Genomic DNA, 72,089 nt, shown 5'->3' with positions numbered 1-72,089 from the left:
TACCCATGGGTTTCCAATTAAAAGTTTGAAATTCTTTCAAAAGGTATTTCATAAACGGGTGAGAAGATTTCCTTTTGGTATTTACAGAGTATAATAATCACGCGTGTACATGGGTATTTAAACAGTAAGCTAGATTATCAGGAGTTTTTTCACGGCATATACAAAAACAAAAGAATGATATAAATCGAAATAAAATATAACGTCGCAAGTAGCAAGAGCAGCAGCAGCAGCAGCAGTTGCAACGGCAGAAAATGCTTTACACTGACCCTGAAGGTTCAAGAACACGTGCGGGTGAACGGCCCCGTGCATTGCGCCGGGTAAGTATAAAGTCTTCCCAGAGTCACCGCATATACTTGCACATTTATATATAATGCTCTATTTTGTTCACGGGGATTTCCATCTACGTATGTGTGTGTGCGGGTGGGTACACATACACGATCAAAGTAATGGGAAAATTTCTTAATACGCGACCAAAAAACTGCTTAAGGTTATATACACACACGTACGTATACGCGTCTTTATAGCGATCGAAGGGTAGGAAATTTCCGAGCTGGGAGAACATTCGGGCAGATTTTGTGCTTTATGCGCGGCCACGTGTTTTTCCCGAAAGATAATACGTATAATAATAAATATGTATGTGCGCTGCGCGAGGGGGGCCGCGCTATCCACTCCATACTTCATGTTTGCATTGACTCGTGCCGCTTGTTTTCATATAATTTCATTCAATGACGCGTTGACGACTCCGACCGGAGGGTATGTACAGCGCGTGAAATTTACGATTTGTTATTGAGAGTTCGGCCACGCGATCTGAATAAAACGCAAAGTGTCAATGAGGCAAATTATTAGATCGCGATAAATAATAAGGCTGATAACGACGAGCGATTCGAAAAATTAAAAAGAATCTAGGCGCTCGCGAAAACACGTGTATACATAAATTCATCAAAACAGAGCTATTTCAATTTTCAACACATGACATATTGCGAGTCACATAAGTCACAAATACACAAAATATATAGCTCCAGATCACGGCCATGAAATTATATGAAGCGATCAAAAAAATCGTTTTACATGATTTCAAAAAAAGGTATACAATTCATACGTATAAAGTACAGCGATGGAGGAACAATACATGTAGCGCGTTTAGGGCACACAGCTCGAAGTAGCAGCAACAGCACGAGTGAGAATAACATCGATTCTTATGTTATATATACACACATGCAGCAGGATCAACGTACTCGGCTATCCGGAGAGTGCAGCAGCCTCTGCATATATCGCGGTTGAGCTTTGCGTTCGCGCGCAAGGCTAAACGCGACGACGACGACGACTACGACGAGCCGGTATATATATATAGTTGCTAGAGAGGGCAAAAACCTTTACGTGCACAAGACCTCGAACGAGTCGCAACGCGCGCATATTATACGTGTGTGTGTGTGAGCATACATGAGCCTCCAGTGCTGAGGAGAAAGAAAGAAAAAAGCAGCAAGAGGGTTTTTCGTTGTATTCGTGCGAGTGTGCAGAAAAAAAGGGGCGCGCGTGGATGCGAGAATTTTATATGAACTTAATATAGCACGTGTGCGCTTAGTGTGACTCACTGACGCAAAACGCCCTGCGAAGATCGCGGCGTCGTCGAATGTTGTAGAAGCCGGTGCGGTGTTGTAATATTTTTCGAAGGGAAAAAAGGTTCTTTTCGATTTCGATGAAGTGGCAAGTTAGCCTACAGTGAAAACATAACGGCAGCTGTTTAATTTTTACTTAACATTTCGGTTACAGCATGGAACGCGTTTCCGTCTCTTTTGTATCGCGTATATTACTTGATTGTAGCTCTGTCACAGCAGTCATGCGGTACATCATTCGTTGCGCTGCGCGAACTTTAATTCACGTACATACGTTGTCCTCTCTGCTATTTACCGATCGGTATTTTTATGAAAAATCGTACGATACGCGCAATGGTTTCAATGAAAAGAAAAGCGGAATCTTTGCCTCTCCCTACCTCTGTCTCAGCTCGCGTATAATACGTCGTCGACAGGTCACCGCGACTATAACGAAGAGACACGCGCGCGCCCGCGCCCGAGTATTAAGCGATAAAGCGCGCAAGGACAGTATAACGTGTGCAAATATTGAGTGTCATGTATAATTAAAAAAAAATGTTATTCATCGCTGAATTTGATTGATGTTTTTGAAATTTTTACATCTTTTTGGGAGAATCCGCGATGATGCTCGTGACGGAAGTGGGGAAGGAAATTTCGGGTCTATTGCCCTAGAAAAAAAAGAAGAATTCAAATTAGGTCGTGGCAAAGATCTAAATACTATACTCTGAAATATGTATATTTATGTGAGCAAACAGAGCGCGCGCGCGTACGCACACTGTTATCAATTAATCTAGCAATATCACAGCGCCTAATTCCATAATACTGAATTACGAATTGACGATAATGACGGCGGCGATGATAATCATGATGAAATCAATGTTGTTTGGGTGTAGTGCACATGGCATTGTTTTCAGTTATTTTCAAAGAAGTAATTGTCACGTGTGGAGACCATAGACTATAGGTAGTGCGTACACGACGATTAAAAATACACAGAAAAATACAAGCCATAGTTGCGATGTCATAACTCGGTCAAATAAATTGGGTCAGACCATGGTCTAGTGCATAGAGTCACAACAGTTTCATAATAAAACATCATTAGGTATACTTTCACTTTCTCGGCATGCTGGTTTAACTGAATTTCCCACTTGACTAATACACACATACTTATCATGAATAATATCAATCGAATCATCGATGCATATTACGATTATACGGCCAAGAGAGAAGCATGAGAATTTGCCGTGTGAGTCGAGATTCGGAGCAGTGTATAGGTATTATCAAGGAAACACACGTATGTGTTATGTATGCCACACACACAGACACATGCGCAGAGGGCCCTGCGCGAATCGAGAACGCTACCGCTAGAAGGCGTTGGCTCGACGAGTCGCACGCGCTACAAAAGCGTTCGAGTCTCCGAGATAAGTATGGGATCGATTCGTTAGTCAGGACTTTCGCGACCATAATCTAAATGAAAAATAAATTCTTACGAGGCCGAAGAGACAATGACAGAAATGAAAAATTCATCTTATTGTCTCCTGTGCTAGTAACAATTGAAAAATTAATTTTTCGATTGATATCTGCTAATTTTGGCAATAATTATTGAAATTAATAAAAATAGAATATCCCTCGATCGTTGTAATGTAAAATAAAATAAACCTCTACAAACATTTTCTTATTTAAAAAAAGTGAGAACTGTTAAGAACAGCGAAACTCTTTTCAACGAGAAATTTGAAAAAAAAAGAGTCCTCTACGATCATTTTAGCGTCCTGTAGGTCGTTTTGAAGATACCATAGAATATATGCGTAAGATACCTCACATCGCGTCGACTTCAGAAAATCACGTCGATTTTAGCTAAACGTGGCATTTGGTTAATGGTATCTTCAAAACGACCTACAGGACGCTAAAATAATCGTAGAGAACTCTTTTTTTTTAAATTTCTCGTTGAACAGAGTAATTTTTGACGATGCACTTTGCATTGAGATAACACAATAAATAAACTCCAGGTACACGTTGAAACGATCCATTTTTTTAAGAAATTCATAAAAATCTGATTTTCTTCGAGCGCGCCAAATTTTTCCTGCTGTAAAAATCACCTCAGTGGACTTTTTTCTTGTTAGTACTTATCTCAAAGAAAAGAAAGAGACCGCGGGCGATGGTGTTGAATTTAAAAATCGACTTCGAACATGTAGTCGAAAATCGGGTAAAATGGGCAAAAACAGCCAAAATCCCGGCTTTATATGCATTACGTGGTCCATATCTTAATTCTGAGCTCAGCTGGTGGTTGAAACATGTTTATTAGCCTATAAGTTGATGAATCGCGGAGTTTAGAATCGCAAAACATCATTTTTCCATTTTTGGCACGTGGTAGAGTGAAAAAAGGCAAATTTGAGCTAAAAACAGCGAAAAAAATATTAACCGACGTTGAGGAGACAGAAAGAATCATTTGTACGCGCCTGCCTTGAACGAGCTTTCATTTTATACATGAAACTAACAGAAAATCACTATTACAAATCGATTCTAGAAAAAAGCCTAAAAATGGCCCACCCTAATCGACATCATACTTTTTTTTGTGTAATGAATTATCCTTAAACTTTGCACTCGGTTTTATTAGATATCAATGTTCATGCGGAGTGCGCACATGCCAGGCCCGCCGCGTGTGATTGACTTTTGCGTATACGCGCGTGACAACTCACGCAAATGCACGCGTAGGATACGGATGCTGCGTGATACCATTAACTCAAGCGAGTGAGAGGTGCGAATGATTGAAAACACGCGTATGTTATATCTGTTCCTCGCATTTCCCGCTTTACGCAGCGGCAGGGAAGTAGTCACTTTCGGGTCGCTGGTATGAAAATTATTTATTTATTGAGGGAACTACTTTTTATTAAATTGACGTAACGACCTTAATGACTCGAAGCATATGATAATGCGTTGTAGCCTCGCGTACACCGCTGCGATGTATGTATACGCGTGCACGAAGTGAAAAAGAAGAAATGGAAAAAACAAATCTTACGAAATATCGAATTATATGCAGTACAGGGAGCTGCTGCTGCGGTGGCACATGTAACGTGCACCGTATACACGTTATATACATATATTGACAATAAAAGTAGGCTCGGTTCGTTGAACCCGCGCGCAGGACTGCTGAAGCGTGCTTATCCATACATGCATACACACGATAGTGTACGACTCGAAGAAAAGTGAGGAAACTCATTTTTTCGAGATTCTCTCTTAGTTTCTGTATATATTTAGGTTAAATCGACTGAATGCATCTGTTTATCGGGAACACTCGCAGATAATGTCCACCGATAGCGGATGACCCAAATACTTTTATGGGTCTTGTACCGGCAACATTTCCAAAAGCAGATCGTCGTGACGAAGTCGATCGTAGATGCTGTTATCGAGTATGTTTTTTTATGGGGTAAAAATAGGTGATAATCAACGACGTCACGATTAATTGTTATCGTGTATAGCCGAGGCGGTCCGTCACTCCGTGTGGCCACACACAAGCGCGCACGTGGCGATCTGTACCTTGAAGGCTAGGCAAATGGGTTTACCAAAAAAAAATTTTTTTTTAATTCAATTTTCGCGTGTCTTCGATTAATGATGTTTTGAGGGTTTTTTTGCTTTGCTATTAGCTTTTTTGACGCAACAATCGACTCCTCAATGACACTACAGATATTAAATGTCGATAGGTATTAAACACAAGCACACACATGTTCAAGGCAATTTCGTGCAAATCGAGGGAACGTGCCAAAGGTCAGAATTGATACAATTTTTTTTCGATTCGTCTGTTGGCTGGCTAAATTTCATCAGATATTGAATAAAAATGACCGAAGTTCATTACGCAATTTGAGTGAAAAAAGACACGACATGGCTTTCAAATTATGACAATTTTTCATTTTTCTTCTATTTCCCCACATCCATTAGAAAAAACATTTTTCATTTCACTATATGCGAGTTTTTCAAAATTTTCTTTTAAAAACCATTCGCTTTATGCATAAGCTCGGAAAAAAGAACCGAGGAACAAAAGGCTTTACAGCGACGTCGGTAGGCGTTTAAAGAGCTCGGCAAGGAAAACAACAGAAATTGAGAGATTTGCGAGCTACGGGGAACGAGAAAGAGTCATTGACCTCGCGACGAGAGCTGCGTTATAACAATCACGTGTTATATGCGCGTAAAGTTGGAGGCCCTATACATAAATGTACAACAGCGCAAAGAGAGATGTCTATTGCAGTTCTGCGTCGAACAAGAGACTTAATAGTCCGACGCGTTAACGGTTTTAACCTAGCCTGGCACATCTTTGGATACACAAAAAGTACTGTTTTTCATATATCGTGAGATTCGAGGCGTAAAATTACACTTGAAGTTTCTAGAAATAAGTAATACAAAAAATTTAATTATTTCAGATTAAAAATCGTACAGTGCTTCAAAAACAAAATACAATAATAATTAAAAAAAATTGTTTTACAATTGAAAAAATACAATTTGCACGACATTGCCAAGTTTGATCCGAATGTCGGCAGATTTATTTGTACAAACAGCGATTCGACGTGATGAAACTGATCATCATGCACAAAATGCCGAATGTCGCCCGTTATAACATCAACCGTTCCTTCGTCACACGTGTGACCTACATGCCGAATAATATTTATTCGTATTCACTATCACATATTACGTAACAGTTCTCTCTTTTTTTATAACTGAAAAAACGAAGAAGCCGAGAAAAAAAACAAAACAAGGCCACCGAATTTATAATATACGTATCGGGAATAAATCTTCATTGATACAATCATTTTACAAGGCTCATCTTCCAGAAAAAGGCGAGAAAAAGATACAATTACGATGTCGAAAAAAAACAAATTGACTCGATCGATTTTCGATTTTTCATGTGTATTCCCCATGTGTCACGCGTTCAAAAAACAGAGTAAATATTGTCCCATTCGTTACAATAAATTAACTCAACGACGATATTAATTGGATCAGTTGCTAACTACATAAATAATACGCGAGTCCAAAAAAAAAGTACCACACAGGTGTATCTGCAGGTTTTTTGTGCGCCTGTAATTAGTCATCGAAATCGTATACTCTCGCACAGCACCGAGCTAAGCATCGATTCGTACATTAATCTCTATCTGTGTGTATTATATATAAACTTGAGCTTCCTCTGATACGCAATAAACACGAGTCTATTTACATGTGGACGGGTATTATAGATACGGAGAGAGAACTGCAACAGTTGCACACACAGAGACACACGCACACACACGTAGTCTTAGCTTCTCAATAGCTCAACGATCGCGGAATGCAATAGCCGGTCGTTGCTCCCTCGGACTTTATATATACAGCGCACGATATATAGAATAGACTTGCGGCGTGTACGGTCAGTTGTGGTGCCGCGTATACATGTACATAAATATATACGCGCTATATTCTGCACTCGCATACATACATACGCTACATTCGTGCATGTGCATCGATGTATTCGAGAACGAAGGAGAGATAGATGGACGACTCTAGCAAGCGCAGGGAGATAAGAAAAACGTATCGGAACGTCGGAAATTTGCGTTGTATGTGGGACAGAATTACATACACATATACACACACGCTCTCATCACGATGCAGCTCGAGTCTCTCTCGTTGTTCGCGCACATGTGCGCTTATCGATGTAAACGTATACACACTTACACATACTCGCCTCGTGTGCCACCCGCGTAAAAAAAATTCACGTTTCGCGAAACTTTTGCGAAACTTAAAATCCGCAAGTTGATCTAAACTTCATATGAACTTTGGGCCATGAGACTCGCCAAACTTTGATTTCGGTGACTTCTAGTAGTGCAAGTTTGGCGAAACTTTCGCGATAGTTTCGCGAAAGTTTAATTTTCATTTCAAGCAGTAATGAATAATAAAAAAAATTATTCATTTCTTAGCTTCCAGTGTAGGCTTAATGAAGAATTAGATAATCGATTAAAACTTCGCAGGCATTTAAAAGATTTTTTTGTGTTAAAGATTTTTTTGAGAGAGTCCGCGGGTAGGATTTGAACCTGGTTCCTTGAGAGTGGGAGTCGTGAACGGTACCAATTGAGCCATGTGCGTAATTTACGTCGGACACAAAAATAAGATATTTATGAAAAAGTTATTATTGAAGCTGAAAACCAATAAAAAGCCAAATCAGACATTCATTAATTGTAATTTATAGTAATTTTTTAGTTTTTTATAAATATTTACGATTTTTCATATAAACAATTTTTGTTCGGGACATGCTACACTACTCAACAAAAGTATTGAAAAAAAAGTTTCATCAAAATGTTGTCAATTTTCAAATGCTTCTATCTATCTTTGTCTATATTCATCGTATCGAGACGAACTTTTTTTTGATTTCTTGGAAAAAAGTTCCAAGTTACAAAAAGCAAAGTTTAGCGAGTTGTATGAACGAAAGTTCGTACGAAGTGTATATTAACTGTGCGGAATGCAGAAATTTACGCAAAATGTACATTAAGTTTCGCGAAACTTTTGCTATCAATGGCTCTACGAAGATGTTAGTTTGGTGAGTCGTTTGGGCCAAAGTTTCTACAAAGTTTATATGAGTTTTACGGAATGTTTCGCAAAACTTATGCGAAACTTTCGCCAAACTTGCACAATCAATGAGTCCATGAAAACGTAAGTTTGGCAGAGTCTCACGGGCCAAAGTTCATATGAAGTTCATATAAATTCGGCAAAATCGCCAAACTTAAAAAAAGTTCCGCGAAACCTAAATTTTTTTACGCGGGCATGTATATACAAAGCACATCGAGGTCGTTAACTTGCCCGCGCGAGACCCCGAGCTTGCAGCAGCTTTGAAACTATAACACTCGCACGCGCGTTAATGTTGCACGCAGCTCCGTTATTAATTTTTTCCCCCCGTCGATTGTCACACATACACACGCGCGCGTCCGCGCATGAGCTTTTTTTCGATCGTATGTATAAGCGTTTGAACGTATTTGTGTTAGAGAACCTCGAAGTGGCGCGTGCTTAAGCTGTTTTTGCGAATTTATATCGAGCTTATCAGCCGCGTGGCTTGACACAAGTGAATGACATTTTTCTAGGCCACGAGTTGTCGCCGCCGCCGCCGCTACCGACACCACCACCACCACCAGCGCTGCGCTCTGTTTTGATGAAGTTTTTGCCGCACTTTCGAGAAGATAAAGTACAATAATGAGACTTGACATTTCTGGATACTGCATTTTCACGATCGTGTGTTATCTCTCGCACTTGTACGGTATTACATATACAAGCAACGAAAATAGCTCAACTGGAGGTTCGTCGTTTTTCATCTGTAATAACTGTACTTTTATCAAAACCTAAAAGTAAAATGAAATAAAATAACGATCAGAATAGATAACTATGGGCTCGATGTAAACATATACATTTTTTGTCTATCTCTGAGAGACGTATTTGTCAAGGCTTTTTCACTATCATGGATAAATCGTACAGACATTCGACCGGAACCGTTTGTTTCCATAATTATCCTGCGTGTAAACAAGCGCGTGGGCGTAAAAACAAAGCGCGCAGACTATTATCAAATTTGTATAAACTACTTTGCTCAATCGGTACTATACTCTACTTTCTTTTATTGACTGTTTTCATTGTTCGAGCGCGTCAATAACCTCTGCTGCGGTTAGTCGATTCACTTTTTTACTTTTTTTACACCATTGGCTGCGTGCAAGGACCATTGTGGAAATGCTCAACATTAATAATAGTCTAATAATCAAAAACGGCCAGTTAAACTGTATTAAAATACACTAACATTAAATTAGCTTTTTTGTTGCAATTATGTTGAAAATATTAATGGCATTTCAAATAACCTGAAATGACTATTTAACTGTTAAAAAAAAAAATTGGACCAGTTTTCAACTACTTTAATTACAGAATTACTACTTTGATGTCTCTACTACTAGATGGCCAGTACCTTTATTTGTAAATACATGCAAGTGGTAAAGTCAAAATAACCGTATAATTAGAACCAGCACACACTTCAAGGAAACAGTTCCAATTTAATACTTCCAATCGAAAGTGAATCAAGCTCAAAAAAAGCTAAAAACCATATTTGTGAATTTACAACACCGCATTTTTTGTTTATTACAAAGATGTTGTGGTAGTTAGCATGTGCAATTAATCGTAACAGTAACCTCGAGCTTACATACGTAGTAAGTGCAGATCGTAATTTACGCGGTTGCGGTGTACGAGTTCAGTAACCTCCCGCGTGAGTATTGCACATGCATTATAGTGTGTGTGTATGTCTATTACCGTTGGCGTGCGTGTATGTGTGTATGTCTGCACCAGGGAGAAAGATAGCGCTCGGCAAGCGCAGTAGTCGCAAGTAAGCGCGTTTGCGAATCTGCATGGCCCAGATGGCTATCTCGTCGACTCATTTATAGTCTTTATAGTCTCTCGGCTCGCTCGAGTTCTAATGTACACACACGCGCGCGTCAGTTCGCCCGTAGACTTTTACTCGTACAAAATGCTTACGCGCACTTATTATGAGTGACAATTTGTGAGCGACGCGACTAAGCAGTTGTAACCATCAACGCGGGACAGCCTTGAAAATCTAAATCTCGCGTCCTGCATTCGGTCGATCAGCGACAGATTGATGTAAACTGATAATAATAAAAACCGCCGGCACAGATACGTGTATGATACATCGTTGCGCTGGCATCGAGCCTCCTCGACGTGGCTCGTCTAATTTTCACACGCGCCGATCGTATGTGCGCGCGATACGGGCTCCGGAATCTCTGGGTCATGTTTAATCGGGCGTATAGCCCCCCAAATTTATCATAATATTATGTTCATACGCTGAATTAACGAAAGAAAGAAAAAAGAATCTCTTAAATCATGGTTGAGCTTGATTTTTCACATCCTATGATTGGTGCATATCGGTTCTCGTCACTCAACAAAGGGCCAATTAATGTGATCACGATCGCGAGGCGCACCAGGTCGCTATGACGCTCATGAGCGTGGCCTTACTTCAAGTACTTACGTACTCAATAATGAAATAAGATCTTCATTCGAGCTCGTTCGATTTTTTAGCTGTTGAATTTTAAACCGAAAGTGCGAGCGATCGATAAGTGTCGCGTTAGAGATCAAAGAACCGAACGGCCAGCGCGTGCGTGGATCGAATTATATTAGACGTCGATCAGAATACTTGTATATATTTGAAAGACGATCGTCACTCGACATATCGCGGTACATAAATATAGATTTTGCGCCGCGATTATAATAGCACGCGGCGCTCTCGACGCGATCCAACTACACCGAGGAGTCGAAACGAGAATGTGCAGCTAAGCAGTGCGACTGCCGAGACTTTCGCTATACACACGTTTACATTATAATATGCGTGTGTATGTGTGTAGACAGTTGCACGTGGGGTCGCCTCGCCGCATCGTCTCTCTTCTGTGCACTCTCGTGCTCCGCGCGCATACACATATACACATTTTGCACGCGCCATACTATATAGTCAGAGAGCCGCGCGCGGCGAGCATCGAGCTGCTGCTGCTGCTCGAGGTGAGTGGCCCCGTATTAGGTCATGCTGGCAACTATCTATATAGAGCTCGAGAGAGTGAGAGAGCTGCATGATATACACTCGTATGCGTTTCTTGGCGTGTCTGAGTGCGAGTGGGCAACACTTTTAATGCATTATTATATACAGGCGCGCTACGTGACGCCCGCGAATAGACCGATCCTATAATATACGATTTATAAGACACACTAGATGAGAGATCGATTTCATCTGCTCGCGCGACATATTTCTATAATACGTGTGTTCATGTGCATGCACGAAAGCTCGAGAAAAATCAAACACACGTGTAACAGAGTTCGCGATCGAGTGGACGTTTTAGCAAGTTAATATACAAGTGTGCAAATATCGAGCTCGTATTATAATGTAGTCGATTGCATCGCCAAGACGTGTGCGATATATATTGCAAGCTCGAGAGCCCCAAAAAGGTCACACTTGGTGCACGTATTTTTTATAAATTTTGATCGATGTGATACATGTACGTTTTGCAAGTGATTATCTAATCGAGATCGACGACTCGAGTATTTTGTATCAAGTACATCGAGACACGTATGTACGTATGTATATGATCTGCTGTTTGACTCATGAAGTTGAGTCCTGCTTTTCAGTCGAATACTACGAGAGTAGAAGCAATTATATGATTGCTGTATACCTGCATAATTTAACAATCAGCACAATTCGACGCCTCGTCCTGTGAGCTTATCTTTCTTTGCAGCAAGCTCGTGCCAATTATGGTATACGTGTATTAGTGAATATCCGATTGGATAAGGAACGAATCTGATTATGGACGAATCCAAAAATTATGCGTAACAAAACTCAATTTTGAGCACCGCTTGCATACAAAAAAGCATCGATCAACAAAAAAGAGAGATTAAGTAAAAGCACACACCGCCTTATGCGATAGGCGCGCATCCAAAAGATCAAGCAGCTGAAAACGGCAGCATCAGCAAAGGTGGCGATGCTCTATAGCCTGAGCTTTTCCCGGGCGAAAGCACGGCGCAAAGTGGAACGCGCCTCGCATATACGTGTGTTTGTCTGTGTGTGCAGTGGTGCAGTAGCTGCGCTATATATATATGTGCAATGTGCCTCCCGTACTATACTGCTATATACGTATGCACGTTTTAAACGTGTGTGCGTGTGTTTGTGCATGGAGCAACGACCCCGAGCGGCCGACGCCCCCTCGATATATACTTGCGCTGAATAGTGAGCAGGCCGTTGACACGTTGCCCTCCCCCACCCACCCGCGTTCGCGCGCGCGACCGACAGTAGAGGCAGCAGCAGCAGCAGCAGCAGCAGCAGCAGTGGCAACGCAACAGCACACTCTACTCGCTGCACTGCACGCTGCACTCACATTTATACAGCTAGCTCTGCATCGTCGGCAATTTTTTCGCCCACGCGCACACCGTAATGAGAGAGAAATTTTAAATCCTAATTTCATATTATAATAGTCAACGACGGGACACGTTAAAGAGCCATTACATATTCAAAAGTCAACGACGCACTGGGCACAAGTACATTATAATGACCTGTGAGAGTATATCACTGTGACACAAATCGATAATATTGTATCGATCGCAACATGTCTGGAGCACTAAATATCTCATAGAGCTTCTTTTTTAATTAATCGCTTTCGACGAGTCAATGCGATAAATGTCATTCCCGATCGATCGTTGCACGAAACTCGGTAAGAATTTGATTAAAAAATTTAAAAAATGACGCTAGAACAATGGACGATCTTCCACGCGTCGAAGAAGCGACAGATTCAACGTACTCCAGAAACGCAGATTGCTTACGTAATTATCTCTTTTTCCTCTTTCTTCCTCCATCTCAATCTTTCTATTCCACGCGCGCAATGACTTTACAAAACTGCGTTGCGTAATGCTCTATGCGTATGCATAAGCAAGTACATGTGTGTGCGTGTACGCAGTCGTATAGCAGTATATATAGCGGGCCTGTCCATGGCACGAGGCAGAGAAAAGAGGGATATTTTTGAAGCGCGAGCCGAAAATGCAAACTGTAACGCATAGAAGATGAGAGAAGAGAGAGACGAGCGATACCGAGAAATAAGCTCGCTTTTTGCGACACACATACACGTGCATTACCGCACGCGTATACTTGCTCCATCCTTTAAAATCGTCATAACGAGCGCAAATTTATAAATAGGTCCCCGTTTCGAGCGCAGAATGTATTTTTATTCGTGCGCGCGTGTAATGCAGACTAAATATTTGAACTATTTACGATTTTTCTTTGCTTTACTTCCGTATAATTATGTTGTTTGCATACTGTTGTTAATCGAATTTTTTTTACATGAATGTAATTTTTCCACTAAAAAATGGCTCATTTCTTTCAAACATTCAATGAAGTTCTAGATCTACAATTTTGGTGCAAATTGACCGCGAGCTTTTTGAGCAATCGTCGCACGAACAAAAGTTTTAATCGCAGTAACGTGCAGCAAAAACTATATGCGTATACCTAAGGCGCACTTTATATATAAATTCGCGAAAGGTAAAAAGGGAACACGCGTAGATAAAAAGTCGCAGAGCCTCAGAGTGCAATGCACTTCTGATCCGATGGCACGTTTGCGTACTTAAGAACTGAGTTATAACATTGTGCACACGGGGTTACTTTATATACACACACGCGACTCGCAATGTTTTTGTATGCTTTGAAAGCTCGCAAGGCAGCGACAAAAGCTAGCCGTATGTGCTTTCTTTTCGACGACGAGATATAAAGTATCTCCGTTTGAAAGGGGGAATGTTGTTTCTTTTTCTTCCTTCTTTTACGTTAAAAGAGAGTACTGATGAATAAGATGATATTCGTACGTCGGTTTGAAAATTGACGGCAATAAAACAATTACTTATATTTTGGTGAATTTGATAAAATATATTTCTTCGAGAAAATAGAATTTTTTCCTTTGAGAAGACATCGGACCCTGCTTACACGTATACGTGCAATTACCAAGAACAAAATCCGACGAACGCATCGTCGCCGTGATATTTGAAGCTTCGCGCAGGAAATCGCTGCAATGTAATATACACACAAGAAGCGGCGGTATGTATAGGCTTAACAGGTTAACAATTATTCGCTACAATGCGATGATCGTATGTCTAAACAATATTATTATCGTCGACGCAAAGTAGAAACCCATTGTGTTCAAGAGTATAGTATAAAATATCGCAAAGCAACCTTGAGCCTTTGGCTTGTTTCTCAAACGACGAGTCGTGAGTAAAAAAAAGGGGGGATCCCAAAAGAAGTAAAAACAGAAGTCAATGCACTCGGGCGTACGCGAGCACGATCACGACGATGTATCTCCATATGACGGATGGAGAAGGAAAAAAAAGGATATCACGCCCAACAAGTGCATCGTCCGCTTTAATTCATATATATCGAGGTATCTTTTGCCCCCGCGAATCTCGTTTCGAGTTCACGCCAATTTTTTTTTCAAAAGTAAATAAATTAATTAAAACGAAAGCGATTATTTTTACCCCGCGTCGTCGAAATGTTCCCTACGATATACCATTGCAGCTGGCTCTGCGATCGCATTTACGCGCAGCCGTTACATTTCTCTTCGCGCGGGCCTCTCCTCGATGCGTGTAGCTGTTCACGAATAATTCGAAAGAGAATTCGAAAAAATGTTTCTGCACAAAAATTGTGTATATTGCAGCGAGCTACATGTGCATCTGCGCGAGCAGCCAACGCACATTCACACGCATGCATACAGCGAAGGTATCAAGAGGTCAACGGCTTCCAAATTCGGCGTATATATACGTATCGTGGCGGGCTGCATATATATACGAAGATATTTGAGCTTCCGGCGAAGCTTCCCTTTTTTTACTTCCCTTGTCTTTTGCGAGTTTACGGACGCTCATTACACTGCGATGAGCTGTCCGCAAGTTTATACGTGTGTTTAATATTTTGACATTATTATATATGCGGTTGTTAACGCCCGATGTTGTGTATGTCCTTCTATTCTACTCATGATAGATAGAGGTTCAAGGACATTAATAAATTCAACGACAAATCCATACGAGAGTATTACGAAGTCTTTCTCAAGTTTATTATACTACGTCGTTGAAGATGATTGTTACTCGGAATTAATTTTTTTTAATTTTACTAGATAAATAAGAAGCAAAGTATGTAAGTCATTAAAGTTTTTATATCTATTTTAACCAATAAAGTGCACACTTTTAAAAAGTTCTACCAAGCAGGCTACCGAGCTCGTGAAGTACCTGCCCTCTCGCGGTTAAAATAAAAATTTCACTTCAAAATAGACATATAAACTCAAAACAAGACTTTACCATTCTGCTAGGACGAACATTTCACTGTACTAAACGAAGTCAGATCGCAGTAATAGCAGCACGTCGGATTTTCAGCATTCACGCGGTAACGGCCAATCTTGAACTTACGTGTAAACAACTGGGCGATCGTGCGTACTTGCGTTATTACGTGTATATCTGTTACAGCAGCCGAGTCGCGAGCTGCTCATCGTATATGTAGCCTGTTAGTCGTATATGTGCGATTGTCCAGTGTTCCAGCATCAGTCGAGCAGTGTATCAAACTCGAAATCGATTGTGATTGTTACTTTGTGCAGGATACAACTATAGTTGATACAAGTGCGTGGTAACTCGAGTTCTAAAAGCTTTGGCAATATGCGAACCTTCGTCTCGCGTGGCCATAGACATGCCTTTTTACTTTGTTTAATTGCGTTTTCTTTGTCTCGTAGATTTTGACGTTTAGGGTAAAACACGTATTACTGTGTGTCAAACGTAACCTTCAATGACCCTACTTTGATTACATGTAAGAATCTAGTAATACAGACAGGCGCAGTACTAAGTGCACCTACATTATGTCGCCCGAGTCAGACGTTAGCGTCGGCAAAAGTTTTTAGAAGTCAGTTTAAAATTTTACCAAACCAACTGCCAGCAGTGCTAAGATATGCATAGCTGCTCGCCGTATTAATGTGCGTCAGTGATAAGTCGCGAGCTGCTCAACTTTTTAGATGCGTGATGTTTATTAGCATGTGTGTGTGTGTGTGTGTGTGTGTGTGTGTGTGTGTGTGTGTGTGTGTGTGTGTGTGTGTGTGTGTGTGTGGTAGCACGAGCATGTCAGCACTTCTCTTCATAATTTCCGATTTTGTCTCAATCATATACGACAGTTTCTGCTGATTTTTCTATGTTTACATTCATTTCTTCCGATTTTCATATCATGATTTGGAAATGTTATTCAATTGAATTTGATTAGTTTGTTATAGATACCATAATTGGAAGATTAATCTTTAACAAGATTCTGAGTAAGAAAAATGAAGTCGAGCAACTTATTCAATTGTGCTGTTAGGTAATTTTCAATCTGCAAATAAGATAATAAAAGTATATCTACATAATACCTAATATAATGGAAATCATTCACAGAATAAAAAAAGAACCTATCGATATGTCACCTATTGAAAATGGTTACAGTATAATTGGCAAGGGCCCTGATGTTAAAAATGTTCAATCTAGAATTCCTCAAGAATACACAGTAAGAACTAACAATTTATATGCGATTGATATAGCAAACATTAATAACAGTAAAAAAAATATTTCTTTACAGACGCGTAAAGAGTATAACGAAAATCGGGAAGCTGAATTCGATCAGATTAAAATTGAATGTGAATGCAAAGACGTCAAGCCCGTGACAAATTCATTAGTATTTAAAAAAATTGACGATCATTTCCAGAATCAAGATGACAATAAGACTCAAAAAATTGTCAAAATAGAAACTATGGGCAGAGTGAAAAGAGAAATAAATTTGATTACGGATTGTGAAGTCAGCCAGACAAATAAAAAGAGAAGAATTGTAAAAATGTTTAACAAAATAAAAAAACGTAAAATTCACACCAAACATTTATGTGGTACTTGCGGAAAGAAATTCGCGCAAAAAATAAATCTCCAAAATCACATAAATGAGGTGCACAATGGTATCAGATATACATGTGATATATGCCAAAGTACATTCTCAAGGAAAGATACTGTTAGACATCACGCCAATGCCGTACATTACGGTATTGGACATACATGCATAATATGCCAACAAGTATTCCAAAGAAATTCTTATCTTCAAAATCACATCGATTCAGTGCACTCTGGTATTACCCATGCATGTGATGTATGTAGGAAAGAATTCAAACATATGTCAAGTATCAAACATCACAAGAATGTTGTTCACAATGGTATCATTTATCCATGCAATATATGCGGGAAAAAATATAAAACAAAAAAACATGTCAAAATCCATATCGATAGAGTGCACCACTCACACTCATGATCTATGAATTAAATGTATAATTTTAATTTTGTCAAAAACGGCGAATGTATTCGGAACATTAAAGATTTTAATTTTCATGTTGAAAGAAAACACTGTATCGCTTACATATATACGTATAATTTTAAACGTTTTATATTAATAAATGATGTATGTTGACTTAGTTTTTAAGAAAAAAAACCAAATAAATAAAAGTATCAACCATGATTGAAGTGAAGTGAAGTTTTTAACTAATTTGCTGAACGTGTTGAGATGAAAAATTTTTTTCAGTGTAATCTCGCGATGCTTGATGTATCGCGTGCACACGCACACAAGTGCCCCAGCAGCAGTGAATGAGAAAGAGAGTGAGAGTCGACAGCCTGTGATCAAAGCTCTTATCAATGCGCCAGTGCAAATTAGCACATACGCGGATATTATCGCTCGCCGAGCGCATGTATACACGAGGTAAATTTACCCAACAGTGAAAAAAATAACAATTTTTTTCTCTCTCTTTCTTTTATTTTTCTGCAATCTCCCCTAGAAGCTGTTGGTGAGTAAAAGCAAATGTGCGTTTGTATTTGTGTGTACTTGCGAGTATCAATAGACTGTCATTTGTCCTCGATGTATCTCAATGACCATGAGCAGTGATTTTAAATTGACTGATCGAGTGCAGAGAATGTAAATATAATATCGATTAAAAGAAAAAAGTGAGTGTATGAATTTGCGTAGCTCTGTAATTACCGATGTGAATAAAATACATTGTTGGGGCAATGTAATTAATCTAATAGAAATCCGATTTTTTTTAATCTTTACGATTCGATTTGTTATAAGTGAAAATTCAATTGATGTTACTAATGGGGAAAAATTTATCGATTTTATATCTATATTTTCAAGTTTACGCCGCCATTTTGGGGGCCGCCATGTTCCATAGTTCATTAGACTTCACCTATCAGTAAGTCAATTAATTTAAATTTTTTCTACTTGTATCGGAATATTTTATCGGTTAATATGTGGAGATTTTTTTATGTGTTACACTGTTATATCAGATCAATTCTGAAATCAAATGTTAAAATCATATAATTTTATTATAAATACCATGTTTCTAAATATGAAAAATTGTAGAGCTTAATGAATAATTAAATTTAATCGATAAATGGTAAATTAGTCAGATGATAAATGACAAAGCATGATGAGGATTATAATTTGGCAAGATAACCAAATGATCCAAGGGTCAGTGAGCGACGAATTGAAACATTTTTTGAAACAAACCGATATCATAACGTATGCACACACATGCGCACCTTCACTCTTTCCGCATGAATTACGAAAGATGATGTCACGCAAAAATTCTTGCAGTCACACTCGAGTCACCTCTGCAGTATCTCGAATCGCTCATGAACGATTTTTTTATAAACGCGACTTGCGTGGCTTTTGATAAACTTTACATTCTGCGATTGAAAAAGGTCAATCGTTTTGCAAAATTCAAGTCCAAATTGTGATTTACCTCGTAGAAAATCGACCACTTGGGTGATATAGAAGATCAGGAACTGAAAATTCAATACCAGTATTTTTACCCATAAACTTCACCGTAAACTGGTCGGAATCTGGTCAGTATAGGGTTTTCTTGGGATTACACATTTTCAAAATAGAAGACATGAATCGGTGGAGAGATCTTTTTGATAATCGCCGCTGACTAAAAACATCGCGTCATCAACTACTCTGGCCACAAAGAAATTTGATGCTTATAATCTCAATAAGGATGCATAGCACGAAAAGTATTATCGGTCGTGTATGCAGACTAAGTGAATCATTCACGAAGTATATCGAGTACTCAATTAAAAGTGTTAAAAAATGACAAATAATGAATGAATCTCGTATGCATATAAAAGTTAACAAATTGCATATAATAGTCAGAAATTATTTTATCTTGCAACACGTTGTCCAGTTACGACTTCCAAAAATACGTTGTAACGCGTTGCTGCATATCGAGTTTTGGAGAATTTTAGACCACACATCATACGAGCTTTACAAATTATAACTGGTCCTCGACATGATACTAAACACCGAGATTGATTATTGCGCCAAAAAGAAAAACTATTAATAAAAATGACGCTCGCAACATTGTCATAAAGATATGACATGTTTCGAGACGCGACGACGACCAGTGAGCGTAAGCGTTTTTACGATACACGTGCATGATGTGTAATATTATATATGCGCCGCTCGCGCGCACTGCTCTACACTTTATAAACGCGCGTTTCTCGGTTCCTTTTTTTCGCCGAGCTCGCGCTTGGAAGTATATCAACAACCATATAAGCATTATATATATTTTATTATTTCAACGGTTACGAGAACTGCCGCAAGGTCATGCATACTCACGCGTTATAACACATGCATAATAGCGTGCCGCTGTTGGTGTCACCCGCGCGCGTCCGAGTTCGGCCGGTATACGGTCTATGCTGGAATTTTTTTTTCAACGATCCGTTCTTTTTTTTTGTGTGCGAAAAAAATCGAAGGATAAAAGTCGCGAAGAAATTATCGTGAAAAAGATTGCGAAACGAATATAATATAGAGGACTCTAGATGATGAGTCCGTATTGAACCACGCGCGCGCGTGCACCAATGAGAAGGTATTTATTGCCTTTTATCTCGTTAATTTTCAATTGGCTCATTCCCACGAGGTCCGATACTTGCGTAGTAATTCTTATCCACATAGATCCTGAGACTTATCGAAGAGAGGGCAAGGAGTTCAAGGTCGTAAAGTTGTGATACGAGCAAAGCTCGCCTGCTCACGTACATCCGAGATACGCACAGCTAACCAAGAGCTAATTAAATTATGTACGTAGCAGCAGAATGAACAACGAAAAACAGAGAGAGAGAGAGAAAAAATACCGGGCTCGTTTCAAATGAGAACGTCGGCATAATCTATATATAATACGTTCAAAAATATAACACGTACGCGCCATACATATAATTTACCAATATTTTCGAGAACAATGTGTACACATCCGTTAAAAGAAGGTTAAATACGTTGGCATAATATAATTTGCCTCTAAGCACGATACGAAGCAATATTGCTCGCGTTCGATGGCTCACCTTTTTGTGTATAATACGTAACGTGCGCTTAGTAGCTCAAATCTGCGCCGCTTGGCGCTCAGATATACATGTATTTCGGTGCCAATAATCATATTCGCGCGCGCGCGCCTCATAACACGCTAGAGCGAGAAATTTTCGGAACCTTGGCATGCCTGGCTAACAGCGCGACTTCCGCCCATCGTCGCGCGCGCTCCTCGACTCCGAAGCCGCCCGAATATTATACATACATATTCTGCATCTAGAAAGTTGACGGCTACTTTCTGTGCTCGGTTTTTTTATCTCTTTCTCTCTCACTCTTTCTTTCTCGTCTCGTGTGTCTCTTTTTGTTCTCTTTTTGTCTGATCTCTCAACGGAGTATGCATATCTCGCACGCACGGATACTCGAGTCGTTGCGATTTATATACATTGTGAGTGTGTATGTGTGTATGCGATGATTATGATGACCTTCTCGTTTCGAAGATTCGATCGATGATTCACAATCGTTATTCGCAGTATTGTAAACGATTCTTTGATCTTACCAGCTCAAATCGAGGCGCTCATATACATACACACAAACGCACACGCTTAAACATGTCGAGCCCTTGGAAGGATCGCTTAGGATCCAAAAATTTATAAAACTTCGGCAAAATTTCGACGCCACGTTTTTTCATCATTTTATTTCATTTTTACAGCTCACTACGAGCGATTTTGGGCACAACAATCGATGACAATTTTTGCTCAGAGAGCTGAGCAGCTCGCGCAAACGTTGACACACACCCGCGCAGCTCGAGCTCGAAGACAAAGTCACGCCGGGCGGCTCGGTGCATACACGACATTTTACCAACACACGCAAGTCGAGCTTACCCAAAGTCAAATCTGAAAATGTTACACATACCTACGTACATACGATTCGCGAGCGGCGCACGAGTTATCTGCCTCGCGCGCGCGCAAGGCATTTCATTATTATACTTTTGCCTTTGGCGCGCTCGTGATCGGCGCGCGAGCGGTTCAAGTTCATCGCTGACGACAATAATAATTATTTATCTTTTTGTTCTTAACGAAACGCACGCAGTCATCGCGTCGAGCGCGAAGATTCTCGCGTGCTCGTGAAAGTGTGTGTGCGTGCCGCACACGCCGATCGATCCGATTCTTTTTTTATTTTACCGAAATGTTATATTTTTTATACTTTTTATCCGGGTGATCTTTTGCTACGAGGTAGAAATGAAAATAGATAATCGAGGAGAAAAAACAATTTGGTCGGTATCAAAAAATGCCAGAAAACGAATCACTGGACCTGCATCGAAAAGCACAATAAAATATATATTTACAAGTTTCAAAGTAAATAAGATAAAAAATTTCTCGAGACTGGGGTTAAAAAAATCATCTAAAGCCGATAATTCTTAAGTACCAACCGATCGCGCGCGCTCGTGAGTGGGAGAGAGAGAGAGAGAAAAAACAAGTAGCTACTTGCGAACGTCCTTGTCCTTGGAAATAATCTTTCTCGTTATCGGACGTCGTCTCGAGTTTGGATTGCGTCTTTTGCAATATACGTATACCCATACGCCGATATTACACGAGACGACAAAGACGCGACTCGACAGAAATTTCTTCTTTTTACAATTATAAGCGTGCGCGCGTTATACGTTTTCACAGAAATGATAATATAAGATTTATCGAGTGCACGATATTCGAAACTACGGCAGAAATGTTCTAAAAAAAATAGTAAAAATTAATCAAGCTCTCTCGCGATACGCATGCTTCAATGCTGAGCCATACATCGCAACGACCTTGAACGTTGCGCGCGCTCGCGACAGTAAAGAGACGTACAACGTCGTGTGCATGTGTGTGTACGCTGCAGCGCGCGCGCGCGCGACAAACTTACATAAAAGCTCATGTGCATTGCAAACATTTTGACCCGACCGTCATTACTCTTTTCGCTTCGCTTTGATTTTCAGCTTCGTATGCGCTAGCGCGAACGAGCGCAAAAAAGCTTTGTTAAATCGCGCGCACACACGCACACGATGAGCTGCGAAAAAAAGCTAGCTGCTAGCTGCGCGCGCAAGCAGGCGCGAAATTATTCCAAACTAAGTGAGCCTGTGTGTGTGTGTGTGTGTGTGTGTGTACTATAGAGGATGGCGTTGTCGCGTCACAGCACGCGCGACAATTCAAACGGTAAGAGTATCGCGATCGCGCAGCTCGATGTATTCCACCCACGTGACGCAATCGTGCCTCGTGTGCGCCAGTAAGCTTAAGGTTTAGCCGGCCGGAAAAACATGTTTTTCCTTCCTTTATACATTCGTGTGTACGTACAATACTCGGTACGTACACGTGTTTATTCTTACATGTGTTGCATACACAAAAAAATGAGACACACGCTTGCACACACAGACGAGATCGCAATGCGCGAGAGGCGCCTTGACGCTTGAACTTGAGAAATAATTGTCGCTTCGCGATAATTTGTTTATTTCCCGCGTGTACAAAGTCGACATCGAGCTGCACTGCCGCAGACGCCACTGTTGCGCGTTTAAATTTGAGCAATTTGGTGCGATAATTGCACACTGGTCGCAGGCGCATTGACGTTTCGAGATACGTGTATAAACAAATGCACGATCGATCGAAATTCGACAATTAGGTTTTTCCATTTTATTATCGCGAAGCGTAAATCACACAAGATTTCGATATAACGTATACATTTTTCGCGGGCGCGTATATCGCACGTGCTCGCCGAACGCAGAGGATGGCAGTGGCAGGCTGGCTGGCGCGTGTGTGTACATAGTTGCGAATTCAGCATATTCGCGGGAGCATTATGAATGTCTCGGGCTGTGTGCGCTCCGCGAGTCTGAGTCAGCTGCGACTTTGAATGACCTATCGTACGTTAATTATTATATAACTATTTTTTTTTTCGTACCAAACATCAGCGGAAAAGTCGGGAAACCTGCACGCTAGACACTCTGAATATTTGCGATATCGTTCCTCAATCGATCGCTGATGATATTTGCTTTATTTCGCGAAAGAAGACGCACGGTGCTCGCACCGGAGTTGCGCGAGGATATCACGGCTGATGAAATGATATATTTTTCAAAAATTTTTAGCTGATAATACCGTGACGATCGCGTGGCCTACACTTGGTAATAAAATTTTGAGCACACGTGGACACAGGAGGAGCTTCAGTTACGATTTTCTCAATGCCACATGAGTTACATATTGTGCTAAAAGCGTCATTACGACGAATACACGTTTGCGCGAGTTGTTTAAAATTGTTGAATTCTTCTGTTTCCGATTGATTGCTCAAGATAATTATTTTGCCCAAAAACGTGAACTAAATCTCAAAGTATAATTTTCCCTCCGAGCATTACAATAGATGTCTGGTTAAAGAAAGTCAATTAACGAATGAAATAATGAAAAACACTCGCTCGCAATGTCAATGAGAAAAAAACTTCCTTTTAAATTGCACACATATGTACGTTGCATTACTCAATTACTATACATCGAGCATAAAGCCGGTCAAGTTCAAGGTCAGGTAAGAAAAAAAAATTCTTTTTCGTTTTCCGCGATGTTTCAAAATGCACTCGCGAATGATAATAGAGCTTTCGATGTGTACGTAACGAAAGCCGCTTCGGAGTGTTTGAGTAACCTTGCCGACGCGTTTCTCGGTCAATCATCGTCGTCGCAGGCGCAAACGATTTATTTTTCTTTTCTTTTTTTTTTTTTTTTTTNGTACACTGAGAAAAAAAATTCATTGATTCAATGAAACGTTTAATTGAATACAATCTATGAAATAATTCATTCATCCAACAAAATATTTAATTGTTTTCATGAAACTTTGGTAAAAACAATTAAATATTTTGTTGGATGAAATAAAAAAAGATTATTTCAATGAAATTATTTCATAGATTGTATTCAATTAAACGTTTCATTGAATCAATGAATTTTTTTTCTCAGTGTATCGGCGCCGATCATCTCGCTATGCGCGCTATACGTACGTGAAAATGCCCGCAGGCTGACGACTTTCAACTTGCGTCGTACGTGTACAATGTACGATCGCACGCGCATTTATATATGTATTATAGCAGCGCGAAGCAACGAGGAGGAAAAACACGAGAGATGATATAGCTTTGTAGATAATCGGTGTAACGCGTTGTAGCAGCGCACGCAGTCGCTGCTCGAAAGGACAAGGTCAACGTCACCTGGTCACGGACGCGTACAGCTCGCTGCTCCGCATGCATGTACATTCGTATACTTACGTTATATGTTATAAGCACATCGTTTATACAAAACGCGCGACGCAAGCTTACGAAAAGTCACCTAGCGCGCGGCTCTTAATACATCAATAGTTGCAATAAGAACTTCCTGTTTGAGCGACTAGCTTCATGTTATTTCCTACTCTGAACTAAGACGAATAAAAAAAAAGTATACAGAAAAACGTGAACGATCGATGCAGTTGCAAGAGCGTTAGCGCACGAGTGCAACAGGTATAATTTAATAAGACCAGCCCAGTACTTTTTTGACCTTGACATAAAAAAAAGTAACGCTATAGCTCTTCTTCCGAGATATTTTGTAACCGCTCGCGGGCGCGCTGGCAAGCATTGCCGCGACGGCTCAAAACACTGATATTGGGTACGCGCGCGTACACACGGCCCGCTTCGCTCGCGAGAAAGTGTCAGAAATCTGCGTGCCGAGCGTCGATCGACGCTCGCGCGTTTTTTGACTCTCTCGGCACGACGATCGTATCGTATATCAGAGACGATCAATTTTCTGTCATTACGAAATATCGTTCTCAATCGTCGTTTCTGTCAAAATAATAATATAATATTAACAACATTTACACGCGTGCACAAAGCTTTGCCCGCATTACATTACATTACAAAAATACAAAATGTCGCGGAAGCGCGCGAAACAGACACACATTACGTGAGTTAACCTATACGTAAAAGCTTGACCTTGAACCGATATTTTCAAATTTTCAAATAAATAAAAACGAGTGTGCATAAAGAGGAACACTGTAGTAAATACTATGTAGTTTTACGAGAAGAATTGTTATGTTCTTTAAGAAAAAGGTTTCAAAGCTCATATTTACTAATTTTTGCGATACCATCATTTTTGTTCTACATACATTTTTTATTTTATTAAGTAAGTTTGTTCTTTTTCGAAACTGTAATTTTATTAATATTAAAGTAAAAAAAACCAATTTCATACGAGCCTTGGATGGCCTGCTTTTCTTTTTATATTAAAACTTTGCCTTTTCTCTTTTGGTTTTTGGGATTTTGGCCATGCACCATCTAGCGGTAGCTTAATAACTACTTCGTACCTGAAAAACCGGTTTGAAATACCTGGAATTTTCAACGCGCTTACCTTCGTTTTCAATTTAATGAAGTTTTTTATTTTTCTAACATTTGTGTTACTTGTAACGAAAGTACTGCAATATCTATTGCAGTACATAATATTTTTGAGATGCGTAAATATTATATTAAGATACGCGTGACTTAAGCAAACCATTATTGCACGGCATGGTTAGCACCCGAGCGAAGCGAGGCTGCTAGTGCCGTGGTAAGAATGGGCTACTTGAGTCATAAGTATCATAATATACTATTTAAATAATTAATTCGTATGAATTTCATTTGAACGATCCAGTGTTGAACATATTTCATCGTATCAATGACATTAGGTAAAAAATTTTCTATTACAGTACGTGTACATAGACTATTATAGTAGCGACCACGTACGAGGCACTACTACGCGTGATTCCATCGCACGTGGCTTTCTCTCTCACTGTCGGTCATGCTTACGAGCTATTTCAAAAAAGCTTTCAAAGCCCGTTGATATCGGACATCTTTTCCTTTTCTTTTTGATGTGAAACATCTATATTCGCGTTTGGTGTCAGGGGTAAACCCGTAAAAACCGAGCGTCCGTCCGTCCGTCCGTCCGTCCGAGCGAGCGCAACTTTTTTTATTCTATCATCGTCGCAAGCACAATCTATCAAATAACGTAATTGGGAGTTGCAAGCGATAGACACGCGCACAAGTTATTTGCCAGCTATCAAAACTCTTTTTTTACTTTTTAATTAATGATATCGATTACTTATTATATACATCCACTCGAATCGCGTGGAGTGTAGCACGCAGCTCGTCGAAGACAAGGGGGAAAAATAGCGAGTCGCACTACACACGCGCGCGACTCACGTCACTTCGACATTGAATCGGCCGCGAGCGCGTCACGCGCTATATAGCAGAGGTGGTATAAAAGAGAAAAAAAGTATATCATAACGATTTCAAATCTTGTGAAAATTCTGCTCGGGTAACTCAAGCGTTTGAGAAAATCCACGTGTCTCCGCTATGTTCGCGTCTATACAATTCACAAGTACACGCGCGCGAGCTCGCATAAAGCATCAAAGCTCCAATGTATTATAAACGGCACAAAGTCAAATCCAAGCTCCGCGTGGATTAGCCCGAGGACGATCAAAGGACTTGGAAAATCATATGTAATCAACGTTCACGCGCGCATACGTATATATCGTATCGACGTGTATAGCAGCACACGCGACGGTAGATAAATTACGTTACGCAACTCCGAGTTTTTCCTATTTCTCTCTTTCCATATGCGCGCGCGAGCGTTTTGATCGTCTGATTATATACATACGTGACGCGTTACCGATGCGCGGCCAACATATGTGTGCGTGTGTGTGTGTGTGTGTGTCTAGCCTGGACCTTTCAATGTCAGCTGCAGACGCTCGCGATAGCAAATAGCGCGAGTGCATATCGTAATTGTCAATATAGACGCGCGGCAGCTATTCTCACGAGTGCGTCCGTTGATTTTTTTATCAAGTAGTAGGTGTCTCGAGAGCCGTCGTATGCATCGCATACCCGTGTGCTTACATGATCGACGTTCGTCCATTAAGACAGCTGTTACGACTGATTGCGATATACGCGTACGTAATATGTCCACGGAATTTCCCAAAGTCGTTCGATTCATTTGTAGTGTATTATGACGTTGAGAGCTTGCAAGCAATAGACAGATCGTTCGTCGCGTTGAAGAATCGGTGTTGTTAGAGTTACGCTTCCAAACGAAATTGATGCACGAAATTGTACGATCGTTCAAAAGATCGTGAAAAAGCTTGCGACATCTCAAAATACATATCGTCATCGCTCAAAAATCAGCCAAGTTTCATCATGTTTGCGCATAAAAGCGCAAAAGTTCATTGCAAGCACGAGATATAGATATACCGTGGACGCTTCGCTCGAGCGATGCAGCTTAAAGCTATACTCGCTGTGCATACGTGCTGTGCTGTGTGCAGTGTATGCATGTACGCGATGTATATAGCTCGAGCGTACATAAACGCGCGGCGCATCGATCAGTCGGCGGCGGCGGCGGTGGCCGTGGCTCAAGGCAACAACTCGAGTTCTTCTCAGGGGCAAGGACAAGGTCGCTTCAAGCTCGAGTTCGCGGCCACTACTGCTACTACTACTACTACTACTACTACTACTACAACTACTATTACCACCACTGCCGCTGCCGCCGCCGCCACCACCGACGCTTATATTCTCACTATCTGTCGTTGTATTTACTGCTGCACGTTATAGCGCGTGATCGCTGCAGTGTGTGTGCAGCAGTGCACAGCTCGCGGCGTTTATTATCCGCGATGCGCACATCCGACGCATTTTCCAACGTACATACATTATATACGCGCGGCGAGCTCTGCTTAGCTCGTGCGGCGCGATGATCGTGCCAGACGATCGTTTTGTAGCTTCATTTTTTTTGTTTACACGTGTACGATGATATGTGCGCAAAACGAGAGCGTCAACGAAGAGATGTTTCAACAATTACGTTGAACGATAATATATCATCGTCGTTCGTCGTCGTCGTCGTGGTGGCCGCGATGATTCCGCGATATAATGAAACTCAGACGATTCTCGCAACGATCAAACACACAGTCAACTACGAGCTTTTTACCAAAAGCTTGACTCGCGATAAAAATAGGAGAAAAATTACTATGAGCGGTACAACGCGCGATACTTTCGAACTAGGTGTCCGAGAGCTTGCGAGAAATTTCGCAGGCGTCAGACGACGCTGGCGCTACGAAACGTTCACAAAATGAAATTAGCTTCGATCTGCGTCGTAGTATAGTACGGTCTATTGTAATGTGTACTCGCACGCGTCAAAGCAATTGATAAGACAAATCAATTAGTGAATTGTCAGGGGACACACGCGCGATATACGTGTGACATTTTGTTTTCCGGCCTCTACGTGCAGTACTTATATCGCACGCGCGTACAATCTTCGTATTGGTTCTCTTTTACCTCGCGGTGACCTATACCATTTCGAATCATCGCGGCAGTCCGCGCCGTGCTTTTATACATATACAACAGTATAATACAGTCGAGAGGCCTCGCGTGCACACACGTGCTCTTATATAATAATATCAGCGCGCGTCTGAATCGATTAAGATGACGTTCTTTCTACACAAGTATACACATAATAACGTGTGTCCGTGTGTAAGAGAATGGCGCGATGACCTCGTTTCACACGCAATGTTACACAATACATGATAATAAGCTGCTCTCATTATTATTTTTTCCTTTTTTTGCACTTTTACCGAATACCTGTGCAAGCTACATGGCCACACGCGAGAGGACGATTCGAGAAAATGAGGGAAACTTATCGAGGTCGAAATCAATTGACCCAGGAAGAAAGCGATGAAGCGATTCACTCATATATAGCTGCTGCTGCCCCCGCGCCGACTCTCGACCTTCGGCCTTGACTGCGGCTACCACCGACCAAGCCCAAGTGCATCGCTGACGTATACATAACCGCGACAATTATGTGCATAGATAATCGATATATCGACTCGTTGTTTTCTTATTTTAACCTCTTTCAGTTCACGTTATTGCGCATGATTATGATCTTTCGATCAGCATTGCGGGTGGCATCTGCGTTTTAAGCCCACGCTTGCGTCAGCCAAAAACTCCAGCTCCAGCACAAATCAGTCATTGAAAAGTTTCCCATGGTTGTTGATTCGCTCGATTTTGACGAAAAACGTATCCTTGAAGAAGTTGGTGTGGTTAGAAAATCTCGCTCGAAAAAATTTTAACGAAAATATTTGTTGCTCGCAAGTACGTAAGTGTCCGCGAATACCTATAGACGCATTCATTGATAATAAAACAAAACGAAAAATCGTAAAAATAACGCTTAACCTTCGTGAAATAGAGGAAAAATTTCAAATCAATTCGAGTAAAGCGTAAAAATGCGCACTGTATTTTTTTTTTTCATTTTTTTTCTAATGAACTGTTTTTCAATTCGGTTTTAGATTCAGTTGCTCACATACGCGTCAAGTTTTAAAATACCACTTTCCTCTCGAATGCGAATATATACTAAGCGCAAATTTCGCTGTCGTGGTCACATCGTTAAAAAAAATGACGACTTAGTTTTGAATGTTAACGCGTACTATAGTTAATCGTCAACCTTCGATTTTCCGCCGTGTCCGGTCAGGTATGAACAAAAATGCTTCTAAAAGTGCACGTGCGAGCAGCTATTTTTTCGCCTTTTTTTTCGTTAACCTTCATCGGATTGTGAGCTAGCGAGCTAACACTTTTCAATTTTAAAATCGACTTTGTCATCAACCATTATTTTATGTACATTAGACATATTATTAGATATATTAGATCGTGACGTGCTGAAATCGATCGCATCTCTTTGATTTGAGTCTTTGAAAACGTGCACGCGCTACTCGTCGCGCTCTTGTTTGATTTAAAAATTTGACAAATCAATAAAAATGACGATTATTGATATAATCTCATTTATAACACTGAAATTATATCATTGACTTGCGAAAATCGCGCATATACATTGCAATTCATTAAACTCCGATTTATGTACTTGGGATAAGAATATCGTTTATTCAACTTCAAGTCAGCAATTCGAAGAAATGATATCATATTTTTTCCCCCATATTTTTGACTCATCGACTCGAACGAGCTAGAAAAAATCCAAAATGCTCACACCCTCGCAATCTTATGATTGCTATATGAAAAATTACTGCGATAGCTCGGTTGGAAGCGAAGCAGTTAAATTGCCTTATCAAATTTTGAACATTAGGTTCGTCACGCTGACCTTGACGACATTAGTATTTCAACTTGATACGTTTTATAAACTACTTTTGTTTTGATTTTCGTCACCCGAGCAGAAAGATCAGATCGTCATGAATTCTCTCCAAGCCAATAAAATCGAGCTCTCAAGACACACACGCGCGCGGCCTTTTCTGATCGGCCGATTGACATGAAAAAAAAAAGATTGTCCAGCTGCCTCGCTCGCGCCTCTTTTGCCTTTGAATATAATAATGCGCACGTGGTATTTTTATTACCCTTTGTGTGTTTGATTGTTATACAAGCGCGCATATTCACGATTCGCGATTGATTTCGACGATGAGATTGATTAAGCTCGCGATGAAGCTAGCCTATTACAAATCATTACGAAGAAGATCAAATATTTACAATCAAATGAAAAAAAAAGAGCATCGACATTTCACCACCACAGACTGAAAGGAAAAAACAAGTCGTATAAAGCAAGGGTACAAGTGTGTTTGTGTGTGGGTATCAATGCTTATTATAAACGTGTTCACGAGCGTAAAAGTTTTATAACAACCACGTCTGGCGCCCGTACGATTATAAAAACTAGGACACGAGCGCTAGATATTAAGTAATTAAATCATTGATTAGTAAAAATATCACAAGTAGCGCTCGCGTCAATGCTCAGATTTTTCAAAATCATTTTGACGAAACATGCACGATTGTTTCAAATTTTTATATAAGTTTGATTCAATTCAAGGTGATTTATCTGTCCTCCATATAATCAAATGAATTATCAATTAAAATCGGTACGTTAGCTTTCGGGGCAGCCTCGAGACAGTCGTGAAGTGTCGGTCAGTGACCTCGATATAATATGCGTGCATTAACATATGCGTCTCGGTGCGATGGTGCTTCATGCAGTGATGCGCTATCTCAGCTGCACACTTGGTAGAAAAACGAAAAAAAAAGAAAGAAAAGAAAATTGACTGCGATCATCTTTGCTAGCAAATGAAAATAATATTAAAGGCGCGTTCAAACGATATTAATTATATAACCGTCGGTTGAGATTGACGATCGCATCTGGCGTTTCAATTAATTTAAATTGTGCAGTCGCTTTCTTTCATTCATTATCGCGGATTGATGAATTGTTGTAGTTAAAAAATTGACATTGTCGCTCGACCGTATTGATACTTCTTTGATGCACAATAACGAGGTTGGTTTTTTTTCGTGCTTGCGGCTCATTGGCTGTATCGCACATTATGACGTATAAATTATTAACTACGAGTAAATGCACAATTCGGAAATCGGTAAAAATCGGTATAACGACGTGGCGATGAGCATACCGGTGTTACGCATCGAACTCTCCTGGTGAGTTGCAATTTTTTTTCCGACTCGCTCATTACGCTTGTATTACATTAGCGCTCGACGCACTCGTGCCCGAAAGGTAAACAAAAGTTTTAAACGAGATCGAGGTGAGTATGTTAAAATGGTATTTATACCCGATTTCGCGTGCACACGCTCGGCGACTATTACGAATCGAGTGTGGCCTTTTCGATTTTTTCTCTCTCTCCCTCTCGCTCTTTCTACCGTCCATAATGAGCGGCGCGCTGCATTACATATGCGTCGATGCCGTGTTCTACATATTTCGGCGTCGTGTCCTCGACGCGTTGTTTTATTTTTTTTTTTTCTTCTCTCAAAATACGTTGTGGCGCGTGCCTATACATTCTAACTCGGCCGCATGAAAGCTGCAATTCACGCATTAAGCACGCAAGGCTACTACTATAAGCACGTTGCGCTGCCGCACGGGTGGATTTTCCTCGCGCGTGAACCGTTAGATTACCTTGGAGAAAATCGAATCGAAGGCGCGTAACGCGTCACTTATACTAAAGCGCGAAGGATCCAGGAAGGGAATGAAAAAGCAAGGAAACGAAACGATCGCAGCATGCGTATAAAGCTTCATCATATCTCCTCTCTCTCTCTCACGCACGTGCAAGGTGCCTCGCACTATGATCACGAGTGCGTTAACAAGCTTTGCAGCAGCAGCGGTAATTTTGCGGCGTCAAGGCCACGAAGCGGTAAAAGCCGAGCGCGGGAAGTCGTTTATATATATCTATAGCTACGTTGCGTGTCATGTGGCCATATAAGACGCCTGTATGCATTATACGCTGTGCGCGAGCGATCCTGAGTTCTCTCGCTCGAGCCTTTTGCACCTATATAAACTTGCAGCTCGCGCGGCAAGGAATACGTCACACTGCGCGATCGAGTAGCTGCAGTATATATATAATGCGTGTGTATTTTATACATTTATAGCTTACTGTGTGACGTGACGTCTTTATAAATGCAGCGCGCGGGCCGCACACTTGCACCGCGTGCTGCTGCTGCTGCTGCTGCTGCTGCTGCTGCTGTGTAATGAACTTTTGTGTGTGCGCTGTGCCTGACGCGAGGCGCGTTGTTTACCGCTCTTCAGCTGCAGCGCGACATGACGACGACATGCCAGGCGTAATAAGTTGGCATTTCGTCGATTTCTTCAAAACAAATGAGAGTATTTGTACATGAAAAAGAAAATATCAAACAGCGCGTGCCCCGGAACGTGTGGGTAAATTGAAAAATATGCGCATTCGAGTTGTTGTCGCTATTAATCATGACCTGCAAACTAATCATCGCGTATAATTTGATGTGCGAAGCCAATGCAATTACCAATATATATGGCACACAAGACGTATGCAATATGTGGTATTTTGCGCGCATGGATAAATGTTTGAGCGATATCGCGTGGAATGCGTGTAAATTTTGATTTTTTTTTTCATTTCGTACCGCACACGAGCAAACAAGACAATGACATACGGATCGTAAGAGGCAGCAGACACGGATTCATTGCCAAAAAATATGCCAATGTCGTTGCTTCGATAAAATATTTACTCCAATCTCGCAGTATCTCCTTGGCTCTTTCTTTCCAAATCGAAAAATTTCCGACGCCTCTGAATCTTGTTTTCTCGTTGCCTCTTTTTTTTCGTTTACATTGAAACGATCGAAGGCTCGACCCGTACTATCTATAGATCACTTTTACAGTGGTCACTATGCTGGTTACTTTACAGATTTGCCTGGAGGCAAAAAATTTACTTAAACCGGAACACCTTGTTTGTTTGCCTCTAGGCAAATCAGCATAGTGACCCACGGTCATCGCTGTAAAAATGATCCATCGGAAATTTTTCTCGTTTTTTTATTTTTTTTATTCGCAAACAAATTGTTAACGTATGACTGCCGTGTTACGAATTAATTTCTTTGTCGTTCATTCATTCACATATGCTTTTTCTATATACATATAATAGATTGTTATCTCGTACTACGGACGTTTAACTTTCGATCGATTTCAAATTACCGATCGCGAGATCGTATTACCATTTGATACTGATTCGATGAAAGGAATCGTAAACAAACCTTCGATTGTATGTAATAGTTTCTTTCACACATATCGCTCGAGACTGTCGCGTGCTGTGCAGTCGTCGATTGTACACATCACGCTTGAGAAAAAACAAAAGGTTTTTGCACTCTGCAGTCGAGTCTCTGTGTATGTGAGTTTGTCCGTCCAAACGAAGTGACTCACGAGTCGAGTTTGTTGTATATAAATTTCAAGTTTAATTGATTCCGGAGCCTTTATATAGCAGCTGAGGGAATTATGTATATACACGGCGTGTATATATGTACGCAGCTCAACAATAATATACAGCATACGATTCTCCAGCTCGTCTCGATTTATATATATAATGTAGGGCTCGCGTCGCTCAGACAACGAGCCGAAACTTTCTATTTCCTTCCTCTTTATGTTTCTCGCACACACACAGCCACACATCAGCGCGCGCGCGCGCACGATTATAAACGAAGCACGGCTTTTTTTTAACAACCGGTCATCAGTCTGATCATCACCGGTCGTAATGTATTTTATATCTACGCTAATGTGTGCATAAACGAGTGCAATATGTGTGTATGCAAAGCCGTAGTAGCAGTCATAAATTTGCCGCACGCGTGCGCTGCTACCGCTGCTGTTGCTGCTGCTTTGAGTTTGAGATACTTAAAAAAAAGTGCACTCCGGTCGCTGCCACTGTATGCACGCACATTTTCGGATCGTATATAGTACTGCGAATAAATTGAAAGTTTAGGTATAAAAAGCACTAGAGCGAAGACGCTCGAGAGACCGAGATAGCAGCAGTAGCAGCAGCAGTGGCAGCGGCGAAAGTTCATTATTCGAATTAAGTGCGATACTTTATGACTTTGTTTTCTTTTTTCAAATTTCTTGAAGATGAAAGAATTGGTCGGAGTAAACTGACCCGACTTAAAAATGTATCAGAAAGTATATTTTGCAGTCAATAATTATTAAAAAAAGAAGAAGAAGAAGATATTTTTAAAGCATCGAGCAAACGTCGTATATAAAATGAATGCCAGGCATATTTTTCGATTTATTCATGCAACTTGAAAAAATTTTAATTAAAAGTTTCTAATCGCGATTATTAAAAATGAGTTATATATTTATTGGTGAAGCAAATATGAAACATGTATGCCGCTTTCGTTGTACACGTTCACGTTTAGTGATGAATCTAATGATTATATACTAAAAATTGGGGGTAAATTAGTCGAGTTTATGAATGGTGGATGGTGAATCTTGGCTGCACAAGCTTACAAACGAGTGAAAGGATACATTTCGGCTCATTATATACACATTTTGCTTCATATTTACAGCAGAAGAGGTCAAGAGGCTAAACTTAGCATAAACCCGTATAGACCCACGCCGAGTATTAGAAATTTCTCTCTTTCTTTCTCTCTCTTTTCTGCAGTCGATCGGCAGAGAGTAAAAGTTACCGCGCGGATGATTAACGAGCCAAAAATTTCATGACCCCAATGTCAGCGCTGCGGCACTTTTACCTTTTGGCAATGTATACGCGAGACGGCGCGAGCAAGAAAAAAAAACGCAATGGTTACGTGATTCCGCTGTATATCATTTCATGCACTACATATCCGAATTTGGTTTATGGAAAAAGAGTGAGAGTGACGCGCATCGAAAGTGGAGTAAGTGAAATTGTCTTTAAAATTCGTACTTTTCTCGCTGCTTACATTTTTTAAAATTGCGATTCCATATCCTTATCGCCGTATCGAGTTGAGAATAATTTTCCCGCGCCTTCCCTGGTACAGTACTGAACTTACTATGGCTTGTTTTTGGGCAACGAAAAAGCTTCTTGAACTTCGGCGGATCAATTAGATCACCAACTACACAGAGCGGTTCAGCAATTTTGAATGAGAGCTCGGAAATACACAGCATCTTGTAGCGTCTGTCGTTTTACAAGTCAATGCATCTCGACTATGACGGCGTTCAGCTCGTGCACTCAGAGCTGCTTGCGTACATACGCAAAAGAAAATAAGTGAATCCAGAACCAGCATAGATCGTACGAAATTTTAAAATTGGTAAACGAAACTCTATACAACCCAAGATATACCTAGTTTTCCTGAAAAATTGTCAACGATTTCGTGTACGAATTTCCCCTATAAAAAATTCTATGTATAGTATACATTGTATACGTATGTAAAATTATTGTTTGTTCAAAACCGTGTTTTGAATTATATAATTATTTCTACGTTGCCACTTGCAGATTCACAGATCAAAGTACTCGCCATCTAGTGGTGGAAACTTAAAGTGCTATTATAGTATTCAAAGCAGTTGAAAAGTGGTTCACATTTTTTTGAAACAATTAAACTTATATTTTCGGATTATTCAAAATGCGAATAAAACTTAGAATGTAACATAATTATAACATAATATCTTCAATAACACGTAAATTAATGGAAATGTAGTATAAAATTTAAATGGTCATTTATTGATCATCAAGCCATAAGAAACGTTCAGAATTTCTACGAGGATTGATATACTTCATATACGACAAATTATGTTTTGGATAACTACATTTTCGACTTGGCTTGGATTTTGAGTTCGCGCAATGCATTCGAGATTCAATCAACGGATAGCTTTCTAATCATGCTATCGTCTATATGAGTTCTTTCATATAGTAACCGTCCTAAAAAGTAGGGTATCGTCGCACGTTTGGTCTAATAGACACATTGCCGTTGTTCTGTTTTTTTCTATCTGCTCTTTCTCTTTCTCCTCGCGTCATTCTTTTTTCGAAATGATATATATCTGTGTAACAAACAAAAATATGAAGTAAGCGCGAGAAATCATTAGCCTAGATAAACATAAGCACGAACTGGGCCCCCCTTAAACAAACTTATCAATGCAAATAGGATTATTATGACGCGTTCCAGTCTCGCGCGACATCTATTCATGCGTTTTTATCTTTATCATCTCGCGGTATCATCGTAGAAAAATGAGCGTAAGATGGGTTGCATGTCCTCTCTCGTATGTCGAACAAGCGCCACAACACCTGCACCCAAACACACGTATCTAAAGTTTTTATCTCTCAACGCATATACCATACCCAATATCGACGGGCATTTAAACTTGCGCTGCTTCGGCGGCAGTGGCGGCGCGTCACTTTGACCTCGATCCCGAATATTACGGCGGGCGCGTGTATGTATATAAATATACACAACGTGTTTGTAAGCAATTTCTCAATAAAAGAAAGCTCTTCGCCTTGAAGAAAAGTATAATACGAAGACGAAGCAGGATAAGGAGTTACATGTTCGGTAAAAAAAGAAAATTAAAAAAAAAGAAAAAAAAAACGAAGGCAACAGAATGTGTACGGACGCGCTCGCGCGCGAGAGAGTAAGAAAGGAGCGCACGGAAAAAATAAGTACTCTTTCACTCTGCGTCGAGGCGCGAGAAAGGTACATATAATATGCGCCGCAAAAGTGGGTGGCGAAAAGGTCTGCAGCACAAGGCTCGCGCGCGCACCGAGCTTCGATATACTGCGTCCATCTCCATGGAGGGGCACAAGAAAGTCAGCTCGCGTTATAAATACATGTATATATCCGCGCGCGCTTCGGCGTAGGTACACACAAACATCCTTAACTCTCTTTTACCTTCGCGCTGCAGTTGCTGTTGCTGCTGATGCTGCTGCTGCTGCAGTTTGCTGTAAATACGTTATGTTATATATGTATGCTACACACTGCACATATGAGATGCGCCAATCGCGCTTTACTTTCTCTGCTACACAGACGTATAAGAGCGCGCGGGCGACAGGCATATATGAAGGCAGCAACAGCAGCAGCCAGTACAGACACAGATACACGTGTGTGTTGAGTGTTGTATATATATGCTAAGCGGGGGAGTAGCTCGCGGTCTCGTTTCTCGGCGATATCTCGATCGCTGGCTCGCAGAGCTCTCGGACGCGCGACTGCCAACTTGACCTGGATCGGGCAATTTTCACTTATATAGCAGCAGCGGCATACGTACGCGTGAGCCGTGCATTATATGTACCTGTATAACGTATATAGTGGCTATGGCCAAGACATATTTGATGGAAATTCTATTTTGTACGGAATAAAGCATGCGGCCCGCGATAGATAAGCGAATCGAGACCATTCGTCTATATAGCTTGTTTATATATATCAGGCGCAGCTCCGAGCTTTTATAACCGCACCGATCTGTTGTATATGTACTCGAAACCGAGCCTTTGGCTTATTTACAACGCGTTTACAGACGGACGTAGACGCGCGCGGACGGACGTACGGATTAACTTTCTTGCGGCGAAAATTTCACTCTCGATTTTTTATCACACAAACTTATATATTATATATATTTACACACGTGCGCGCTCAATTAGCGAGAAAAAAGGTAATGAAAAGAAAAAGGTCGCTAAGTATCGTATTATATTGTACATCGAGTGTATACGGAATCGGCTTGACACGAGCTCCATCTCGGTCCCCGGCAATCGAATAAAGAAAGTTGTTACGATCGCGAGAGACAGTCGGAAACGCTGATTGAGGATTTATGAACGAAATTTCTTTGTTATTTCAACTTTCCTGATTCGCGTATACGATATAGAGAATCTCGAGCGCACCGAAAATGCGCCTAATACGACTCGAACCATCTCCCGCGCGCAGACATCACGATTTTTGTGTGCAGCACTCGCTATATGTGTATGTAAGATTTTAAACGAAACGTTTCCCCCTTTCACGGTCAAATGCGGTCCATCAATCTCTCTGTGCTTGCACGAATCGCTAACATAAATACGGCACGATCGCGAACACTTCGAAGCCGAATATATAGATAAACGAGAGAGAAAATTTCGAGTCTCGTTCGAGATCGTTAATTATCGGGCCTTCGAATGCGGCCTTTATTACTCGGTCTTTCTTTCTCTCTCTCTCTTTCTGTCTCACTATAGCGTCGTGTTGCGTGGGTGCGAGAGGGCGAAATTTCGAAAGTGATATCTTGCGCTGTACGTCTCCCTCCCTTTCGCTCTTTTACTTTTCCACCGATGCACCGCAGCAAAAGAGTCTCTCTCTATATATAATACACATCGTGCAACTCTCACGCTTTCACGTGCACTGTATACTACTGCCAAGCCGCTACTAAACCGTTGCATTAAAGTCGCCAGCGCGCGCGATGTCGTTGAACTCGCGAATTTACAACAAAAAAAAGAAAAAAAAAGAAATTAAAAAAAAACGACTTATGCAAGCACGTCTGCACTGCTTTCTTATCTGACCGAGCTGGGTCTACATGAGCAAGAAAACAATGAGCTGTTTGGCAGCTATGCAAGAGTGGGCCGATATTCGCCCTTTCCCTGTCTTTCGATTCTTTTGACATTTTTCTCGATAATGTAATGATCGCGTTGGGGAAACTTGTGAAAGTACGCACGACTCTATATAATGAGCCTTTATTTGTTTATTTTTTTATGGAAAAGATGTAGAAGAACAATACAGGTTTGAAAACCAAAAGTCCATCTCAGACTTATACAATTATATTACTTTGCTACTTGTGGATTCACAAATAAAGGTACTCGCCATCTAGCGGTGGAGGCTGGCTTTAAGTATGATTGAATTTTCACACATTTTTTGTACCATTAGAACAAAAACTAAATGAAAATGTTTAAATTCAGGCATTTTTTAATGATTGCATTTTCATAATTTTTTTCTCTGCGGTTAATATAAAAAAGTCGGTACTGACACAATGATTTTCAACGAAGATTTAATGTGAAAATTCATAATCGGTTCATTTAATTCTAATTTCTAATTTTACACTAAATAATTTTCTTTGAATTTAATATTTTTTTAAAAGTGAAGCCTGAAAAAATCTGCGTGACCTGGATTCAAGATATACAAGAATGAATGAGCATGGCACTTGTGAAACGTTTAACGCATACATCTACAGTCCATGCTCTGCAGCAAAGAAAGTTCAACTTTTCCTTTCAACTTAATTTTTTGTCCTGCACAACACGCTCACAAACGCGCACATCGCTGTGCACGCAATGATGCGTGCCACGATGTGGCGCTGCTCCTCGAGTCGTGTTGCCATCGAGTGCACTCTCGAGGTTCACCGCACACTTGTTACGTGCGCAGCAGCAAATACACAGGTATATAACGTTATTTTATATAGATATTCGTGAAGTGCACTGCAGTATATCATCGATCGGCTTTGTCTGTGCAGGACTTCGTTTAGCAAATGAGACAGATGCTCCATAGAAGCAGCGAAAGTTTTCTTCTCTCGTCGGGGGGAGAAAATAAAGGAAAAGGAAGCACGAAGAAGATACTCATAAGTAGGCGCTCTTCTTTCAGTACATCGTTGTTTTTTTTTTTGTCGGCTAGTCGTAAACATACACGTAACGCCGAAGTATGCATAAAATTTCAATTGAATCGAGGCTATCGTGTCTGGATTGAGGTGTGTATCATACACATATACAGATGTAGCGTCTGCGGCCCATAATGTATATATCAACAGCATCGACAATTACATTCATTGATCAATCTATCACGTAGATCCGATAATAATGTATAATACATAACTCCGTAATGACCGCGCGTATTTTTCAAAACAACGCTTTTTACGACATATTTAACGCGTTATATATATACGGCGGCGCGTCCCATTGAGCCCATTAATAATCTGAGGCGTAAGATCGAATCGTGTGTGTGTATGTGTATGTGTGTGCTCTCGTTATAAGTATGATACATTTACAGACGTCACACCCGTAACGTGTTTTAGCACTTTTTAAACCTAAAAAAAACAATCTGTCGGATAGTAGCTGCGGAGAGACCTCTCGACGACCCGCATGAGTGTAATGTAGCGTGTAAAGCTGCGCCGTGTATATACACAAGTATATACACACAGACTTATAAGCGACTATATTATATGCTACAAAAAGAAAAAGTAAATCCACGCTACAACGAGTCCACTCGTGCCAATTTTCGCGCGCCACGCGCCACGCGTAAGTAATAACAATAAGCAACGATTTTTGCTACGACGAAGACTACGACGACTGACAACTACGTCTCTCGCATTTATAAAGAGGGCAATGCGCGAGACGGGTACATTTCGAGACGCACACACTACCGATATATACATTTACAGCTGAGAGTAAAAGGAAAAATTTGCATATATTTCGTGCTGTAGACATATCGTGTTATATTACAGGCACGCGTACGTACGTATGAGCGTCTCGGCGGGACTCTGCCCCGTTGATGGACGTTCTTATAAACATTAAATGTATATAAACGCGGCGTACTTACGAGCGGCCCGATGAAAACGAGACTTTGAGTATGTGTTTTACGCGACGTGTGCGATGTGTATATAGATCTAATAAATATGTATATTGAAATATACTTGAAATAGCATGTAAACGAGATACGATTATTTGCGGTAAATTATAAACAGCCGATATAGAATCAACGCCTGATTATTAGATTTTTTTTTAAACGATTTTACATAATGCCTTAATGAGTGGACGAGAATCGATTAATTTGATAACAGAGTTTAAATGATTTATGAAACGTAGACGAGTGGTTGAAGCCCGCAAACGTTTCGAATGTTTGGCCTCGTTGATATTCATCGGTAAAAATCGAACGTATCGTCGCGTTCTCAGACCTTTTTCAAGAGCAAATTAGGTACAAGAAAAATAATTAATTGATTGAATAACGTGCGCAAAGCCACCAACGTCGAGTGGAATGCCACGATAACGATCTCGCGCAGGAATCAAAAAGTCGCGCGCTTGCCTCGAAAATCTAGACGCGCAAGAAATTTATATTATATGGGTAATTGAGAAATTACTCCGCGTCTGCACGAGTGAAACGGCAGTTTTTGTCGAAAAAAAAACAGATACACAATGTACGAAGAAGAAGCTATATCGCAGACAGTCGCGCGCGCAGAATTCGAGCGTATATAGATAATGAAACGCACGCTCGCGTTCAAGGATTATTTTCGCTTTAAAAAAAAAGAATATATACGTGAATCGATAAAAATAATATTTAACGGCACACGGCACGGTAGTATGTATGTTATATCGGAGCAGTAAATCGAATGTCACCTTGGCTGCCTTTTTTTGCGTGCGTTACATCTTTGCAAACAATGTTCTGTATACGTATCGTCGTTGTACGAGCAATTAAATCGATGCATAACTGAGCGCACTCTGACGATTGAGGGGTCGATTTCTTATTAATACGTCGTGTGCATGCGCGAGATCGAAATCAAAATGAAAACGAAGAGCATGCAGATGATCTTTATCTCGTGATTCATGACAATTGAGCTTTTTCGTCAAATTCGATTATAATTCCAAAGGTGGATGTCTCATTTGATATCTGGAGTAAAGCTGGTTTGCACTCGATACATTTATTTATAATTCATTATCATTTATGTACGGGCGAGATGTGTGGCTCGAAATCCATCAGAATTGTATATAAACGTCGAACAATTCAATCGATCGAATTTAGCTTTCTCCGTGGCGGCAGCAGCAGCATCTGTGTCTAATGGCTCGCGTGCAAATACACGTTATATACCATGAGCGGCAAATATACAGATTTTATCGCGCTCCTTCCGAACGCGCGGCAATAACAATATTGCACGGATACGTGTACGGCATATAAATCAGTTAAAAGTTCCATAAACATATACGAGCGAAGATACACCTAGATATCGCGGCATGTATAAATGTAGACGATATACACCTTCGAGCGCTTATTTTCTCTCCGAAAATTAGAAACTCCAACGCGCTGATCGTTGCAGTGGCAGTGCAACAACGTTCGTCGCGTCGCGAGCTGCACATCCAAGTGTATATATGTGTGCTGTATATATATTGTAGAAAGACAATCGAACGAAACGAAAGTAAGACGTGGGTCTCGAGACAAAAATACGAAAAAAAGGCCACGAGAAATCGGTTTGGAGCAGCAGCAGCAGCGTCAGTAGGCAGAGTTGCCCTCCCCTCTTCAGTCTCGGTGAGATTTCCCACCTCGAAACTCTCTTTGCCCTCGAAACCTTTAGCTGCTGCTGCTGCCGCTGCTCTCTCGAGCGATCGCTTTTGCTCTCTTGCACGTGTATATGCACATGTAATTTAGTTCACCGCGCGTGCCTCTGCAGATGCGCTCTCGCACGCGCAGAGTTTCAATTTCCATTGAGGAGAGATCCTTATCCCTTTTTTTCTTAACCATTGGCACCTTCGCTTGTAGCGCAGCGATTCGATTTTTACGGCTCTAGTAAGGAGCGATTGAAGGCAGATGGAAAGTCGAAAGTTTCTTTGATGAAAGCATTTTTTTCATTTTCAAGTCGTAAAACTTGATTGCAAATGTATATGAACTCAAAAGGTGATGATGGTAAATATAATGTAACGAAAATTCAAGTTATTGTACGACTGAATTTTCAAAAGTTATAAATCTATCAAAATATACGGTGTAAAACTTTTTTAAAAATGCAATAAATAATCTTGAATAAAAGACCATCGTAAACCTAATTGTCCTTTGTGTCTTCGGTAACGATTTTCAAAAGAAGAAAGAGCTAAAAATTTCTCCCGAATTCCGAAAATGCAAACACATGCAAGCAAAAATCGGCACACTCACACACACATACACATACATGTGCATACATTTAGCAAGGATCTCCATTGGTCCAAATTTCACTTCGAGAGAAAGAGAAAGAAGAATCACCTCGTTCGAATCACACATAGGATATGTATGAAAGTTTTTGAGAGCGCGACACGCAACAAGTAGATCTCGGTCCGCTTGCGCGTTGTACATGCACACACTCGTAACATGTATGCGCGCTCGACAGATTTCACCGCCGTCTCGTTGCTGCGAGGTCAACGGGTCACCCACGCCGTATGTGTATACTATACATTAAATGCAATATAGCAGCAAGCGCATCCTTTTCTCTCTCGCCTGGTGTTAGAGAGTGTGCAATATATAAATGAATCCTACAGAAGCCTCATCATTGTCATAAATAATAACAGATAATCGAATTTTTTCAAAAAAGTACATTTCACGTACTATGTATAACATAATGTACTACAAAAAAATACATTTTTTAACCTTGTTTACTTTACTCATATACAATTATTTTGATTTTCATGCTTGCAGATTTAAAAACAAAGGTTCTCGCCATCTAGTGGTGAAGACTGACCTTAATTATGGTTGAATTTTCATACATCTTTTGAGCAATCATCAAAAAATAAATCTCCGTTAAAACATTAATTTCTAATCAAAATTTTTGAATTGTAGCATAGAACTAAATTTTTGTTCACATTTTCATTGAAAGTAATGTATATAATTGCATTTTTGTGCCTTTTTGTGCAATTCATGTAAAATATTAGTGTAAGAAATAATAAAATTTCATTTACTTTAAATAAAATTCAGTATCAATCTAAATGTCTGATTTTACATTAGACCTCCTCTTAATTTAAGGTTTTAAATTGTGAAGCAATGTTAAAAAACACTAAAAACTCATTTTCTATCTTATCAAGTTTGAACATAAAAATTGTTTAGATCTTAATGATTTTTTTTTCACAAAGTAATCAGATCATTTTACTGAGTATTCAATTTAAATCGATACATTATTTAAATAATCATAAATTCGATTATTTATAATTGACGTCAATTACTCAATCACTCTCAATTGAGTTGCAAATGTAATTATATTTATATGAAAATAAATGTACACTTTTTGCCCGAAAAGCTTTCTCTCCCTGATAATTCTTGAAACACTAATATCTGTTTAAATTAAAAAAATTAAGGTACTACTTAGCCGTGTTAACGATATATACGTACTGCGTCTGGCTACTTGAAAATTGGAAAGATAATTGGCTGAGCTTGAAAGTGACAGGAGAGAGCAAGAGTGCTTTATACATTATTATATCTATGTATACTCATCGTGCGCGAGAAAATGCCTTAACGGGTTTTCTTCATTTCGGGACGTGCGAGCTTCAGGCAGTGTACAAAATGTAACAGGAAAAAAAAATAAATAACAGCACGCATATATGACGCAAGAAAAATGCCCAACTTTGGCTGTTTGCGGTACATAACGTATACACGACCCGGAGGTTGTTGAACTTTCCGCGCACCCGACACTGGGCTCGGAACGTATATAAATAGTATACTGCTATTGTACTATAGTAAAGTAGGATGGTTTAGATAAAAGTTAAAAAAAGAACAAAAACTCGGAGTCGAGCCTCCAGAATTCGATGAATGAAAATAATATACACTCAATTTGTATTAGATGTTACAGTTCATTGATAAGCGAGTAAAATCGCAATCAACGCTCTTAATTACCGACTACTTTTATCAAGGACTAAGGATGAAACATCTGTTAATAAAAAAAACCAAACTAAATTTACATTTAACCATTTTCTATGATTGCCCACTAAAGTAGGTTAGCATCAAAATGTGAGCGTCCTAAATAAATAAGACCAGAGGAGAAAGAAAGAAAAAACAACAGATATAGCACAGCGCCTATACGCAATCTCAATTTAATATAGTGTATTAAAAAGTAAGTCACACGAGCCTTTCCGTTCATCACTGCTTACCTACATACGCAAGCCGCAAATATTGTATAGGCAGACAGGCAGCAGCGGCGGCGGAGGCGTGTACACAGACGCGTGGCGAACCCACAAATCTTGCCTATTCTCTCTCTCTCTATGTAATACGCTCCGAGAGTTCCAGATCTCAATATATAAATGAGTTATGATCGCGCCGATTCATTTATTTTCGAGCAATACCGTGAACAACGTATTACCTGGACTGTATGCATAGAAGACAGAGAATTAGTGGTAAGGGTAATTGGATTTAAAAATCGAAACACAAAGATGTGATTTGAAAATCAGAACATATACATAAAACGTATTCTTAAGTACATAGATCGCTTAACAAATTTACTACTAATGACCGCTAATATGTCATCTGTTGACATATTGTGAACTATGCTTTTCTATTCGAGGGAAATTAACTACGCTTTGACTTACATGATTTTTATTAAAAAGATGAATTAATTTAATTAAATAAAATCAAGTAAGCTAATATGAAAAATGAAGTTTATTTATTGTGGTGAAGGGGTCAAATTATTCAAAAACAAATTTATTATATTGATAGAAAAAAAAGAAAAGAAGCGACGACTGGTCGTTTGATATAACATCGTTGCCAACCAATTATTCCTCTGTACAAATATACTTGCGAAGTGAGAAAGATGAATTCGATCGGTTCGCCCCGTGAGAGTAGGAAGTGCAATGGAAAGTGGAACACAAGAATCGGCATATATTGTTGCGGATCTTTCAAAAGATTGCGCGATTCGAGCAACTTTTGTTTTCATTGAATGTGTATAATATGGCGGGCTACTCATTTTCTTCACTCTCTCGAATATATCGCTGAACACTTTGCACACTTACAAAAGTGCATAAAAAAATTGCGTAGATCGCTTGAGAAAACGTGCCAACCCGTTAGAATGATACGGGGGCAAGAAGGGGACCTCGATGGATGAATAGGCGAAAAAATTGCGTTTCAATTGTCGGCATAAAAAAGTTGACCTTATTTCGACCCACGGCTACGTACCGACTCTTTCTTTCTTTCGATAAAATACGAAAACAAAAATTGAACTTTAGCTACGGTGAGGGGCCAATTTTCGCAGACACTGACGTTGGCCGACTCTTGACACGGCATTATATTTATTTATTATACGTAATACCCCGTTGAATTGTTATGACACATTCTCGCGAAGGTATACAGCGTAATACGTTTATGATCGCTGACAGCGTCTTTATATTATAGACGTAAGGCTAACGACCGCCAATATAGGGTTTGCACGGTCATCGTTGCGCCGACATATAACCAGGAAATGAAACACTCGATTATGCCGATCGCACGTCCCTTTTCTGCAACGTAATGCAATGGCACACAGAAGCCGTGGCGCAGCGCATTAATCGCGTCGTGTTATTCGAGTACGATGCTTTACATGTTCAAACGCAATACAAGATTGTTGAATCAATGATTATTATTATGAAATACGTGAAATTAAAAAATTTTTTTTTAAATAAACTATTTTAAATTTGCAAGGAATGCTTAGCCCTCGAGACTTAGGACGGATTCTAGACGATGCTTTACATTCTCTTTGATCGAGTTCGTACACTACCACGTGACGACATTCATCAGTTAGCACGTATACAGATCTCTATGTGTGTGTACGTGTGGATCTCTTTCGCTTCTCGTGCCAAGTCACTGTCTGCGATCTTGGCGCGCGCGAGTCTCGCGAGATTCTTTATTTTGATAAAATAAAGAAAAGCTGTTTTATGGCTCTGCGTTTGCCGTTTATTGTTGTTATTGTTGTTGAGAGGAGAAACTTGATAGATGCATATATATAAACGAAGCGTGTATAAACATAAACTCGAGGCGCACGCTTTTATCGGTCATCAGCCTTCGTGTCTCGTTTGCATTTGTGTGAGCTTTGAAACGTTTCTTCCTCGTTTATTGCAAACTATGAAGTTTGTGTCGTTTAAACTGAAGCCTCGTATGTGTAAAATTGAATGCCCTGATTTTTAATCTGAAAAATTACCAGATATCACGGCATGAGGCTTGAATTTTCAAAAAAAGCCTCCCTCGAAAAATTAAAAACGGAATTACGGCATATCAGGCTTATAAAAAATTGACAATTACGATTTCAGAAGACTTATTCTTTGTGAAAACGAATGGTCAACAATTATTGGTGTCATAAAAAGCTTGTTGTTTTTGGTGTCATACTTGTCCAAAAATGTTATTAGATTTTTTGGAAGCGTTTATCGCCCTTTATTACATTCTAGAAATTGGGATTTTACGATGAAAACAACATTTTATAGATAGTTACAGGCCATCGGAAAAGTTTCTCAGAAAAAAAGAAACCATTAGAACATAACGTCATCGAATCTATTATATTTACTTTACTACATTATATTTACACATTACAATTTTTTTTAAAGTTTATACGATTTTCGATATTTTATTTTTATTATATTAATTGCGCCTGAGTAAAAAATTTTTTCATACTAGCAAAAACCACGAAATTCACAAAACCGCCAACTTTGGACCGCTAAAAAAGGGTTGTAGACGGCTTAGAAAATTCTATTAAATTTTACGGATATGTGTAACATAAAAACCTCTAGTTTTTCATACTAAAAAAAAAAACAACTATATTTGATATTCTATTTTGCAGAGAATTGGCCATATACTTTAAGAGAGAAAGCTTTTGACCTGTATTAAAATGGAACACAACTACGAGCTTACTTTCTTTCGACATAAAAGTAAAAATGACCCATTGTCAACGTGAAAAACAGAAAGTGAAACTTGCTGGGTTAAAGTTTGTTTGTGTATACTTGGGCTGCTGATATGTTTTTTAATTAAAATGCAATACTTTCAAAAATTATATAATTTAGTTTTTGACTTTTTTATTTATTCGATATTGCCTGTAGCTCTTCTCAGTATATAACCTCATTCTTCACGCGTAAAATCCAATTTCATAATCGATAATATTAACGTTTTTATAACTCAACGAAATCGATACTCTAAATACATTATGCATCACAGTATATATTTTAAATATAGTAGATCTTCAAAAACGATAAATTACTTCAAATACTATAATTCTTTGTATTTACCTTAAAAAAGCATACTTTTTCATATGACGTGGTTAGTTGAAACTCTAGAGCTAATATCTTTATCTTTTTAAATTTATCATATTCGCATTTTGAAAATCTATCTCTAATGTCTTTCTATTGCGGTATTCAAAAGTTTATGATCTCGAGATTTTTTGCCAATTTTCTTTTTCAATTTTCCGACTTTTCCAAGAGATCTAGTTATTTATAGCATTATAAACTCGCCGCATTCAACGTTTCCGTAGTGTAGTGGTTATCACGTGTGCTTCACACGCACAAGGTCCCCGGTTCGATCCCGGGCGGAAACAGTTATTGTTTTGAACAATATTACTATAAATTTTGATAATTATATATGGGTCATGTCAGAAATGAGTTGATAGGTCCAAAAATTACCTATCAACTAAATGCGTTTATTAAAAGTTCATGAACAAACAAAAGTTTTCATGTGTTTAAAAAGTGCCATGGTTCCTTCCTACAAAATCTACAGCTGCTCAAAGTTAGAATCTGAAAACTAACTTTTTTCTCCATAGGCCCAATGTAGCTCTGAAAAATAAATCAAACATAGTATTTTTATGTATTTTTTGATAAGGATAATAACATTCAGTCTATCATGATGTAAAAGTGAATGATAGCCACATTTCATAGTATATCTTCCTTGATATTGGCCAACCGATAATGCCACTTGGTAGAGGGCTTTAATTTGATGTTGTAATGATACTCTATTAATTTCAGGCAAATCCAAGAGGACGAACACACCTATTTTGGGCCTAAAATGCATTTTTTGATTTTCAATGGTGTAAGAGTATCACTTTTTACATATCACCAATGAATTCCTTATCAAAAAATACATAAAAATACTATGTTTGATTTATTTTTCAGAGCTACATTGGGCCTATGGAGAAAAAAGTTAGTTTTCTGATTCTAACTTTGGCAGCTGTAGATTTTGAAGGAAGGAACCATGGCACTTTTTAAACACATGAAAAGTTTTGTTTTTTCATGAACTTTTAAGAAATGCATTTAGTTGATAAGTCATTTTTGGACCTATCAACTCATTTCTGATATGACCCATATGATGCGGAATCAGTTGTATCAAATGTGATTCTCTCAAACGCAGTGAAAACAAACCGAAGATGAATGATTCTTACTTTGAAGGATGAAACCCCCTATTCTTGGAAAATTGTACTTAAAACAGATATTTTAAACTGAATTGAACAATTAATTGGTGCGTTCGAATATTTATTTTTTTAACACAAAGAATCCTTTCTCGAAACAACTATGCAGTAAAATAAAGGGCACATAAAATACATCAAATTATTTCAGCAGACCTCGATAAATCGATTATATAATGTACCGGATGGATTACTACTTTAAAGACAAAAAACTGTTTATAATTATTAAGTTTTACCGTTATGGTGTTAAGAATGAACATTTTTCGGCATCTTGCAAAACATCAATAATCACTTGAAAGTTTTTATTTTTTCAGTAATGAAGTAAAACACAACTATTATTCTAATCTATAAAAATTGGGAAGGAAAATTGTAAGCTAGTGTTCAAATAGTAAATTATTGTTATGAATTGTTAATGCGTTAAAAAACTAAAAATTCCAGCTAATCAGCAATAACAAAATAAACACAAATAAAACTTTTACGATAGTCAAAGGATACAACATACAGTCAATTCCCCATTGCTGTTCAACATCTTCACAGCTAACCTACTTCAAACGCAAAAAAACCTCGGGAAATTCATCGATGAAAGATTAAATTAGAAAATAGATTCTATAATGAATGTCATGTTCTTGGATATAATCAAAAATGAAAACCAATCAATACATGTAAAAATTGATGAAAACTTGCAGAAAAATAACTTCCTTTAATACTGATAACCTAAAATGGATATGGTAGCTGGTTATTTCTAAATGCCATCACTAATCTTTTCTTTCTAAAGCCCAGCGCAAATTCTTAGTTATTATATTTCTAAGAAGCGTAAATTTATAATATACATTAGAAAATACGTACAACATTTTCTAAATCTATAATTACCTCAAATTCACTGTAATATGGCGAGTGTCTTACGAGATCATTCCATATATAAAAATTAAGCTATAGTTACGTTAGTAATATGATTTTCATACCAGCGGCCCGAAAGTGACTACTCCCCTGCCGCTGCGCAAAGCGGGAAGAGCGATTTTCGGGCCACTGTGTATGAAAAATAGTATACAGGCCTATGCCGCGAAAAAAGAAAGCCCCAGAGCACGTGTTTATCGGCCTCGGCTTTACATCGGCCACTAATTACACGTACCCTGGGACTTTTCTGTTTTTCGCGGCCTAGGGCAGTAATATACTATAAAACTTGTAACTTCAGTCAAACCAAAAATAAACCTAATACTATTAAAAAAAAGACTACGCCCAGCAAGTATCCAGACCCGAACATGCAAGATTTCACTAACATCCTGAGTGGAAAATCGATCTTTTCAATACGGGATTTGCTACAAGCGTTCAATCGAATTCCTATAGCACATGAAGATGTACGGAAAATTGCATTAATTACGCCAATTGGGCTTTTTGAGTTTTTGTTTATGCCCTATGGCCTTTGCAATGCTTCCCAAACTTTTCAAAAGTTCATCAATGAAGCCTTGGGTGATCTATATTCTTTCTATATAACGACGTCTTGATCGCATCGGGATCGACTAGCGAGCAAGAAAAACATCTCGAATTGGTCTTTCAACGACTGCAGAAATTATAACTTGCAGCTAAACCTTGAAAAATGCGTAACAATCTAAATTACGATTGCATCAATATCATGTCAATTAATGTTAATTCGATACTGTCTCTCTACAAGAGAAATAACCTTGAGGTGCTCATCGATAAGCACAGGCCGGATATTCTAGCCTCAGAGAGCGCAAGACGCCCAAGTGACGGCAAGCTAGCAAGTAAACCCTTTGACCATCAACGCTCGGCAGTCGTCAACGAGCTAGGAGCGAGCGCCTCGATTACACATTCCATTCTATAACTTATATATGGGTCAAAATAATACTTTTTTACAAAACCGTGCGCACGTATATCACCGATCTTGACGCGCTTTTGGTATGTTATAGTACATGGTAAAAAGGTCCCAAAAAAAAATTTTTAGACCCCCTCCCCCCTCCTACCCCCCACTTCCGGTATAAACGTCCATTTTCGATCTATATTTTTTCTGAGGACATGAAGCAAGTAAAAAATCTGAAAAAATTCATAAAAATACTTTTCCACAATCCAAACAACCTTGAATTTTTTCAGATTTTTTGAGTGCTTCAGGCCTTCAGATAAAATCATTGAAAATTTCAAAAATCGAGATACGGCGGTATGAGCCGATGTAGTACTCGGAAATTTTTTCAGTTATTTTTCGCATTAAAAAACATAACCTCAATTTTTTTCAGATTTTTTCAGATTACCTAACGCACCTTTTGAAGCCAAAAACCGATTTTTTTGACGAAAATAATTTTTTTAGGACAGTACGGAGCCTCGAAAAATCTGAAAAAAATTTTTTCTTGTTTTTTTCATCAAAATACGTAATCTCAAATTTTTTCAGATTTTTTAATTGAAGGCGATAGCTTCTAGGGCCGAAAAATGCTATTTTTAACAAAAAATGGTTCCTAGAACCCGATGGTTCCGGTGAAAAAATTTGAAAATATTTTTTTTGAATTCCTTGTCAAATTTTAATAAATTTTGACCGTTTCAAAAGTTCGATTGAAGCTTCCTAGCTCATTTTAGAGCAGGACAAAGATTAGTGCAAAATATCTGAAGACGTTTCTGAAGACATTAAGGAATGATAAAACTCGTTTGATGCTCTAAAATGAGCTAGGAAGCTTCAATCGAACTTTTGAAACGGTCAAAATTTATTAAAATTTGACAAGGAATTCAAAAAAAATATTTTCAAATTTTTTCACCGGAACCATCGGGTTCTAGGAACCATTTTTTGTTAAAAATAGCATTTTTCGGCCCTAGAAGCTATCGCCTTCAATTAAAAAATCTGAAAAAATTTGAGATTACGTATTTTGATGAAAAAAACAAGAAAAAATTTTTTTCAGATTTTTCGAGGCTCCGTACTGTCCTAAAAAAATTATTTTCGTCAAAAAAATCGGTTTTTGGCTTCAAAAGGTGCGTTAGGTAATCTGAAAAAATCTGAAAAAAATTGAGGTTATGTTTTTTAATGCGAAAAATAACTGAAAAAATTTCCGAGTACTACATCGGCTCATACCGCCGTATCTCGATTTTTGAAATTTTCAATGATTTTATCTGAAGGCCTGAAGCACTCAAAAAATCTGAAAAAATTCAAGGTTGTTTGGATTGTGGAAAAGTATTTTTATGAATTTTTTCAGATTTTTTACTTGCTTCATGTCCTCAGAAAAAATATAGATAGAAAATGGACGTTTATACCGGAAGTGGGGGGTAGGAGGGGGGAGGGGGTCTAAAAATTTTTTTTTGGGACCTTTTTACCATGTACTATAACATACCAAAAGCGCGTCAAGATCGGTGATATGCGTGCGCGCGGTTTTGTAAAAAAGTATTATTTTGACCCATATACAAAATATAAATTTTAGAAATTGTATCTACGTATCTATTACCATAAGAATACGGCATTTCCTTGCCTAATACATTTGATTCTATTCTATTCTAGTATTTTCCTACTGCGCGAGCGACAATGGAGCTGACGCCGCGTAGTGGTGACTAGTTCAATCAAAAATTTTATCGTGACTTTAGTAAAGTGGCAAAGACGAGTAGCGCAAGTTAATTAAAAGCATCAACTAAAGAAAGTTAGTACATTTTTTCTCCAAAATCAAACATTATAAATAAGAACACAATAATAAATAAAAATTTAATTTCATAATCATTAAAAATAAGCACGAGGAGATTTTGAAAACATGCAAGTTAGATACAAAAATAATAATAAGAAATGAAAACAACGATTCCATAGCGTAGGACCTTACGATTATAAAAACAATAAAATTGTAAGCTGTTGTAGTAAATTATTGTTATGAACCCTTTAAGGTTTGTGTTGACTTTTATAAGAGACTAACCACTAAAACAGTGCGCTCTAAACTTATCTTTGTTTTCATAACTCGCTCACGCCACCAATGGGAAATTAATAAAAACGCTCAACTTTCAGTCAATACTCAATTATCAACAAAAAAACTGATACACCACTTTCTCAACTAATCTTGCAGCACCACTCTCTCCACCGCAATCAGAATGCTTATAAACTATCGACACTTTTAGCTGATGCTTTTTTTAAAAAAGAATATCACATTATAGTACTAAACATGTGTATTAATTAGACAACGATAAGGATGCAATATGAGATGCAAAAATTAAAATTAGTTATTAATTAACTAAACTTAAAAGAATTAAATTTGTTTAAATATTTTGCTGTTAATGATTTAATAATTCATCATTATCTTTACACTTACCATTAACGAGATTTGAATAAAGGAAGTGATTGTTAGTATACTCAGAATTTTTCCAAAAAAATCCTTATTCTTCTAACTTTAATAAACTAATTTGAATAAAAAAGTTATGCAAAAATGTTGGATCACCTGAAATCTAGCAAGCAAATCTCTTCATGTATCGTTTCCGTAGTGTAGTGGTTATCACGTGTGCTTCACACGCACAAGGTCCCCGGTTCGAACCCGGGCGGAAACATCCAGTATAAATACAATTTTTGCACCTGTTTCAAAAACTTTTACCAACGCAATTTTTTTGAAAAATCTGATCTTAAAAATTTGTTGCGCTCCTAAAATAAGCGAATTGAAGATCGTCAGACATCGTTTCCGTAGTGTAGTGGTTATCACGTGTGCTTCACACGCACAAGGTCCCCGGTTCGAACCCGGGCGGAAACATCCGTAAAATTGCAATTTTTTGCTTTTAAAATCAATTTTTTACCTCCTCACCGATTTGACGTATATCGTATCGACCAAATTCATTATATTCTTTATCTCTCACTTTTCTTAGCTGTAGCATCAACTTAATTTTTTTTTTAATCCTCACTTAAAATAATGATGGACCTGAAAGTGAAGCCAATCTATTCGGCCTCTGATTGGTCGACTGACTTTTGACTCGAGTCGAATCGTAATAAAGTGACATCTACGGTCAAAATAGAAATTTTTTCGAAACTGACTAAAAAATGTACGCGCGTGAAGCGCGCCTGAAAGTTTTTAATAAAAAATAGTTTTTGAATGTATCAAGCTATTAATTCGTTGACTGATGTCGGAGTTGAAGAATCATGGGGTACAACCCCATATGCCCAAATAGGTACTTTCGTTAATTTATATTTATGCGATTGTAATCAGTGTGAAGAAGCAACATTTACATGGTGTTTTAGAATTGCAGAGGGCAAGATGAAAAAATTGAATTACAGTGCGAAGATCTCATGTGTCCTTCGTGGCTCTCTCTAAAAATGAAAATAAGGATATGTTAATGAATAAAAAAGAAATGAGAATGAGTTTTTTTGAGGGACAAAAGTATGTACAATACTAGGATACCAAAAGATTGTACAATGGTAAAAGCTTTAAAAAATGAAATAAAAATTTTTTAATTGACAGTCTATCAATGTTGATTATTCTAGAAGAGTGAGCGGAGCTTCCAAAACCAATAGTAAAGTAGTATAGGGAGCAACAGCAGCGAAGTACGAACACACGAGTCTGCTTCAGAGTCTATTTTGTCCAACCATTGACTTTTTTCACTTTATGTGAAACAGAGAACCTTTGATTGTTCAAAAGTTCTCGGACAAAGTGCCAAGGCTCTCGCACGATTAGCTATTTTGTATCGCCGTGGCAAATTTCGAAGGGCAGTTAAAGGACACGCTCAAGGCACACGCAAGAATATAACATCCTCGGCGAACGAGTGAGAAAAAGAAAGAGAGAGAGAGAGAGAGAGAGAGAGAGAGAGAAATACGTGAGATCGCAGGAGAATCAAGTATAATAAAATAAAACGAATACTTAAGGTGTGTATACATATATTTGGTGCAAAAGGGAGAGAAGGGCGCGGCAGTGGCGGCAAAATCGTCGTCGTCGTCGTTGGTTCGTGCGCGCGCGCGCTCAAGTGTACAGAAAAGCGAGGGGCCCTGCGCTCGACGAAGGAGTAGAAACAGCAGCAGCGGCAACTCTTGAGACTCTTGCCCTTGTCGTGGATAGTATATATTATATGCGGCTCGACTGCACCCGCTCGTCGACCTTGAATCGGCTTCCTAACCTTCCTTCGTTTCGTAGGGATCGTGCGGGTGCCAGACAAATGCCGCTGTGTGTATGTGTGTGTGTGTGTGTGTGTGTGGGTCTGTGTGCGATGGACACGGCGATCCAGGAGAATAAGAAGAGCCTTTAATGCCGTCCTCCTGCTGCTGCATCGCGCGCGCTTTTTTACGGCCTTCAAATTAAACTCGTATTCGAATTTCGACGAGTAAAACCGCTCGTATTATATACGGCGCACGGAGTATTATAATCTTTTTGTTTTTAGCGTCGCTCAAAACGAGTACACTCACACATAAACACACACACACACACAATAATATACATTGCCCGAGAAGAAGAAAGAAGGAGAAAGAGAGAGAGAAAAATTTTTACGCATAAATTTTTTATTATTATTAGCCGCCGAGTGTAATCTCTGCACATTGCAAATCGGCTGTCGAGGAAAATCGAAACCTTGAACCGCGCACAGCCCTTGCAGTGAAACATGAGTTGCTGAATGCCGAGTCCAACAATAACGTTTTTTGTACTCGCCTCGTTATTTACGATAAGCGTGCATCCGACGTCTCCCGGGGCATTAAGTTTTACTCACTTATCGGCTGTATTGAGTTATCACCTTACTTTTTTGTTCGATTCGAGCTCTCTTCCCTATTAGTCGTTTTTCCGATCGGCGATCGTTCGAAAAATGCAGCTGATCGTAGCAGGCGCAGAACAGTGTCGAAGAAAAAAGTACACTTGACCTTCGTTGCAGTGACATTTGCAAATGCATATAAAATAAGTTTTATAATTATGGAAAAAATTTTCGTCTTGAACTACCTGCACATGGCTTATTGAAATTTTTATAAAACAAAAAACAGCGTGTATAGGGTAATTGCTATGGGACAAAAGCATTCGCGGTGCCGAACGTCAATTATTTCATTTCAAGCCGTTGTGCGCTGTAAGGTCGCAGTTGTTAATATTGTGATCCAGAGCCTTGACTGTAAGCCATCCGTATTGTCGCACTCCAAGCTGCTATAATGCAGCCTTCCAAAAACTCATCGACTGCGTCGCGCGCGAGTACGAGTTTATGTGCTGGTACATACGTATGCTTCGTGCGCAATGTAAATGCACTGCACATGCCGAAGAAAAGAACGAGAGAAAGAGAGAAATAAAGGAAGAGGATAAAAATATGTACAAACACGAGCTTGTGTACTTGGCTGCTCGAGCTTGCAATGAGCAATACTGCGTACTGCAGGGCTCTCGATATGCGTCAGAATAGTCGTTGCTTTCTTTTGCCCTTCGATGCCTCTTTTTTTACGCTTGCACACGATCTCGCGCCCATGCGGTGCACCGACTAGCAGGAAATGCCATTCACGCGGCCATGTATATAAGTTGAGCTGCTGTACGCTTGTTCTTAACCGATCCGGGCTGTCATCGTCGTCGTCGTTATAGTCGTCGCTTACCACCAAATACAATATATGCTCGAGTGGGTGAGTTATATGAAAGTTAACTCTCGTTTCATCGCAGATATACAAGATGGACGATTGATAAATAAAATTGCAGAAATTATTTTTCAACTTGACAAAGTGAGAGTTAGCACGGTGTACAATATGGTAGGCACGATGCGAACAACGGATTTGATTGAAAGAAAAGGACTTCCCTTGATTCGAGGACAGAATTAAAATTCAACAAAATAAAAAAGTTAGAGAGAGATTTCCGAAGAAAGATTGTCGCTCAAGCTCGTCGGAGATTGGTACAAATGCTTCTCGCGAGAGCTTCGACGCTTTGTACACACCACTGAGCGTGGAATCGCTCGAAAAACAAATAAAATACAAAATACAAAACAACGCCAACTCGGTCTCTCACTGTACTGGAAGGACAGAGGCCGAAAACTAGACCGAAACAACATAAATATGCGCGAGTACGCGTGAGCCTGTGTGTGTATGTGTGTGCGCGCTCGCGCGTCTTTCATCCACGTGCATAAGAAAAAGAGGCAAAAGACCTGTGTTCAGCATGGGCATGCAGCAACGCAGTGGCAGTGCGGCGGCACAGGCTACGCCGGGATAGCGTCGAAAAAAAGACTCGCGAGTATGTGTACGTATGTGTATTTTTGCAGAAGGAAATTCTGCATACTGCGCCTGCGAATCAAAAGTGAAGAGTTCCTAGGAGAGAGAGAGAGAGCAATGAAAAAGAAGGAAAAAAGAAAGGGCCGGCACGAAAGAAGGAGAGAAACGAAGAAAAAAAAAAGAGGAGTCCGCTGTGCGCGAGACAAGCTCGAGTCGACTCTAAGGGCCTGCTCTGTTAGTACTATATATAAGCACCTACATGACTGCCAGTCTGCGTGTGCATATAGTGCGTTTATATATATAGAGAAAGAGAGGACCAAGAAAAAAGGTATATATATATACGGCCCGAGCGATTCCCCTTCCTTCCTTGAGCGCGCGCGATCATCTCGTCGCAGGCACACGCACGCCTGCTTATGTGTGAGAAGAAGAAGAAGAAGAACAAGGCAGAAGGCAGCACAGGAGAAGAAGAAGCCTCGAAGGGTTCAATGTTCGCGGGTAGACGCAAAAATCCCTTCAAGGCCGGTGCATCCCCCCGCGCTTCGTTCGCAACGCGCGCGCAGGCACGTATATTTACACGAGATCGCACACTGCCACCGCCGCGCCGTTGCAGCCTAAGCTGCTGCTGACCACCGGACGCGGACGTATGGTTCTCTCTCTCTTTCTCCTGCTCCTCTGCGTCCTCGCGTCGTCGTCGTCGTCGTCGTCGTCGTCGTCACGTATAGAGAAAACGATATATGCACGTGTGTATAGTATATACATATAAAGCCCCCTCTCGCCCACGCAACCAATGAGAGCGTTATGACGATATATATACTATCTTTTTTCTTGTGTATATAAAACAAGGGGAGAGAAGGAACCTCGACGACCAAGACGACGACCAAGACGACGACGGGGAGCTTAGCTTTTATTGCGAGAGGCAAAAGATGCACACGATCGAGCGCGACGACAGCCAAAGAGAATAAAGAGATGATGGACGCCCGATGTTTTTCATTACGAATAGAATGTGTATAATACGGATAAGCAGCTAGGTGTTTTTTTTGCCATCTATTTTTTTATCGCTTCTGCCAATTGCCCCGTTTGCGAGTCATTTTTCTTTGCACAAATTTAATTTGTTCGATTTGAAATAATACAGCAGTTTTCATCATGCAGCAAAAGCACGTATATAATAAAATAGATATTAATAAACGCACGGGGCATTGGCACGCGCGGAGTTGAGGATTGTTTACACACAACATGACTCATTAGCAATGCGGCTCTATGTGTGCAGACACACAGACACGATCGAAGCAAGTGTATAATAGACGAAGATACAGCGAGTAGATACGAAGCTGCGAGGACTGCACTGCTCTTTACTGTGCAGTTTCTATGTATCCACGCATAATGGAACATAATGACGGGTAGGATGAAAAATTGCTGTCTTTAGCGCCACGTTATAGCTCATCAGTGGTTGATTGATGGATTTTTAACAGACGATCGTTCAATCAATTTATATTTGTACACCCAAACGACACGTGTGTACGATGGTGTACAGTAATTCGCTTTTCCTCGTGTGCACTAATTTCGTTCGCACGTGCCGAAACTTTCATATCATTACCCGTATAAGTATTTGTAAGTGCAGGTGTCCATAAATCTTATATCAAACTTTACTAGATCCGATCAACGCGCGGTTTTCGCGCCCGGGGAACAATGCGTTCGGGCTCTCTCGCGGTCAATTAATTTTCATGGCGCGCAAGGCGCCACGGTTTCGAATTCCCAAAGCTGCACATACGCAGACTGTAGCAAAAAGACGAGATCGGAAAATTCTCGTTTATTCCTCTTTTTATTTCCGCGCGCGCACAGAATCCCACTTTCATCTGAGATATCCGCGCGATGCAAATTTTTCGATCTGGCTGCTTATATACGGATTTAAGGTATTAAAAGTAGGCCGCAACACGAAGAGCGAGAAAACACAAACGAACGGGCGTGCGTATGTGTGTACGTGTTATTTCAATGGGTTTTCGAGCGAGAGAGAAACACGCAGAAAACAAAGCAAAAATGCCAGTGTGTTCGAGTCTACGTAACGAGAGATAAAAGTGTATTTAAGGCATTAAACGGTGCACTTGCGCGTCGAGTGCAAGTGTTTATCGGTCCGAGAGTGAATTCTGCTCGAGGTTTTTACACGCTCGTGAATTCAAAGCTTTAACGATGTGTCGTCTTTCTCTGTTATACTATTTGTATATTGTATTTTATTTTTCTCTCGCTTTGAGCTTTTTGGCCTACTGGCGTTCTAGTTAAGCATCTTTATTTCTCTTTTCGTTTTCCTTTTTGTCCGAAAAACTAACCTACATAGATCTGTGAAATTCTTTGCGTAACGCGTTCCTCGTCTCATTGAATCTCTTGCGAAATGTCTTCGTCTATGTATTTATTTCGAGTGTATGTTTACGGAATGCTCAGCACACGCATGTCACGAATTCACGTGCGAATTCTCGTTTTCGTCTATTTGTATCTGTTGAAGCTGGTGACGATGTCCACGCTCGGGTAAGGACTATAAACGAGCAGAAAATTCGTGTACGGGTCTCGCGGCCGCCAATCAGTTGCAAAAACGATGGATGCGCTGTCTTACGGAAAAAGCACTTTTGTGAAGATAAGCGGGCGCGATATTACATGTTATTGACGCTATGAACATATAGAAAAATCATGTCCAACCGATCTTACTGCATATATTTGTATAATTTAGTCACGATCTCGGGAATTGGCCCTGTTATATACTGCAAAAACAGCATCTACATAGGCGAATGTAATCCACGGTATTCATATCACATATTTTTCAATTACAAATATCTATTTCTTTATTTTTATACGCGCAACTACGTATTTTTTTCTACATGGGAGAAGAAAAAAATTCAAATCAAAAACTAGTTTTCTGCCTTAACTCTCGGAAATGCCAGCGATCGTTTCTGCAGCAGCAGCAGGCAGCGACACCGACCCTCGGATCCGCAACAGGAACACGTTCAAGGTTCGACGTCCCTTCGTATATCTTTCAATGTGTACGCCTTATGCCCAAGCTAACGCACACTCACACACACAACTCGTGAGGCTCGAGCCTCTGAGAAGCAGTATGTATATGATCGATTCTCCGAGAAATTAAGAAACCAGAAAAAATATTCTAGCATGAAAAAATTGTTATTTTCCACTATATTGACTTTTATATTTCTTTGTATAGTAGCAAGTTCACAGTGGGCTCAGATTCCTACAAAATATTTCTTTCTCAAAAACTTTGGTAAATTTCTATAGTAAAAAAGCTTTCCAGCACTTTTTTCAAACTAATCGTCAAAGTTGGAAATACACCGAATACGGAATTCTGAAAAAAAGGCAAAGGTAGTTACTGAAAATTCTAACACGATTTCAGGACACTTAAAACGTCAAAAACAACTACCTTTTCATGCTAACAGAAAAACAAATATTTTGAAAATTCGATTTCACAGAGAATCGGTCATATATGAGTGCGTGAGTGTAAGTGTGCGGCCAGCGCACGCGCTTTTTTAACTGCATATAACAGCAACTATATACACACAGCACAACGACAATGAAACTACAAAGTCCAAGCGCGCGAGTCGAGCCTATGCTGCATATATCTATATACACATACGAAAGGGAGAGCGAAAGTCTCTAGCTCTTTGTGCTGCTGCTTCTGCTACAAGTGTGTGTATATGTGCAAGGGCAACGCACTCTCTCATATTCGCGCGCGCCCAGCGCTCCTCTACGTGTGTATGTGTGAGTGAGTATACATAGACGGCAAAAAATAAAGCAAAGAAAGAAGAAACGATGAAGTTCCCTCCACCTTTTATGCAGCGGCAGCAGCAGTGCAGCGTGTACGCTCGGCGGTGGCGAACGAGCTGCTGCTGCTGCACGAGGTATACTGCGCCGGGCGTGCGTGAGCGCGCGCGCGATGCACTTTGACGAGAGAAAGAAAAGTTTTTTTTTCTCTCTTCTCTGCAGCTAAGAAGAAGGGCCTTCTTCGTCTGCTTTCTTGTTCTTATTCTCGAGCGCAGCTGCTTATCGAGTGACCCTGACTGTTCTTACACACTCGCACACACGTACGAGAGCATGCGTATTATATATGGTATATAATATAATTTTCTCAAGAGCTCGAGCAAGGCTAATATTTGTGTGCGTATCGAGCATAAATAAAAATAACGCGGATGCACGGTTTTGCAACAAAATTGCGCGTGGCACAAAACATCGAACATTGATAAATCATTCTTTTTATACGAAAATTTAGCGGAGGGCCTTCGCTGACTGACTCTGCCACTTTTTTTTATCAGCGAGTTATATTAATATACAGCACGTATACTCGTCCCGAAAATATTTGCGAGATCAGCTCACTTGATTATCTGCGCGGTACATGTGTATTTGCAAATGCGCGTATGTATAAATCGTTGTCTCGAAAGGGGCGTATAAGCATGACGAAAGAAAACAACAACGATCCACGCGCACACTCAAGTCCGGTAAAAACTGACGCTAGCGACGATTTTTCAACAGCGCCAGCGAATTTCGCCATGCACTCGTGTGTATACAAATTGTGCTCAACACGAAGATAAATGTACTACTATCTTATTCGGTTGCCAAGTTTGGATATATGCGCAAGATAAAAACACTTGTTAACGCTGGGCAACGTCTCAATCGAGGAATTTGCAAAAAAGTGAGAAAAAAAATTCAAAAAAATCATGAGCCGTGCATCGGACGACTTTTTTTCCACTCATAAGCAACTTCACGCAATCGTGTTCTAGCTTCTCCAAGAGCTTGACCGAATAATAAAATTTACTTGTTAAGTAGGTTTATTACCGACTTGTCAATACGTGTGTTTTCAAGGCAATACGATTGTGAGCACCGCTACTGTAAGAACCAATACATTTCTTTAAACTCTATATATCCCGCATCGCGTCTATCAAAATTAATAAAAAGATAAGGGCGAAAAAACGGAGATATTTAGAAAATTTTGATCAATCAGCTGCGAAGATATAAATAGATATCCTGCCCGAATTGAATGAAAAACGAGTCACGTTGCTCCTTAAATCGTATACACGGTTTATTACACGCTATGCCTATATATATACACGCGAGAGGCAGGCGCGAGATCTCGCTTTACACATGTGTGGAATATAATAGAGCGATAAAAAGCTCGCGCAGTGCATGATTTTCCAGTAAACGCATTCCATTGCAGAGCCGTACACCTGCAATTACGAGGTCTGCTCTACGTAGCCAGGTATAAATAAGTAGTACTGGTTATAGAGGTGTGTACGCTTCAATGGCTATGCGCTCGCACGATTACTTGTTGAATGATTTTTGCCGCTCGTCTTTTTTCTTACTCTTGCCGGCGTCGCGCTGCACGCCCTAGCGTTTAATTATTTTTCGAACTGGATTTAATAGGACTTGGAAACGTATACATGTACGCGTGTAGAATTTTCAAATCGTACAGAGAGATGCAAAATAATTATAAGGACGCGTAAAATAAAACACTGTCGCATGAAAAAAAGCGCCACTCGCGCGTGAATTTTCACGCTCGAGCATATTTTCAGATACGTGCTGCAGTCTCGTAAACTGCAAAACAACTCGCGACAGCGATAAAAAAACCCACCGAGCTTAATAAGTGTTTTGTCCTCTAAGCGTGTTTATATGGATAGATACATGCGTGTTGGCTCTTCTCGAGCACCTTCAAAAATCAAACGCCATTGTTTCCGTCGGCAAAAGCGCGTCGGTGACTGCTGCTGCTGCTGCTGCGATCGGATGCCGACGCTCACCTCAGAGAGAGAGAGAGAGAGAGAGAGAAAGGGAGGGTGTAATATCGGGGAATTTATTCGACGATGACCGCTCGTCGTTCATTCGTTCATTCGTTCGTTCGCTCGTTCTCTCGCATCGCGTGCTGCTGCTGCTGCTGCTGCGAGAAGCTGCGAAGAAGAGTCGAAAACGAGTTTGTTGTTGAAACGACCTTGGCCTTGCAACTCGAAGAGCGCGTCGCAAATCGGTTGGCGCGCGCGACGCCGGCAGAGATGCACTGCACACACACATGCACAAACACACGTAGTCGCGATAGTTTGAATTATATAGCGAGAGTTCATAAATATGCATATATTCGTTGTATTAGCCGCTATTCGACGCTGCAGTTCACGATGACTCATATGCGTGTGTCCACTTGTTTGAGAGACAGAAAGAGTCTCGCTATTTTAGTCGCGTTAACTGGTGGATAAAATAAAAAAGAGAAGAAATCGATTGTTCAATATCGTGCAAAAAGATTTCTCTCTCGAATCCGAACTGCACTGATAGAAATACCGTTTCGTTGGCAGAAACGGATCCGTTTCGAGGTATGAAATGGATAGATGTCGGCACCTGGAACAGTCTTGGGAGCTCTTTCGGGTTATGTTGAGTGTCAACTGTAAATGAAAACACAAAAGAAAAACAAAAAAACTCATAGGCGTGCGGGCTGACCACTGTAACGCAGTATAATGTGTTCATCTGCTTATTTTAGGCAGCTTGTGTGTATAAGTAATTCATACAGAGGCCAGTCAGCTCGCCTATGGGTTTTTTTGTGTTTCTTTTGTGTTTTCATTTTCAGTTGACACTTAACGTAATCCCAAAGTGCTCCCAGGACGGTTGCAGGGGCCGAATTCAATCTGTTTCTGTCAACGAAACGATATTTCTATCGGTGTATCTAACGATGAAAATATCAATAATTTTTTGCTCGTCTGCGTGATACAATTTTTTGGCGGATACGACACGTTCGTTTGGCTACACGCGTGCGATACACGAAAGAGATAATAATTGACAAGTCACTTAATTCATTACAAGAGGCGATATCGTATACTGTATGGAGTGCGTGAAAGCGAGATCTATATTAAACGATGCAATTCACGAGAGTTGCTGGAGCATAAATTGAATCGGAACTTGAATCGACGCTTTTTGAATAGTGATCAGCGGTTATTATACTGCTTGAGAGTCGCGCGAGCTTGCGAAGTATTATCACTTGCGGCCTCTCAGAAGATTAATGAATGCATATCGATCAATTTCAGCGAGAAGCCGAAAATCGTGGCAATACGATTGTTGAATCGAAAAATTTCCTCTTCAAAAGATTCTTTGTGTGGGTTTTTTCGTTTGTTTCGTGCCACGACGATGCGAGAACACGCGAAGGACGAAATGATTTCAGAGCCAAGCAATCAAATTAGAGACTGAGAAAAAAGATTCGAGAGACATGAGATGCGCGTCCAAATTGGTGTGCGATCCTTGTGATCGGACGAGTGTTTCTGGGCGCTGCATCGGTCAGAGTTCAAAAAACGAAACTCAACTATTTCTCGGCATAAAAAAGGAAAAAAGTGCACAATTCTCGAAAATCGGCAAAAATGTTGCTCGTATTTGTGTGCGCTCAAAAGACCCAGACGCGGAGAGAGACAGAGACTTTTTAATCTTGTCTCGTTTCGTCTACTTTTATAAGCTGGATAGAATTCCCGTGCTATGTTGTGCCCTCGCGCGGACGGACATATCATCGAGTCGGGAGTGAATGAGAAAGAAAGAGAGAAAGAGAAAAAAAAAGGAAAGATAAAGAGGGGCGGGTCATCGAAGGTCGATCGCATCCTCAAGTGTATGTGTGTGTGTCCCTATGTGTGTGTATACGAAAATAGCCAACGAAGATCGCATTTATACAGAACAACACGCACGAAGAGAACGATAAAAAAGAAAAGAAGAGAGCGAGAGGGAAGAGATATCGGACAATGGACGAAAGCTTATTGTCATTCACAAGAAAAGCCTAATAATATATTTATGCAAACATATTACACATCAACAGTGCAGTTTACTCCGTTTATCTTTTATATATATAGCACCAAGCAGCGCTATACATCTATAATGTACGAGCTTTTTCTTTTATTCCTGCAGTTTCAGCATTTCTTTATAATTTGTTCGACGTGTCTTCTGCGTGAAAAGAAGAGAATTCGTCGTCTTCTTCGTCGTTGCCAGCCGTAGCACGAGAAAAGAATATAATACCAACGCACGATGTACAATATATGCATGTGCACCGCCGCCGCCGACGACCGATCGAGCGAGACTACAACGCCAAGTCCAGGGTCAGACGCATCTTCTTCGCATTGTTTTGTGTATATTTAGCCGCGCGCGGCTACGCAGACCCACGTGACTTGATAATATAATATAATTATGAGCCGGCAAAACATGGTTTTGTGGCCATCGTTCCTTGATGCGCATTTAGTTTTCCTTCTCTTTCTCTCAGTGGCGTTAAGCGAAAAGATCCATTGCAAATTCGATCGATTTGCGGTTATCATTTAAATTTCATAATGCGCAGCCGATTCGTAGGGTTCAAGTTTAGTTGAAATCGATTCACCGAAACACAGGTATGCGAGTCACCTTTCAGTTCGTATGTGTTTGGGCATGTGCGTACATAAACTCAACTTAAACAAGCCCACAAAGGCACACAAAAAGAAGTCACATGAATTATAATAATTCGCTCTTTTGTACATGGCAATTGACGCCGAGGATCACGCAGTATCAAGCCCGATAAAAGCTCTCCCCTTTCTCTCCTTTTTTGCGATTCGTTGGCGCATTATCTCCCGCGTCCGCGTTTGCGCTCACGCGCTAATCACCGATCCGCGCTGTGTAGAGCTCGTGATAATTTTTTTTATTTTTTATTATCGCACTCATTTTCAAAACATACATATGTGCAATATATACACGCAATATAAGCGCGTTAATTGGCGGCGTCGGGATTCTCCTTTTTTTTCTGCCTGTACATTTATAATATCACACATAAATATTCATCGGTGTCAAGGCTAAGCCGATAATCGATCATTGGCGAATCACTCCTACACGCGCGCATTACACGGGTATCAAAAGTGTATAATACACATAATCAATGTCGCTTGCGCGCGAGATGTGCCGATTATTAAATACATATGTTAAACAGCTTATAGGTATATAATGAGAGAGGGAACGCAAAACCGTAATACGTATATGTACACCTGCGTTTACCTTGTAAACGAATCTGTTGTTTTTTTTTTTTTTTTTGCAATTCAATCGCTGCCGAAAGTCTTATCGGACTTTGACTCTTGCGTTGCGCGCAGCGAGGCTCGATCGCGCCGAAGGTTATGATATCATACTCGTGATTTATCGATATATTTACCGCACACACATACATACACATGCAACACGATTATATTGTATTACTAATAGGATCGAACGACGCATCGGCGAAAAAAATATAATCGATGCTCGAGAGAGAAAAAGAGAAAGAACGCGTGGTTATTAGCGGCAAATTTCTCCAAGGTTCGTACTGATATAGCGCGGAGAGTCAAACAAGTCGCGCCTCGAGCTTCGCGGCACGCGCGCGTGCGAGCGTACTCCGACACACACTCCTTCGCGTTTAATATTAGAACGATTTTTATGACAATTTTGTATGTTTGTCTCATATATCATGTATTTTTCCTTACGAATCGTCAATTATTTAAAAAAAACGAAATTTTTCTCCATTCAAGGTACTACAAGATACTATAAAATTTATGGCACGTCAAACATGATATGCAAAAAAACGATATCTTAAATAAAGATTTACTCGTAAAGAGTAAATTGCCAATAGACACAGTTTGGTAGCACTCGACGGATGGAAAACGTGAAAAGTTCATGAAAATCAGAGAACAACTACGGTCGAAGTGTTATAGTCAATACATATGTTCATGGCTACGTGCTCGCCAGTTTTCCAGAAATAAAAGCACCACGGGCATCGATGATCGTTTAAATTTATCGACCCGCGCTCCACGTATGTGAGCTACTCGATGTTCTCCAAAAATATACTTTCGATCGACTCGCGAATCGCCCTCATTGTACACCTACGGAAGCACTATAAGTTTATTCCGAAAAAATAATTAAAACGTGTATCATACAGGAATTAATTGAGCCTCGTTGTACATAAGCTCTCCTAAACACAATATGAGAAATAACTCGACATCGGCGTTAATTATGCATACGTAATCAAGCATTAAAATATAGCCCTCGATGAAAGGGATAAAAAGCTCATACACACACGCTCGACGTGTTTTACCTTCGCAAAAGTCACCCAGAGCTTATTTAAGGTATATAGGTGCCGCCATGCGTCCTACGTGTGTCTGGGTACATACGTTATATGTCCGCCGCGCAGTAATAATTCACGGTCATCCGAAGATCAGTTATACACACCACTACCACCCAGCTATATATATTCGCACGCGGAGAGATTCCGCCCTCCCTCGTGGCGCACCACGTTCATTCATATAGTCTCCCTCTCCCTCCCCTCCCNCCCCCCCCCCCCCCCCCCCCCTCCCTTCAATGTCTTTCTAGCTGATGGCGTCACACACAAGTGCACCCGCAAAGCCGGTGAAAGAAACAACAACTACGCGTGTAGCGGCAATGGCAGCTCGAGCTTGCACCGAGAGAAATCGATGAGAGGATAGCGGAAGGGCGGATAGGCGCGCGCGCGTGAGCTTGCGACAATACTATATAGCGATGTGCACAGCCCACAGCTCCAGTGTCAATGTCACGACTAGGACGCCGTGCATGCGGCTTCGATTGCGTCATATATATAGCATGCGCGCAAGTTTATACACGTATAAAAACATCGGTGCAGCTGCTGCGACGTTGGCAGATAAAAGCTCTATACAGATGCGAATCGAGGAAGAGGAGAAGGGAGAGCTTTTCTCTCTGCCGATAGCACGTGGGCTTTTCTGAGTAAGCTGAATGGAATTACCGTTGGTATGTATGGAATACAACACTATCGCGCTGCATAAGTGAGATGTTTCATGGAATTTTCTTAGAAAATCAATGAAGTGTTTTGGTTCTCGCGTGAGCTTGCGATACAAAGAAAATTTTCATATTCACTTTCCTGGTATTATCGTAGCATTACGTATGCGATTCAATAGAATAATTGGTGAATAAAAAACGTATCTACGTATGGTCAAGTCACTTTGCGATCATTACAATGGATCGGTTCATGGACCAGGGCACATAACAATAACCAGGTCGTTAATTGTAACCTTGAAAGAGGTCAAACAAAAAGAAGCAACAGTTGTCATGATTGTTATTATTAGCTAAATAGCAGTCAAATTTGTGTACACATACATGATCTCAAACGCCTTCGCGCAGCTATTACATATACCCAAGCTTTGAAACTTGCAGCATATAAGCGTATGTATAAATACACGAATATACCTACTATACTGCGGTGGAGACCTGTTGATATTGCTGTTTCTAGAGTGCGCAGGAGCTGCGGTAGACCAATATCAGATGCTCTTACAATTTTTTGTACAATTTTCCTCTCGTTTACACGTACTTGCAATAGATTAAGATTGTGAGATTCGAGTATATCGAGTATAACTCTAAGCTTATTATAGTCACGGGTTATTTCTATTACGTCTGCTGATAAAATTTCTACCACCTTGACTTTATCTACTGGTATTGGTTCTATTCAATATTTGTAAACAATACGAGCACTCGAGATTGCTCGGCTATTTCTCTCGCATCTCACATTGACTCGTCACCATTTCGATTTCATGATTTGTAAATACTATCGATCTAATTTTAATTACATTTAAACTATTGAAGCGTAAACTAGTTTGAAATTCAACAAAATGAATTATAATGATACAATCTACTATGCTACGGTAATTTGAAAAGGCATATAGATTCTGTGCATAATTGTATTTCTTACCTGTGTCACACATGTGGAAAAACGTCTGCTCAAAAGTATAAACTCAAAATCCACATTGATTTAGTGCATAATAATCGGATTAGTTACAACTGCAATGTACGCAGAAAGATATTTTCACGAAAGTGTGATATGAAATGTTATATTGATTTTGGGCATGATCATGTAAATCACTCATGTCACACGTGCGGTAAAACGTTTACACAAAAGTGTACTCTGAATCGCCATATCGATTCAGTACATAGTGCTTTAAAATACAAATGTGATGAATGTGGAAAGTCATTTTTACGAAAGGATACCATAAAAGACCATATTAACTCAATGCATAATGGTCTGAAACCTTACAACTGCGATGTATGCGGAAAGAGATATTCAAAAAAGCATAATCTGAAATACCATATTGATTAGGTGCATGATACAGCGTAGAAAATAATTTTCAGAAAAAATAAAGTTCACATCGACTCAGCACATGAAAGAAATAATATCATGTAATACTTGTATGAAAACATTTTACGCGAAAAATATCTTCTAACTACAACTCAAAAATAAATGTCAAGTGAACTAAAAAAATTAAAATATACTGTTTGAATAAATTATTAGTGAGGGTTATATTATAAGTAGACATCAGTGCTTTGGTATACGAAAAAATGTAAAATTTTAAACGAATTTCGAAATATACATATGTTGATCGTAGAATCAAGTCATCGATGAACTTTATATTAATTTGTACGATTTGAATAATAAAATCTAATCAAATCTACAGTTTATTCAGTAATTTAATGCAGCGTATTATCACAGATACGTATTATCAGTCTGGCGGCGAAGGATATGCCAAATTGATACAGATTGATACCTATTCCAACTTATAATGAAGAATCAGGTTAGCACAGGGAAAGAAACATCGTGATAAAATGTATCCGTATAAAGCAATTGTGGTAATTTTTATTCATCGCATCTGTAAAATAAAATTAAATAAAATAAGGTTCACATTAAAAGGTAATATTCATTTCCTTTCAAGATGATGATTACTTCAAGAATATATTGCATCACTACATTTCTCTTCGCGTGTTCGCATATGTATTATATCCACGATGAAACCGTTGAGTCAATCTCGCGACATTATTGCTATTATTCACGAGCACATCCATACGCACTTCCGCAGTTCTTACGAACAAATGCAGTGCCGATCGCAATTGTATCGGATTACCCCGCATTCGGGACGCGTTGACTCGATCGTTTCTGCGCGCGGTCGAGAAAGTCGATTGCCGTGTCCTGCGGAAAAGAATTGGAAGGCTGCGGCGCCGGAGTGAGAACGTCCTTTTTCATAATCGTGCGTGCGCGATGTGTGCGTAAACAATTGTTGACGCGGGAAACGGATGAAAATATCGATAACGAGGTCAGTCAGTAGTACGGCGGCGATCTTGCAACGAAGAATCGTTTTCGCAGGTTTCCTGCCGATCATGTTTCGTGGTAATTTTTTATGTTTGTTTCATATTATGATCATATATTTTTTTTGTTTCAATTTACCATGAAAAGTGTATCGTCAAGTGAATATATTTTCAATAATTTATATTCTATGATTTTCTATAAAATTGAGTCAACTACGGATTAACGATGTGCAATGCGCATCGTGTGTGTACGTAAAAACTCCAAATCTGCACGGTGATCGTCGCTGAGCGGACAGAGATACGAATATAATCGCGCTTCGAGGGAAGTTTCGAGCTGTTCTTCTCTCCTCTTCTTCGAGCTACATATATTTATCCATGCTTTTGTTTCGGGCAAATATATATAAAGCAAGCGGGTATGTGTATGGATATTTCGCTCGCGCGCCCACCTGCCGAGCCTCGTCTGCTGCTGCTGCTGCTGCTGCAGTACTGTATACTTACTCTCTTGCGATTCGGAGGTCATTGGCTCGAGGTTGGGCGATCGGCTCGCTCACTTTTCGCCCGACAAAAACGCACGCTGCACCGTGCCTACTGGTTAGCGTGCCCGTATAATATACTTTGAGAAATAACTCTGTACATTAAATTTCCAGGGTCGTTGAACATGTTGTAATTGGCAACTATTGAGTTGATTAATTGATTGCTCATTTTCCTAAATTTCCTAAATGACCAAAGGAACAAAAATTAAGTATGTAGCGTTGAGGTAAAAAAATAGAGCTTTAAGGTATACTATAATAAAATCGAATTTCTCGTAAACAAACTATCGTACAACACATGCTGTAAACGATCGAACCGAATTTTAACAATCATTAGTAAAATATCGTGCGGTGTCTGCTCGTCTCTGTGATACTCCCTTTGATCCTTCGCAAATTTAAGCAACATCGTTTTATAAGCTCTGTTTACATCCGGCGCAGGTCTAGCGACCTCGAATACGTCGGCGCATTTATTCATCAAATCGATCGGCCAAAGCACTACACGTGCAATCATATTTTTAAATAAATGTGTAATTAATAATACGTCGCAGACTGACGCTGCCGCCGTCGTCGTCGTTCGTTATATGCCATGTACAGCTCCTGCGCGCGTAATGAAAA

General features: G+C 39.8%; 1 protein-coding gene and 3 non-coding genes across 5 annotated transcripts; all 4 read left to right on the top strand.

Moving 5' to 3' along the window:
- The first annotated feature begins 15,471 nt into the window (after positions 1–15,471).
- On the top strand, positions 15,472–17,881 carry LOC106656143 (zinc finger protein 616-like). 2 transcript variants are annotated; one of them, XM_023461633.1, is made up of 4 exons: positions 15,472–15,525; positions 16,384–16,476; positions 16,551–16,659; positions 16,732–17,881. In XM_023461633.1, the coding sequence occupies exons 2-4, from the start codon at positions 16,442–16,444 to the stop codon at positions 17,443–17,445; spliced, it is 858 nt and encodes a 285-aa protein (XP_023317401.1). In that variant the 5' UTR covers positions 15,472–15,525; positions 16,384–16,441; the 3' UTR covers positions 17,446–17,881. The 2 variants fall into 2 exon arrangements, with proteins under 2 accessions (XP_023317401.1, XP_014232319.1); XM_014376833.2 differs by lacking the exon at positions 15,472–15,525 and adding an exon at positions 15,546–15,755 and having other exon boundaries at positions 16,732–17,862.
- A 30,936-nt stretch (positions 17,882–48,817) lies between these two features.
- Positions 48,818–48,890, top strand: Trnav-cac. Its single transcript has one exon. It is a non-coding gene; the product is annotated as a tRNA-Val (tRNA).
- Positions 48,891–54,187: 5,297 nt separating this feature from the next.
- Trnav-cac lies at positions 54,188–54,260 on the top strand. The gene has a single exon. It is a non-coding gene; the product is annotated as a tRNA-Val (tRNA).
- A 124-nt stretch (positions 54,261–54,384) lies between these two features.
- Trnav-cac lies at positions 54,385–54,457 on the top strand. The gene has a single exon. It is a non-coding gene; the product is annotated as a tRNA-Val (tRNA).
- The last annotated feature ends 17,632 nt before the right edge of the window (positions 54,458–72,089 follow it).

Source organism: Trichogramma pretiosum, unplaced genomic scaffold (genome assembly GCF_000599845.2).
Source record: "Trichogramma pretiosum strain Unisexual culture from Peru unplaced genomic scaffold, Tpre_2.0 scaffold4, whole genome shotgun sequence".
Classification (NCBI taxonomy): Eukaryota; Metazoa; Arthropoda; class Insecta; order Hymenoptera; family Trichogrammatidae; genus Trichogramma; species Trichogramma pretiosum.
Note: the sequence above shows the minus strand (reverse complement) of the source record. Positions and strands in the feature narration are given on the sequence as shown.

What these genes read in the sequence shown, in the direction of transcription:
- LOC106656143 (XM_023461633.1), top strand. Translation starts at nt 16,442, where the DNA reads ATGAAGTCGAGCAACTTATTCAATTGTGCTGTTAG. An exon ending in TTATTCAATTGTGCTGTTAG is followed by an intron (nt 16,477 to 16,550) that starts GTAATTTTCAAT and finishes AATCATTCACAG; the next exon opens with AATAAAAAAAGAACCTATCG. An exon ending in GAATTCCTCAAGAATACACA is followed by an intron (nt 16,660 to 16,731) that starts GTAAGAACTAAC and finishes ATTTCTTTACAG; the next exon opens with ACGCGTAAAGAGTATAACGA.